Source organism: Camellia sinensis, chromosome 7 (genome assembly GCF_055761805.1).
Source record: "Camellia sinensis isolate YWXY chromosome 7, ASM5576180v1, whole genome shotgun sequence".
Taxonomy (NCBI): domain Eukaryota; kingdom Viridiplantae; phylum Streptophyta; class Magnoliopsida; order Ericales; family Theaceae; genus Camellia; species Camellia sinensis.
In genome coordinates, this window is record NC_138967.1 from 141,657,147 (window position 1) to 141,726,013 (window position 68,867).

The 68,867-nt window shown below is 35.2% G+C and overlaps 3 protein-coding genes across 22 annotated transcripts; all 3 read right to left on the minus strand.

Annotated features, from left to right (window-relative positions):
• Nucleotides 1-11,741: 11,741 nt before the first annotated feature.
• On the minus strand, nucleotides 11,742-18,196 carry LOC114264077 (F-box protein At3g07870). The gene is made up of 2 exons (XM_028204686.2): nucleotides 18,111-18,196; nucleotides 11,742-12,864 (listed from the first exon to the last, which is right to left on the minus strand). Exons 1-2 carry the CDS (start codon nucleotides 18,194-18,196, stop codon nucleotides 11,742-11,744), a joined length of 1,209 nt encoding a protein of 402 aa, XP_028060487.2.
• Nucleotides 18,197-19,481: 1,285 nt separating this feature from the next.
• On the minus strand, nucleotides 19,482-23,476 carry LOC114264076 (uncharacterized). 14 transcript variants are annotated; one of them, XM_082879477.1, is made up of 9 exons: nucleotides 23,217-23,476; nucleotides 23,061-23,110; nucleotides 22,915-22,953; nucleotides 21,895-21,987; nucleotides 21,388-21,433; nucleotides 21,172-21,256; nucleotides 20,799-20,875; nucleotides 20,640-20,718; nucleotides 19,482-19,975 (listed from the first exon to the last, which is right to left on the minus strand). In XM_082879477.1, the coding sequence occupies exons 6-9, from the start codon at nucleotides 21,199-21,201 to the stop codon at nucleotides 19,829-19,831; spliced, it is 333 nt and encodes a 110-aa protein (XP_082735603.1). In that variant the 5' UTR covers nucleotides 21,202-21,256; nucleotides 21,388-21,433; nucleotides 21,895-21,987; nucleotides 22,915-22,953; nucleotides 23,061-23,110; nucleotides 23,217-23,476; the 3' UTR covers nucleotides 19,482-19,828. The 14 variants fall into 14 exon arrangements, with proteins under 14 accessions (XP_082735603.1, XP_082735605.1, XP_082735606.1 ...); XM_082879479.1 differs by having other exon boundaries at nucleotides 22,859-22,953; XM_082879480.1 differs by having other exon boundaries at nucleotides 23,027-23,110.
• A 10,777-nt stretch (nucleotides 23,477-34,253) lies between these two features.
• LOC114286811 (oxysterol-binding protein-related protein 1C-like) lies at nucleotides 34,254-41,948 on the minus strand. Of its 7 annotated transcripts, none has more exons than XR_014336140.1 (9): nucleotides 41,393-41,948; nucleotides 40,900-40,975; nucleotides 39,839-39,935; nucleotides 38,654-39,099; nucleotides 36,930-37,049; nucleotides 36,749-36,850; nucleotides 36,214-36,327; nucleotides 35,038-35,094; nucleotides 34,254-34,817 (listed from the first exon to the last, which is right to left on the minus strand). XR_014336140.1 is itself a non-coding variant. In XM_082879489.1 (8 exons), the coding sequence occupies exons 2-7, from the start codon at nucleotides 41,041-41,043 to the stop codon at nucleotides 36,220-36,222; spliced, it is 1,017 nt and encodes a 338-aa protein (XP_082735615.1). In that variant the 5' UTR covers nucleotides 41,044-41,045; nucleotides 41,393-41,948; the 3' UTR covers nucleotides 35,672-35,725; nucleotides 36,214-36,219. The 7 variants fall into 7 exon arrangements, 1 of the variants encoding a protein (XP_082735615.1); XR_014336138.1 differs by having other exon boundaries at nucleotides 39,839-40,292; XR_014336137.1 differs by having other exon boundaries at nucleotides 36,214-36,318; nucleotides 40,900-41,045.
• Nucleotides 41,949-68,867: the final 26,919 nt, after the last annotated feature.

The following is a 68,867-nucleotide window of genomic DNA, read 5'->3' on the forward strand; positions in this document are numbered from 1 at the left end:
GAATAAATAAATGTATATTTAAATAATTTTCATACAAATCAAAGCAAATTTATATACCTGCGGATGGCTCATAAGCTGATGACTCTAGTCGGGATGATAGCTGCTGTGGTGCCACTAATGGTGGACGCACCAATGGTAGGCGTGGAGGCTGAGAACATAGTAGTTGTTGTGGTGCCACTGATGGTGGTTGCTGGGATGCCTCCTCTAATGGCGGTGCCAGTAGTAGTGGTCGCTATGATGGCTGGTCAGATGGTGGTGGCACTAATGGCCCCTCCGATGGTGGCCGATATGATGCCTCCTCTGATGGTGGTGCTACTGATGTCCTGTTATGTACCACATCAGACATCATGCGCCGGGGATGATTAGGCTTCCTCTTCCTTCCCATAATAATCTGCAAGCAACATAACATTAATTGACATTAGAAACATAGACAATGGTTTGTCATCAACTATAATATGACATTAATTGAACTAATACAATTACAAAGACAAAGTAAATTAAGAAGCTGATGATTAACTACAACCTTGGCCTTAATTGAATTACTGGTGTTGATTAAATATCAGCCTATTTGAACATCAACTGTTTCCCGTTCTGCGGCTTCCCTCACCCAACCACCTTCTTCATCACGAAGCATTATATTTTCTTCCAATTGTTGGCTCATATATGGCTCGATTTGTGGATCATTCGAACTCATAACAAATAAACCTCTTTGAGACATCTTCACCATCACTTGCCAGTCTGGTTGTAACGGGTTTGCAACATACCAAACTTGCTCTGCTTGGGACGCCAAGATGAAAGGTTCATTGGTTATTCGATCATCTCGGTACAACAAATGATTGAAGTTCACCAATGTGAAATTGAAGACATCTTCTTTCTTTCCGTGAATGTTGTCAATCCAATCACACTTAAACAACACATGTTTCTTCTCATTGGAATATCGAATCTCAACAATATCTGTCAATTATCCATAATAGTACACAGACCCCATACAAGGATTCTTGTCTTTCCGACTAGCATAACTTATGGTATCTGCCTTCAAAGCTACAACACAATTTTGTGTGGCTTGACGATCATCCATGACCTTTACTCAATACCGAAACCCATTCAGTATATACCCGTTGAACCTCCTTGCCAGGTTATGAGGACCATTTGCCAATAGAATAATCTCTTCAGAAAATATGACATCAGTAGTCCTTCGCAAAGTTTGGACCTATTTAAAACAAAAATGTAAAATTTAAAATGTAGTTCGACTTAAGTAATTAGAATCTATAGACTTAAATACATACATGTTCCTTGAACCAAATGTGAAAAGTTTCAAAATGTTCACGCCGAAGCTGATGATCGTCGACACAAGGCATTTTGAGCTTAAGTACTTCAAGGTGTTTGCTGTGTAGATTGAAAATTTATCAATACAAAAAATTTGGTTCAAAATTCAATAAAACATAATAAAATATTGAGTGAATGACTTAACCTACTTTATGAATGGTTGAACCGCGCTTGTATTGAATAAGATGTACTGATGAGCTTGTACCCAAGAACTATTATCAAGATAAAAGCTTGTGTTTTCACCAATAGCATGACCCAGATTATCAGCACCACTATAGTTCCTCACGGGTCGACTAGATTTGGTTTCCACATCATTGAGATATTGTGCACAAAAATTCATGCATTCTTCCATAAGATATCCTTTAGCAATTGATCCTTCAGGATGAGCTCTATTACGCACGTATTGCTTCAAAGTAAGAAGATACCTCTCAATTGGATACATCGATCGAAACTGAATCGCTCCACCCAATAATGCTTCATCAGCTAGATGTATAGGCAAGTGCTCCATTATATCAAAAAAGTCGGAGGAAATATTTTCTTTAGATGACAAAGTGTTACAGCGATACGATCTTAAATATATTGCAAATCCGTTGCACGATTCACTTTGGAACACAATTGTCTAAAGAAATTGCTCAATTCAATCAAGGGTTCAATTACATTCTTTGGTAAAGATCTTCGAATAGCCAATGGAATAAGTTGTTGCATCAGAATATGACTATCGTGGCTCTTAAGACCCCCAATACTTCTATCATGTGAGCGCACACGACGTGATATATTGGATGAATACCCGTCGGGAACTCTTACTTCCTTCAACACTTTCAAGAACAAATGTTTCTCATCCTTGGTCATCGTGAATTGTGCTGGTGGTAAATAGGCTTTATTCGACCCTCTTAACTACAAATGTAGGGGTTTTCTAATATTCATATCTTGTAAATCACGCCGAGCATTAACACCATCCTTCGATTTTCCTACAACCCCTAATATTGTCCACAACACATTGTCATAAACATTCTTCTCTATATGCATCACATCGAGGTTGTGTCTTATTAGATTGTGCTCCCAATATGGCAGTTCATAAAAGATACTCTTTTTCTTCTAGCTATGGGTGCATTGTCCAGCTTTTTCCTTCTCTACTTGTCTCCTATGCCTCTCCTTAGGGTCATCCCTCTTGTATTGGGTTAAAATTCCCTCAGATTCTAATTGTAGCAACATCTCAGTTCCAGACAACAATTTTGGTTTGAGTCTGACTTCCCGACTACCATCAAATGATACTTTATCCTTCCGAAATTTATGGCCAGTAGGTAAAAATCTGCGATGACCCAAGTATGATTGTTTCCTACTATGCTTCAACCAACACGATATAGTTTCCTTATTGCAACAAGGACATGCATATTCGCCTTTAGTGCTCCATCCTGACAAGTTTGCGTATGCAGAAAAATCACTAATTGTCCACAGTAAAGCTGCATGCATTTGAAACATTTGATTTGTTGATGCATCAAATGTTGATACACCCTCATTCCATAGTTCTTTCAACTCCTCAATCAATGGTTGCATATACACATCAATCTTGTTACCAGGTCCTTTCGGGCCGTCAATAAGCACGGATAAAATTAGAAATGGTTGCTTCATGCACATCCATGGCAGCAAGTTATATGGAATGAGCACAACAAGCCAAGTGCTATGAACTATGTTCATCGTCCTGAATGGGTTAAAACCATCAGATGCTAAGCCAAGCCTTACACTTCGTCAATCATTACTAAAGTCAATATTCCGATGGTCAAAATCTTTCCATACAAGGGAGTCAGTAGGATGCCTAAAGACACCATCTTCAGTTCATTCCTCTACATGCCATCCCATTAACTTGGCTGTCTTGGATGACATAAACAACCTCTGCAACCTTGGCTTTAAAGGAACATACCTCATCTGTTTTGCAGCTATTCGTTTGCCACCTTTGTTAGGACCATTTGAACCACCATCACCATTTGATTTCCATCTAGAACTGTTGCATATGACACATTTATCAAGATTGATGTCCTCGTTTCGAAACGGCATGCAACTGTTGGGACATGCATCCCACGTCTCATACGTGAAGCCCAAATCTGTTGTGACATTTTGAGCTTTATAATATGAGTCCGGGAGTTTCACACCCAACGGGAACGCCTCATTCAATAACTCAAGCAACATGTCAACAGACTTGTCTATCCACTGATTAAGCACCTTCAAATGTAGAAGTCAAACAATGAATGACAAAGATGTGAACTTCTGACAACCCGGATACAATTCACTTTGTGCATCTTGAAGAAGTTTGAAATACTTTGCAGTCTCTGCATTTGGACCGAGCTGGGGTTCAGATGCATGGGGATCAGGCCCCTGTGGTTCATTACCCTCAACACTTGTACCGACATGTGGATTTCCCATAGCCCCTTGTATCATTCCAATCATATCATCCCCAATGTCTAAATTAGCTAATGTTTCATTCTCTCGATTACCATGCAGAGATACATAAGATTCCCCATGATTAATCCAATGTTTGTATTTTTTAAAAAAAACATTCAAAATCAGATGCCCCCGTACACCCTCTTGTACAAGATGGTATCGATTCTCACACTTCCTACACGGACAACTGATCATCGAACCTTCAACACTATTGGTGTAGGCAAACACAAGAAATTCATCAATCCCATTAATGTATTCGCTCGACATCCTATTTGGCAAATCAATCCAACTCTTATCCATCATATGTACACATCCACAAAAATATCTCATCAAAGTAACTCTAAATATAATACCTACGTATTACACCCTCATCTTTCAAAACAAGTAGTACACTTCCATTCCATAGCAATGAATACACTACAAGAAAAAGCAGATTTCGCGACTAAAAATGGATTTTTCGTCGCTAAAAGTAGCAGAATTGGCAACTAAAATGGAATTAGTCGCCAAATGTAGGGGTTTTAGCGACTAAAAGTCAATTTAGTCGCCGAATATAGGGGTTTTAGCGACTAAAAAAATTTTAGTAGCCAAAAGAGAAGGATTTTGGCGACTAAAAAATAGTTAGGTTGCCGATTATACGTGTTTTACCGACAAAAATCAATTTCGTAGCCAAAAGTGAAGCTTTTTGGCTACTAAAAAAATTTAGTAGCTAAAAGTCAAGAATTGCCGACTAAAATGCAGTTTAGTCGCCCAAAGTAGAGGTTTTGGCGACTAAATTTCAGTTTAGTCGCCAAAAGTGGAGGTTTTTCGGCAGGAATGAATTTTTTTAGCGACTAAAATATAATTAATAGCCAAAACTATACAATTGGCGACTAAAAGTGATCTAATTTTTTTTTAGTAAATAATTTATTTTTTACATAAATTGTATTGAATAAAAATAATTATATATATATAGCTAGATATTAATACGGGTCAATATAGTATATAAATAATATATGTTGCATATATATTTATGTGGTGTTGTAGTGGCATAGTGGAGAGAGTGTGTGGCTAAAGGTTTAGAATGTGGGAGAGGTTGGCTGTTCGAATCTCAGAAAAAGCAAAAAAGTTGATTTTTCTTTTTTTCACGGAAGCACCTTTGCCAAAAGTGTTTATTTTGGGCGACTAAACGGTTTAGTCGGCGATTCATGGACCATTGGCGACTAAAAGATTAGTCGCTAAATGTGTGATTTTAAAAAGTGTAAATCACTATTGGCGACTAAATCGTTGGTCGCTAAAGAGCTATTTTTTGCCGACTAAAAAAATTTTAGTCACCAATACCTCCGGCGACCATATATACGCGACAAAACGGGCGACTAAAAAAATTAGTCGCTGAAAGTAAAAACTCGACTTTCGGCGACTAAAAACAGACTTTTGGCGACTAAAAATTTAGTCACCAAAGGTGCTTTTTCTTGTAGTGATATAGCTATCCATTAAATTTCAAGGATCTAAAATGAATTGATTTGAGACGGAATATTAAGATCACATTCATTTAGACTCCTTAAGTTTAAAAAACTTTTGAGTAAAACACTTAGTTCTAAAACATACGACAAGTTTTGACATGAATAAGACACTTTAGTTCTAAAAAAAACGACACTTAGTTCAAAACATAGTGCAAGCACCATGTTATTCTATCATACTAGAGCCTTGTAGGCAAGCACTTGGTTCTCTAATTTTAACACTATTTGTAATTAAAATTGCTAGTATTTTTAATTATTAAACTTTGGTCCTTGTTATCTTCATGAGGAGAATACATATATGACCAAAAAGAGCACTACCTTGACTTTAAGATATGTTTTGAGCACTACCTTGACAGTAGAAGATCAATTAATAGACATTTTCCCAATATTGTAGGCAGCCAGACACTAAACGTACCATAAGAGAAACACCATGATATTAATTCTCAATCCATAGGAAGAAAGAACAAAAGAAAGACATTCCTTGGAATCAAAGTAAAGAGGAACTCATCGCAACATCTAGTAAGTAGCATGCAACAAAATTGGAGTAAGCTGGAATAGAACTAAAGTGAAGGCCTCTGCTGAGAAATCAAAGAACAAAGCAAAGAAAACGAAAAGAACATCTGTGAGGTTTTCTTTTGCCTTTTGACCCTCTCATGCCTACTAAACATAGTTATACATTTGCCATAAAAACAACAAAAGTCATGCAAAATGATGTACTCCATCCTATTCCTCAATAATTTGATCACTTTGTCAAATTATATATCAATAATTGTTATAAAAAAAAAAACTAAAATCCTAATTTTTTATTTATATATTTCTAACGTTTTTCTCTATTTTCTAAAATAAACAAATCACAAATACACAAAATCACAATTTAACAATATAACTTGCAATATAGAATTAAAAGATCATTTAGAATTATGCTCTATTTGATTCACCAGAATGATATGGAATGAAATTGTCATTTCGTAATGTTACGCCCCAAAATTTGGACAATTAAATATTGCATTAGGACTAAACCCCAATCAATATTCCATCATCCAAACCCTGGGGGTGAAACAAAAAAACTAAACGCCAATCAAACCATCCACCATAATTTCGTAACTAACCAATACTTCCAACATTAAAGTAACAACACAAAGTCAAAATAACTTAAATAATGTACGGTTACAAACCATGCCAAATTATTCTAATACTAAAGCCATAAGAAGAATAATAAATACATAGACTAATATCAATCCTAAACTCAAGAAAACAAAAGAAGTCCAAACGACATGTCCAACACTATAGTAAATCCACGTCACCACCGGAGCCCCAACTAATCCTGCAAAGGAAGCTCAGCTGCGCTCAAACAGAACGCACCCGAGTTGCCAAGAGACAAAACGGGTCAGTATACAGGTATATTGGTATGAATACAAGATTTAACACACATGTGTCTACCAGACACAAACAAAAAAAAAACCATTTAATTATTGTTACGAGACAAGACAAGTAGTTCCATCCGCATCGAGACGAATGGGTAGTTTCTCAAGATACGGTGGCATTTAGTTTCTTGCCCGTACACAACAAAATATAAATTAAGTATAGAATAAACAAAATAAAAATAAAAATATGATGGGTCAGCCCTGCATAAAAAAAAATTAGTAAGACCCACCATCCTGCAAAACAAATAAAGTTAGTATAATTTAATCATAAGTAACTTGCTAAAAAAGTATAAATATGCACCGTTTCATACTTAAATAATTTGAATTAATCAAAACTCAAAGAACAAAAGTTGTACAGAATCAAATTTCCTAAACGAAAGTGCAAATGAATTTAACAGAAACTGAACAGGTTGAGAGAAAAACTTGATAAAAAAACCTAGACGAAATTCAATCGAAAAATCTGAAACTGAAAACGAACAAAAACTGCCCTAAGATGATTTTTTTCGGAAAAGTTTAAAACACAAAAAGTGTGCAGAATAATATTTTACTCCAGTTTGCATGAAACCAATAAAAATGAGCTCGTTTCGTGGGTTAAAACAACCTCTAAAATCTGCATTGCTTAAATGAATCAAAACTACAATAACCAAAATCATCCGATTATAAGTTCTAATCGATCTTTTTAATAAAAAGCTAAAACACAAAAGTTGTCTAAAATCACGTATACATGGCTCTAGTCAAATTTCATAATTTATCGAGGTCGTTTACTATTTTTCAACATGAACAAATCAATACAATTTACACTATAACAATAAACTCATAATTAAATTCTTTGTACCTTAACTCCGCCACTTCGGCCCTCCACTTCCGACCTACACATATATCCCATGTGCCTCCCGTATACCTAACACCATTCCGAAGCCAAACTTGCACGGGGATATCATCCCGAGTTTGATTCACACTCCCCGGATGGTTAGCATATACGTACACGCGTAAATCAAAGCACTCGTCTACTCATGAGAACGAGGCAACAATATACATATACAAAACATCTCACTCTTGAGAACAAACATAACAATGCCAAGCCTAAGGCATTCAAATAAATCTCATAATCCTCACTTTTTTTTATACAATCTTTCTCACCAACACTCAAATAAAACAACAATCTATGGAGTCATAGTGGAGTATAAGGAATTTATCTATAGATTTCTAATTAATTTTAATTTCATATAACCATGAGTGTGATTACAACCATAAAATAAATCCATATAAAAATCCTAAACATGTCATACACAACTAATCAAAATAATTAAAATTCATCAATCAACTAATAACCCAAAACCTTACATACACAACTAAACAAAATAATTAAAATCAATCAATCATCTAAAAACTCTAAACCTTACATACACCACTAATCAAAATAATTAAAATCAATCTATCATCTTTATACAAATATAAAATCGAACCAACATCAAATAACTAAAAAAAATAAAAATAAAAATAATGAATTAAACATAAATCAAGGGAAATGGGTTTTGTACTCACTATATTATTTTGAAGATCAAAGAAATATTTAAAGAATTAATGGAGCCACCAAAATAAAACCCTAATTTTTTTTTTCATTTCCCCTTTCTTTCTCGGCCCCTCTCTCTCTCTCTCACGGCTGCCTTCACCTTTGTTTCTCCTTTCTTTTCTTTGATTCCCTAATCCATATTCTAACCTAACTCACTTTATATAATATTATATTAAAACCTACTCCTATTCTAACTTAATAAACTATTATAATATATTATATGATATAATACAACATAATTATAATATATATAAATATAAATATAAGATCAAATATATATATAACACCTCTTTTTTTATATAACAAAAATAAATATATGAATTAATTGAATAACACATTAAATTTATTAATTACAACATTAAATTCATTAAATATCACATTAACTAAACAACACATTAAATTCTCAAGGAAACCACACAATTAATAAAGCCAAAAAATAAAATAAGATAATAATAATCATAATAATAATAAATAATGACTAAAGGAAATTAGGGTCGCTACACGTAAGCTCTCCTATGGAATGATCATTCGCTTACAATTGGTAAATGATGATTTTATTCACAATGTATTTTTCATTACTTTTTTTAGCCAACCAAACAGGGGAAGGGAATGTATATATTTTGATGGAATGATCATTCCAGTGAACTAAACACTACCTTAAGGTTATGTTTTCCAATATTTGCACACTGCTAAACTCTTGATATCTCTTTGTTCCCCATTCTTATTTCCCAAAATTTAACCAACTATTTGTATCACTCCATTAGTCTCTTGTCAACCCTTTTAATGCACTAACTGACTTCAAGCACCAAAACATTTTTGTCTAATTCAATTTTGAGTTGAACCCTATGAGAACATCATATTCTCAACTCAGAAGTATATCTATTCCAACCACCTGAGAAATTTAAATTCTCAGATCAAATGTGTCTTATTCAAATACAAACCAATAAAATAAATCTGAATTACATTGATTCATAGAAATAGATTGAAAATTCTCGAGAAATAAAGAACGAAATGAAATGGGGTTTTGAGAATGTGAACAGATATATACCTGAACGAAGTTGAAGTTGAAGTTGAGTCCTCAGAGAAGAGTCGGCAGAAGCACCATTGCTGCAATTGGCATTGTTTCGAAGCTTCCAAGAATGGGTTTTGAGCATGTAGAGAGAGGTTCGATTGGAGGGGTCGCCGGAGCCGAAGAACTTCGCCGGAGAAGAAGCTGTGAAAGTTGGATTGAAGATGGCTGGCGGTGGCTGATATGGCGAATGGGTTTTGAGCACTACCTTGACTTTGGGGGAAAAAAATATGTTTCAAAGATTTAGGGATTTCGATCCAAATGATCAAGCGCCAAAAATTGGGGAAAGCGGGGCAAATTTTTGTTATTACTTTTTTGCGACGGTACATTTTACACCGTTGCAAATGATAAATAAATATTGCTAAATCGGCGCCGTTTTGATAATGGTTTTTTTGCGACGGACATTTGCCGTCGCAAATTATCCACCATTTGCGACAGCAACCTTTTGCCGTCTCAAAAAATTTCTTTTTTGCGACGATGAAAAACGTTGTCCCTAATACTTCCGTATTATCACACTCCCTGTGTAGGTTTATTACCGACAGTACAACTGCCATCGCTAAAGCTCTTTATTTGCGACGGTTTAATCTGCCGTCGCAAAAGATCATTTTTTGCGACGGGGAACGCGCCATCGCAAAAGGTTCCGTGTTTTATACTTCCTTTTCTTGTATTTGGTTATGAGACTCAAATTTTGTTTAAAATTAAGTTTAAAATTAATGGAATTCCTTCTGTATCATAAGTACATTCACTTGTTAAATTGGAGAATATTAAACTAGTGTAAATCATTTTATTGGCTTAAGACCTTAAAAAAATACGTTTGATGGAACATATCCACTACAAAAGAAGTTTTTTGTAAGGATTTTAGAAGTTGTGAGAAGAGTGCCATGGAGGGTTTATACAGAAGTTAGGGGTGAGGCCCCCCCCCCCCGACCTAGTGTAGTCCCGTTCTTATAAGACTTAGGTCTCGTTTGTCAACTATACATATTAGTTAAAAAGTCAATATAAGTTATCACATCACTCTCTCTACTTTTCTGCACATTTTTTTTATAAAAAATCAAAAAATTACTAAAATAATATGTTCCCAAACGAGACCTTAGTGTAGTTCCGTCCTTGCTTATAAGGCCTAGTCCTAGTAAGGAGCATAACCAACAAAGCCAAAGGCAGAGTAAGTCTTGTGAGTGTGAGGAGAGTAAAAAGATGAGTCATTAGTTATATGATTTAAATTGTTCGAATTGTAAATTATTTTTTTGCTCATTAAGTTAGACTTGTATTGTTACTAATTTGGAAGGGTATCTCCAATTGAACCATATGTACTGAAATCATAAATTTAAGGAACTAAATAGATGATATCAAAATTTATAGATGGAATATTAAAAGAAAAAAATAATAATTTAAGAGAACATGTGAAATTAACCCAAAATAAAAATGCATAACTCAGGCATACAAGACAAGATTTTTCGTATATAATAATTCGTGCAAATTTATATTTCCAATTTATTGTATTTCCTTATTTTATTGATTACGCTATTAGGCACCTTGTTCACTACTCAGGTTTCTTATTGAACATTCCATTGTAATTTGTAAGCTTATAAACATGTCACTCAATACTATTTTTCTTTCACCATAATTTTAATAATTCAAATCACTTTTAGGCATTATGATGCTTGTTAGTCAAAATGTCTAATGTGACTCACTTTTTTCAACTCCAATGCACTAGGCATATGCTTAGGCATTTTGGCTCAGCTCACATTCACTAGCTACATGTAGCTAGCCTTCAAGGCTAGGCAAAATGTATTTAATCATTAAGATTATTTCCCTCCATCTTTGTTGCTGACGTGGCATTCTATAAAGTTAATAGTATTTGGATGAATAGCTAAAATAAAGAGCATGGTTGGGGCAGAAACATGAAATCGTTGATAGGCAAAATAAAATGTATACTTTATAGTAATATTTAAATAGGTAAAATGCCTACTACCATTGGAGATGCTCTAAGCTCATAAATATGTCACTCAACACTATGTTTTCTTTCACCATAATTTTAACAATTCAAATCACATGTCACAACAGGGTGCTACATAAGTAGATTTGCACTTTTTAATAACCCTACAATTAATAAAAGCAGAAAATTATTTATTTGATACCCATTGACACCACATGTTTATGTCACAAACGCATGACAAAATATCACATTTTCATATTGTTCCTCCATCATCACTCATATAAAATGGTGGATTTCACAATATCCACCAATCACAACCATCTTATAGCACCATCTAAGTCGTGTCCCTATTTGGTCCATGCAATGCAGCAAACATAAAAAATAAGAAAATGACTTAGATGGTGATATAAAATGTAACCTCATTCTGTTCACTTTACTCAAACATTCAAATCATGGTGCCATCTCACCAATTTGGAGTAAATTATTTTGTTGGTTCTTCTGTCACAGCTTCAACATTCAAGTTGGTGCACTCATTGTTCTCCTCAACCAAACAATCTAACAAACTATGAGGTGAAACTAGACTTCCAACATGAGTAACCACTTGGAAAGCAGGTGGTAACCTAACTATACTAAGCTCCTTCAATCTCTTAGTTATGGGATCATAACACAGCAGACTAGAGCTTCCATGTAACAGCAAAACCTCATCAGATCTCCGGCGACAGAGTGGCCGAACAAACCCTATTCTCAACCCAACCTCACTGCAATTCACTTTGAAATACCTAGTCCAAGACTCCTTCACACCATACTCATTCATCACCCACATCTCAGCATACTCTGCATAACTGTAGTTTGCAGCTGAGAGACACCCTCTCAACACTCCCAATCTGTAGTTAAGTTGACCTGACTCAAACTCAGGATGTGGAACCACTCCAAACTGTTCTTCACCAACATCAAATGAAACAATGCAATCAAAACCAGGGCTATCACTTAACCAGTGAAGAGCACCATTGACAAATGCTTGAGAAGCTTTCGACCCGCGAATGAGTGAAAAAGGAGCATTTCCTATATGGCGCCATGAACGGTCACCGAGAGTGAGGACATGAGCCTCTGGCCTTGAATCACCACTGAAGATTGCACTGCTGTAGTAAACTAACTCTATCACCTTGTATACGTTGCTTTGCGGAAGATATCCGAACCCGACCGCGACTTCAAGAGGAAGAGGGCTTGATGTTGATATTGATGATGGTGATGGCCTTATGGGATTAGGAAGAGGTGCATACTCTCCATTGCAAGGATTGCAAATGTATTTTAGGGTTTTAGTGAGTGGATCAAATAAACAAAGTAGACCATTGCAAGAACCAAGTACTTCAAACTTATTCAAGTTTGGGATTGACAGGTTTAGATCTACACAAGTGTAATTGTCATTTGTTCCACCATAGTTGTTGTCTATGAAAGATAATCGAGTTCTGAAATGAGTGGGGTTGATGAGGATGCAACTTACAAAGATGATACTGAGATTGTCCTCGTTTTGAGATGATCGATGGAGGTGAGTGGTTATGAGTTGAGAATCATGGGTTAAGTTGAGCCAGGATTTGCATACACACCTGCAAGAAATCAAGGATTTGATGGGTAGTGTTGAGAGTATGGTGATGATGATTTCACTTGGAAGTTTGTCCATCTTTAGCTAGCTCTCGGTTGGTTCTGATCTGAACCCAAAGTTGCTAACTTTAATAGGCCATGAAGCTTCAGATTTTAATTGGGTTGGAAAGAGTACAAATGCATGGTAAATGAAACTGTTTTCAAAAAAATTAATGAAAGAGTAGCACTGAATACCCAGCCTGGGCTCTAGACTATGGGTTTTCATGTGGTATATATAAGATTGCAGAGCAGAGATAACAGGAAAATTAGAAGAGAAATGCTTCACTCAATGGAATTGATTGAGCAATCTGTATTCTGCACAATGGCAGCTCTGGTAGACTTGTTACTGAATTTTGGTAGTTGAGTAACATCATCATGTGACCACCAAATAGTCTTGTGATCTACTTTAACAGAGGTTGACCGTTAGCCCCATGGATCAAACTTTGCTGGGTGATTATTCAGTACTTTCGTAATATAGACATGTGGTGTTCTATGAGGTTTTGATTGGTGGAGAGGTGTAAGGGTTCACAATTTATGTTTGGGATGAGGAAATAACATGGGGTTAAATAATTGGTGATTGGCTTGAAGTATATCCACGTAGTGCTCCGAAAGTATTGAATAATTCCCCAACTTTGCTTGCTTCTTCTTCTTTTTCCTTTTTCTTTTTTTAATAATTATTGGGTTCCCTCCATCTATAAATTTATAAATGTTAATAATTAAATTCATAATTTTTTTAATTGATCTAGAAATATTTTGTAAAAATGTAACGCAATTTCTCCAATAATATTTGGAGAATTACAGCCTAGTAGGCTTTTAAAAAATATATTTATAAATACATAAAAAAAAATTAAAATTTTAATTATTAATATTTATAAAATTTAGTCAATTATTATTTTTTCAATTTTACATTGAATTTCTATTTTCCCAATAATATTTATTGACTTGTCTTGGAAAGGTGGATGATTGGCTTGGGAAATTGAATCAATCAAGCTGGCTTTGTGAATATTAGGCTGTGTAAAATAAGTATTGTCTTGTTGGAGTAATGCTCGATATCTTAAATATTTTATTAAAAATTTTATTAAATATTTTATTAAAAATTTTATTAAATATTTTATATGGGTGTGAAATCTATATAAGGTAGGTTTCATGTAGATCCCACACTCATATAAAACATTTGGTATAACTTTTGATAGAATTTTTAAGACCTCTAGTATTTTTGGTCTTCTTGTCCAGAAAATATGGCTAAAGTTTTGCCCAAAAAATAAATAGAGCTTTTTCCATAAATCCATCTTTAATTACTTATGTTCCATCCAATCCATATTCTTTTTTACTATTCTATTAGGTCTTATTTGAGATAAGAAGACCAAAATACCCTTTTCATCTACTTATGTTCTATTTAGTTCATATTATTTTCTTATGTTTCAATAAGTCCTATGGGTGACATAATTACCAAAATACCGTTAATGTGAATGTTCACACCGTCAATGTAAATGTTCATATCGTCAATGTGTAGGGGCCCGGCCCATGTACAATGTGAATATTAACATTGACATGTTAACATTCACATTGATAGGAGTGTAAAATTAGCCCGCGGCCTATGGGCGGCCGGGGCGAACCCGGTCCGGCCCGTGACAAGGTGAATATTCACATTAACATATTAACATTCACATTGATAGGACTGTAAAATTGGCCCGCGGCCTGTGGGCAGCCCGAAACCGGCCCGTTGCCGGGGCGGGCCCGGCCCGTTGATAATGTGAATATTCACATTGACATGTTAACATTCACATTGATAAGAGTGTAAAATTAACTCGCATCCCATGGGCGGCCCGAAGCCCGTGGGCGACCCTGGGTGAGCCCAGCTCGGCCCGTGACAATGTGAATATTCACATTGACATATTAACATTCACATTGATAGGAGTGTAAAATTGGCCCGCGGCCCGAAAACAATAGTCTCGGGTCGGACCGGTGGGCCTAGGCCTAGGCTCAAGCTTAGGCCGGGCTTGGGCGGGCCTGGCCATTTTTTTTTAATTCTTTTTAATTTTTTCTACCAAAATTTTATTATTTTCCACAAGAAAAGACATTGTACCTCAGGCAGGCTGGGGCTCGGACCGAGCCTTGAATGGGCCTTAAGCGGGCCATTGGGCCGGGTCGGGCTTCAAAGTGATGGCCGAGGCCCTAGCCTAGGGTCTCGGACATGCTCGGGCCTGGACCCAAACGAGCCTGCCCCGGGCTGTGGGCGGGCTTCGAGCAGCCCACGAGCGGCGGGCCAATTCTACATTCCTATCAATGTACATGTTAACATGTCAATGTGAATATTCACATTGTCAACGGACCGGACCGGGCCTACCCTGGGCCGCAGGCGAGCTTCGGGCAGCGGGCAAATTTTACACTTCTATCAATGTTAATGTTAACATGTCAATGTGAATATTTATATTGTCACGGGTCGGGCCAAGCCCGCCTCGGGCTGCGATCGAACTTCAGGCCGCCCACGGGTTGCGGGCCAATTTTACACTCTTATCAATGTGAATGTTAACATGTCAATGTGAATATTCACATTGTCAATGTGAATATTCACATTGTCAATGGGCCGGGTCGGGCCCGCCTCGGCCCATGAGCCGCGGGCCAATTCTATACTCTTATCAATGTAAATGTTAATATTTACATTAACAATAGGCCGGGCCGGGCCCGCCCCGGGCCGCCCATGGGCTATGGGCGGGTTTCGGGCAGCCACAGGGCACGGGCCAATTTTATACTCTTATCAATGTGAATGTTAACATGTCAATGTGAATATTCACATTGTCAACAGGCCGGGCCGGGCCTGTCCCGGGCTGCCTACGGGCCGTGGGCGGGTTTTGGGCAGCCACGTTGCGCGGGCCAATTTTATACTCTTATTAATGTGAATATTAACATGTCAATGTGAATATTCACATTGTCAACGGACCGGGCCCGCCCCGGGCCGTCCACGGGCCGTGGGCGGGTTTCGGGCAGGCATGGGGCAGGGGCTAATTTTACACTCCTATCAATGTGAATGTTAACATGTCGATGTGAATATTCACATTGTCAACGGGCGGGCTTTTGGCCGCCCACGGGACGCTAGCCAATTTTATACTCTTATCAATGTGAATGTTAACATGTCAATGTGAATATTCACATTGACAACGGGCCGGGCCGGGCTCGCCCCGGGCCATGGCCGGGCTTTTCGCCGCCCATGGGCCGCAGACCAATTTTATATTCTTATCAATGTGAATGTCAACATGTCAACATGAATATTTACATTGTCAACAGACCGGACCGAGCCCGCCCCGGGCCGCCCATGGACCGTGGGCGGATTTCGCGCCGCCACGGGACGCGGGCCAATTTTACACTCCTATTAATGTAAATGTTAACATGTCAATGTGAATATTCACATTGTCAACAGACCGGGCCCGTCCCAGCTCGCAGACGAGTTGATGGTGGAACTAGATTAATTTTATAACTTAAAAAATGTAAATATTAATAAAAATTATAGATAATATAATATATTATGAATAATAATTTATAATTAATGAAGATTAAAAAAAATAAGATGAAAAGTAAATAAGTAAAATAAAATATTAATTATAATATTTTAAGTTTTATTTTAAAATATTAAAAAATAATTGAATAATATGTATTATATATATAGAAAAATTTGTTTACAAAATTGGTGTAGAGCAGAGGGAATGCGAGAATATAGTCAGAGGAAAAAATAATTATCTCTAATTGTGAGGTTATTATTGAAATAAATATGAATAACATATTAATAAGTTTAAATACAAATTCTGAGTGTGTCGGTGAAAGATTGGATAGGCACTACTATCAAGGCATCACGCTGTTTCTTCTTGGAATGGGTTCCTGGCATAAGGTGTTGTGAGAAATTATTTAAATGTTCTGGGGATAATGTTCTATTTTTTTTACAAGTTAATACTTAATATTTTATTTTTTAAAATTTTAATATAAAAAGATAATATTAGAGGTATTAAATTTTTTTATTTTGTGAACCTCGCACCCATATGAAATATTTAATTATTTATTTAATAAAAAATTTAAGATAAATAACATTTTTCATATAAAAATGATAGATCTTGTAATTTAGATTAATAACTCTTTATTTAGGGTATCATCTAACATTTGCTACAACAATGTTAGGTAACTCAAAATTTTGTGCCTCAAATGGTTCAAATCATTCAAAACGACCTCATTTTAAGTGTAAAACGATCTAAAACGACATCGTTTTGATAGATTTAAGCTATTTAAATCACAAAATTTTGAATTACTAAACATTTTCTTACTTGCTATACGAACGTTAAATAATTTCTCGTTTGGTGTTTGTCGGCAGCCTTGCTCATGAATTGTGTATTGAATAGAGGATAGCCAGGGGGCGGGCTGGTCGTTTTCTGCCTTAGCTCTGCATCAAATCAGATTGGTGGCGGCAATGATGGAATTAATTTTATAACTTAAAAATAAAAATTTTAAAAAAAAATGTAAGGTGATAAAGACATAAGTAAAAATGAATATTAAGTCTAATATTTTGATTTAATTTTATAATAATAATAAATAAATAAATAATATATATATATATATATATATTTTACACATAGTAAATATAAGTAGGGCGAGAGTGGTTAAAATGAGAGCAGGATGCAAAATTCGTTCTTATCCCACTTCTTTTTCGAGATAAGAATAATCTGAGGGGCAATATGAGAGATGCAGGTGGAGCAGGAAAAAATAACCATTCCCAGGTTTAGATATAATTTTTACCTAAGGCAAGATTTGGATGTAGGACCAGCCTTGACTTTTAGAAAACTTAAGGTGAATTCAAAAAATAGGTATATATATATATATTAAAAAGAGAGTTGCTATTTATTCTTATCTTATTTTTTTGGATTTTCTACTTCTTTGAACTCATACTCACTTAATTAAGTGCCTCTTATTTTCTCTTGAACCCCCCACATTAATCCCAATTATATCCCCCTTCTTTGAACCTCTCAAAACCCTAACCCTCAACCACTATAGTTTCAGCGATACACTACGACGACTCTCCTCAGTTTATTCCTGCCGTTATTCGTTATCGGCCACCCCTCTCCAACCTCCCATTGACCCGTGTCTACCATCCCGCCATCCATCAACGTATTCTTACCCACCACCGCTATAACCCAACCACATCTGAACTTGCGATCTCTTTCTTTCTTACCTTTCTTCTGGCGATCTCTTGACCTTCCTTTCACTAGTAGCACGATCAACTTCTGACTTTGCTTGAATCACGGCCTTTGTTCGCATCTCTGAAACTCGCAACCCACCTCAGAAGTCGTGACTCTAGTTCTCAACCCATCTGGTATCTGCTTTCCATCGTTCGTCCTCTTGTTCGAAGTTTGAAGCCCTCTCATTCTCGTGAAGCTCTTCTTTTTCTCCAGTTCAATTTCAATCATGAAGCTCCTCTCTCTCTCTCTCTCTCTCTAGCTGAGTCACTGTGACGCCCCAAATTTTTTTTTGGAACATCATAAAATTTAAATAACAAATAACTTGCTAAATAAAATTTTAACAACTAATTAGGAAATTTAGTCAAAGTTCAACAACAAAAATAAAATTACAAGTTCACATTCAACGTCACAACATTTTTAAATACTAATACAAGAGATAATAAAATTTTATTTTGATAAAGTCTGGACTTTAAGTTAGCCAAGGTTCAATATTAGCAGCAGCTCCAAATTCAGCCTCAGTCCCTTTTTCGATATAATCTGGCATGAAACGTTAGGGCAACAAAATATATGCCATGAGTTTTGCAACACAGTAAGAAAATATAACTAACCTACCATTCTTTTTAAGAGAAAATAATCAAACCATAATAATTAATACCATGAGAAATGTAACAACCATTATAATAATTTCAACAATTTTAATAGTTTATGTGACGCTCAAAATCTCACCCACACTACAAGAAATGTCACTTTTGGCTACCAAAATATTGGTCACCAAAAGTCCAATATTTAGTCGCTGAAACGATTTAGCGACTAAAATATTTTGTCGCCAAGCTCATCGCCTTTACCCTGTCGGCGATAGTATTGGCGACTAAATTTCGTTTGGTAGCCGAAAGTGACTACATTTGGCTACTAATATTAGTTTAGTCGACAAATGTTATGTTTCTGCCACTAAAACCTTTAGTCACCGAATGAGGCTTTTTGGCTACTAAGTTGTTGTGGTCGGGGAAGGTGTCACCTTCAGCTACTAAATAATTAGTCGCCGAAAGTACACATTTGGCTACCAAACTGTATTTAGTCGGCAAAAGGTGCATTCGGCGACTAAAGTGTTAGTCACTAAAAGTGCATTGGGTTATGTTTTTGCTACTAAATTCTTAGTCACCAAAACATTTGACAAACTTATTTAGCTACCAAAATATTTGGCGGCCAAATACTTTAACGTGTTTTTTTTTTAAAAAAAAAAATTTCTAAACAACTTGTATCCATTATTAATACAACATGTACCATGTATAAACAATATAATCCATCAACGCTAAATATGTTATCAAGCATTCAACAACGTGCACACATTTTGGTTCCAACCATCCAACAAAATTAATATTGAACGTCCAATTATATATATATATTACAAATTCCATAAGAACCAAGTCTAATCCAACATCAATAATTTAATTTCATACATAATACAAGAAAAACCAACTACACAGCATCCGTGCCATTGCTTTGGATGCGAGTCAAATGGGAGTCTTCAAGGTGTACAAGGAGCCCAGTTTTCTGGCTGAAATAGCCACGGTGTGTGCCTCCAAACAAGCTTGCCGTTACATCCAGCATGAATTTTGCTGCCACCAAGAGCCAGCTCCACATACCACATATCTGGATTCATTTGCCAGAGCACAAACCCACCTAACTCTGCAGCTTTGGAGGAATTCCTTTTCTATATGACCTTTGTGGCTGTCTCGATATCAGAAGCTAACATCCTCACCTTACCCATTGCATAAGCATTGACAACAGCATTCTGAAGCTTTTGTCCTCCGCAAGCTGCAGTGTACTGCTGCAATATATATTGAGCAGAGGATGATTCCTGGCATCAAAATCCAGCAACATGGTCTCACTTGAGAAAAATTTCAGCAAATTAAAAAGTGAAGCGAATCATATAGATCAGCACATTGCACTTGCAGATCAACACATTACATACCAAAAAAATATATATTTTTTGCTTACTTCTTGTTTCTTTATATCTTTTTTGATTTATGAAGGAAGTGATTCTCCATAGTCCATTAAAATGCATTCAATTAATCCTCACAAAGTCACAGCATATGGTGCTCTCCACAAATGAGGCCACACAAAAGAGAAAATTCGGGTTGATTTTGTCTCCTACTCAACCATTAAGATACACATTTATTACTCTACTCTACTTAACCATTAAGATACACATTCACTTTTTTCCTTTTCATTTCCAAATACCTTCCCAAATCCCCCTTTCATTTCATACATTATACAGAACTGCATATACCCTGTATTATGTAAATCTGTATATACAGGGCAAATCAAGGAAGCTAAATGATTTAGAAATTGACACATAAGAGGTTGATTTCATGTAGTTATATAATTTCATTACAGCAAGTGATTGAGTTCAGTAGTTCCCCATATATATTTTGTCAACTCTAGAACATAGTAAAATGTAGAAAACAAATTGTTTCAAGAGCCAGCAGATATACCGAGAAGAAGTGAGGGACAAAACCTACCATAAAGCCACCTGTCTCTGTTTGCCACCAAGTGTCAGATATGAGGCATCTTGAATCTCCAACTATATTGAAAAACCACCTGTTAAGATGAAAAAGAAAACGTGTCATACTTCTTGTGTTCAAAAAATGTATTCCAGCAACAAGAGCAGAGCTTGTAACCTCCATGCACTAGGATTTATAGGCTCGCCTACACTACCAAGGACTCGTAAGGATTTTCGTGAATAGCGGGTGACATACTGCATGGTAAACAACACTTGAAATCAGTATACCATGTATCTTAAATGATTATACTAATTCAAATGATTTGGGATACTAATTCAAATGATTATTGGTTGCCAAACTTCAATGCCTACGAAAAGATTATCAAAGACAATGGAGCATGAAGCGAGAAAACCATATGAAAATAATAAGTGTTTTTTATTTTTCATTTTATCCACCAAGAAAAAGATTTTGAAAATGAAACCAAACAGGGAGATGATCAGTCGTTTCAAAGGGAGCTCAAGAAATTTGTAAATGAAATGTGAGCGCATACCTCTATTGTACCAAAAGAATAACCGTACATCTCACTAATCCACCCAGATTCATAGATATCTCCGGTAATATTTTTGGCATAATACCTGATGTGGAACAAATGAAACCAAAGATTAGGTAATTTAAATACCTCAAAATATCAAGAAAGTTTCTAAAACAAAGCTACATGGCACGCTAATGTTGAAAACAAATCTAACTAGAAGATGCAAAAGCTTACCACCTAACTCAAGAAAAACCACCCAAACTTCAATGCACTATCAGTCCTGTAATGGGTTAACAGACAATTTTATAACAGAAAATTCCCAAATAGATCCCAATTTCCATTTCATATCAATTTTTTGATGTCATTTTGGAAATTAATGTTAAAAAAAAAAAAAATCCTCAAATTTGGGAAATTCAAAGAAATTTCATCAGAATTCCATGATTTGAACATGAAAGGTAGTTGATGTAGATGACTATAAGCCTCTCCCCAAAACACGCAGACACACACACACACACACACACACACACACACACACACACACACAGGGAGGGTATGTGACACAAGTCTTTGGGAGAAGCAGCATACAATCATGAAGGTAGTTTTCACATTCAACATCAAAATTGATAATTGATTACCCATAAAGATGAATTATGCCTAAAGTGCACAAAATAGAAAATGTAGTATTTAGGCCTCATAGGGTAATTTTAAGGTGTCTAAAAATAGAACAAGGTTGTGATAGACCTTCAGGGAATCCATGACAAGGGCATAATAGTCAACAGGTTCAGGAGGAAGCGGTGAAAGCTTTGAGGCTGCAATAGGGGGAACTCCTGGATTCTGGTTATCTCAGCAACAATAATAATTAAGTACACCATAAGCAAGACAATAAATGATCATCTGCACAATGATATGCTTAAGCATAAAACAACAATTTAAGTTATTCTAACAGAGATAATTAAAATGATAAAAAGGCGTTCTAACAAAAAATAAAAATAAAAATAAAAAATCAGGCAAGGAGGCCTTACAAGCCAATGTAACTGGTGTATGGACTCAGGCAAGTATTTCAAGCGCATGTCTATAGACATAGCTATGTGTGGCACTCATCTAAAACAAAAAATTGCAGGACAAAGCAACATGGTTGATTTGTTATAGCTCCCAAATTTATTCATTTAGATCCAAGGGTAAAGTGATATATGTGCACAACATAGCTTAGCTAACTAAGAAGAAAATAGACACTAAGGAGGGAAGGTTGCTTAGATAATGTGGTTTGCACTGGTATCAAACAAATTACTGAGGAAAGTTATTTATGGAAACAATCAAATAAATAGTTCATGATACAGCAAAAATACTTCACATCCCAATTAATTTACTGAAGGATCAAAAGGTTGGTGACAATATGTGTAAAAAAAATGCAAGAAGCCCCTATATGTTCATAATTCGAGGAACACACAACAAATCTTCAAGTTGTACCTAGTCTTTGTTTCAGAATCATCAAATTATGTAATCATCATAATCAAAGAAATTCAAATAAAGAAGAATTGAAAATTGCAACCTTTTTACTTCATAACAACAACTCAGCTTGAATCAGAAAGTACAAGATCATAGACCCAAATTGCAACCTTTTCCAAATAGTTTCACTATTTTTTTTATTAAAAACAATTGGCAATAAAACAATTATGAGAGAGAGAGAGAGAGGGGGGGGACTCACAACATTTTGTACAGATTTAACAACACTAAGAGAAGTCGAAGATTCAGAGCTTTCACCTGTAGCCTTAATAACAATGGCAACACGACTTTGTCTCTCTGCAATGAAAATTATTAGAAATCCATTAATAAAGAAGAAACTAAACCTAACCATGGAATACTGCAAGCCTACAATGAATCAAATTGAGTGACGTAAAGTCCCTCACTGTAACATTTCATTCGTGGGAAATGATCTGGTAAATCTTGCTGCTGGAAGCTTTAGGGCAGCCTTTTAACAAAATTGATGGAACCCATTAATGGAAAGCTAGAATTAGAGCAAAAAGTGAATGACCCAACAGAGTATTATGCATTAGAAATCATACCTTGTTACCTATTTGAAGAACCTATGTGTGAGCGTGTATGTGAAGCTGTATGGGTTTTTGAGAGACAGAAAAACAGAGCCGAGAGAGAGAGAGAGGATCTCAGGCGACGGTGACCAACAAGGAGGTAAATCGGTGCTCCGGTTGTCGGCCAACGCGAGGAGGAGCACCGGTGAGAGTGGAAGGGAGAGGAGCGGCGGTGAGGGAGAGGAAGAAGGAGAAGGACGCTAAAGAGAGAGAGAGAGAGAGAGAGAGAGAGAGAGAGAGAGAGGCGCTATTAATGGTTCAGGGTTGGGTTTGGTTTGGTGAGACCGTGAGATGTGTTATATAAATGGTTATTGGCGACTATCGATATTGGTCGCTAAAGGTATTTTATAAATCCCTCTAAATATTTGGAAGGTCTCCCTCCAAAACATTTTACTTCTTTGGCGACTAAAATTCAATTTTGTCGCTGAAAACAATCTTTTTGGCTACCAAAATTTTGGTCGCCAAAGATAAAAATTAATTTTTTATTTTACATTTGCCGACTAAAGGTTTTAGTAGCCAAATCTCTACCTACGGCGACTAAATTTATTTTTTGTCGCCAATTTCTAGCATTTTTGGCGACTAAATTTCTTTTAGTCGCAAATTGTAATATTTTTAGCTACTAAATTTTTTTTAGTCGCCAATAATCAATATTCCCCGACTAAAAAAAATTAGTAGCTAAAAATTTGACTTTTGCCGACTAATATTATTTTTAGTAGCCAATTCCGTAACTTTTGGCGACTAAAAGCCATTTGGTAGCCAAAAGTGGTCGCCAAAAATGTATTTTCTTGTAACGCCAAGAGATTTTCTTACCAATCACTAAGCCATGGTCACGGTTAATTTGGGAACCCCCCCTGAAAGTTTGCAGAAAAATAATTTATTTTTAAAAACACTTTTCAAAGAAACACTACCTGATTACACAATCTAAAGTACCTCAATCCAAGTGTGTTGTTGATAATACCTCACCAAGCGATCCAAGTGTCTCGCCTCCAAAGTGATTCACCTTGCACCCTCTTTGATTTATTTTTGTGTATATATTTTCTACAGACCTTAAAAATTTTGATGGCAAATTTTTGTATCAAATACATCTAATATATACACACAACACATGATAAAGTTTGCATGTAGGTGGGATCCTTAGGGATCTCTATCTTTTAGTTGTGGGGATAAAATAAAAGATGTATCTTTTATCTTAAATATGCAGGATACAACTTATCCAATTTTTCATTAATTATCTTTTAAACAGATAATATAGAACTACCACTAATTGCAATAATGTCCATCAACACATTACAATTAAACCCCTAAAAGTAGAGAATTACAAGTGAGGCCATTTCTTACAATTAATCACAAATTTCCTTCCACCAAACTATATTCCACATGAGCTATTAGGTATGGACAAATTTATCACTATCAAAAGTCCTAACTCATGTAACCGAATTCTAAATTTTTCTTTCTTCTAATTGGACCCTAAAAGCATTTTCCAAAAATAGTATTTTTACAATTATATATGTATAAAATATTTTTACGAAAAATTAACCGGACGGTTTTCTTTTGATCCAACGTTAATAGGAAAAATTGCTTGAATATACTTTCTCACTTTGAGAATGGTGGATTCCATGTTAAGCACCTATATAAATCAATTACTACTCACATAACCCAACATGTCCCTGTATAGCCTTTGGTTCGGCGTCACCGATTGACAATGTCAAAGTTAAATGAATAGTTAATTAATTTATACAAGCCTCTCAAGTCAAAGGAAAATAAGTGTATTGTAATAGGACTACCTTTTAAACTGACAGTGATCATTCCATACGTGTTCTTAAAATGAATCATGTTCAGTGCATGTACTTATTGCATAATATCCACCTATTTGCTTAAGGTCACTACCTCAATGATGGAGTTAATCATGCTATCATATAGCAGCAAAACAAGTGTAGGCCATAGTAGTGCGACGCCCAATCAACACCCATAGCCTAGAACATTAATTGGGTCTACAAGGCACCGAAAAATCATAACTCCCAGCTTTTGGTTCATTAACTATTAGCATGTTTTTCTACAATGTTACCCAAGGGACCTTATGTTCACAACATATGTAACATTAAATATAACATTACCCATAATAATAATATACAAAGTGCAAAATAAAATGCTAAGCAATTTATTTAATTAGTCAATAAAGTCAACAAATTGGTTTTTGAAGGCACAAATGCTAACATTCTCCCACTTGCACATAAAACCAATTACACATGTATTTAATGCCCATTATCTCCAAGTGCTTTTCAAAAACCTTATGAGTTAAGGCTTTTGTGAAAGGATCTGCAACATTTTCAGTTGATGCAATCTTTGCTATTGACATGTCTCCTCTATGAATGATATCACGTATCAAGTGAAATCTACGCTCAATGTGCTTTGTCCTTCGATGAGCCCTAGGCTCAATAGCATGTGCAATAGCGTCGGTATTGTCACAATAAACAATTATGGAAGATTCAATTGTTGGGACAACACCTAGTTCTTGAATGAACTTGCGAATCCAAACAGCTTCCTTTGCAGCTTCACTTGCAGCCACATACTCTGCTTCAGTTGTAGAATTTGCGGTAGTATCTTGCTTGCAACTTCTCCAACTTATTGCTCCTTTTCCAAGAGTGAAAACAAAACCAGAAGTTGATTTTCTATCATCGATATCAGATTGAAAATCTAAATCAGTGTAACCTTCAACAACCAAATTTTCACTATCAAACACTAGAAAATAGTGTTTAGTCCTTTTCAAATATTTCAAAATGTGTTTCACTGCTGTCCAATGCTCTGGACCTGGATTGGATTGGTATCTACTCACAACGCTCACTATGTAACAAATGTCAGGCCTAGTACAAAGCGTTGCATACATGAGACTTCCCACTACCGAAGCATAAGGAATATTTCTCATTTTTTCTCTCTCCTCTTGTGTTTTTGGTGCCATTCCCTTAGAGAGATGAATTCCATGCCTAAAGGGTAGGAACCCTTTCTTGGAATCTTGCATGCTAAATCTTGCCAGGACTTTGTCAATATAATTGACTTGTGAGAGCCCAAGTAATTTTTTCTTTCGGTCTCTAAACAATTTGATCCCGAGTATATAACTAGCTTCACCAAGGTCTTTCATTGCGAAGTGATTAGATAACCATACTTTGACTGATGACATTACTCCTACATTATTCCCAATGAGTAGTATGTCATCAACATAGAGAACCAAAAATACTTTGGCACTCCCACTGACCTTCTTGTAAACACAAGGTTCGTCCATATTTTGCGAGAAACCAAACGATTTGATTGCCTCATCAAAACAAATATTCCAACTCCGAGATGCTTGCTTGAGACCATAAATGGACCTCATTAATTTGCACGCTTTATTTTCTGCACCATGAGATATAAAACCTTCTGGTTGGTGCATATAAATTTCTTCTTGTATATAGCCATTCAAAAATGTAGTTTTAACATCCATTTGCCAAATTTCAAAATCATAGTGTGCAGCAATTAACAAAAGAATCCTTATGGACTTTAGCATGGCTACTGGTGAAAAAGTTTCTTCATAATCGATACCAGCCTTTTGGTTATACCCTTTCGCCACTAGTCTTGCTTTGTAGGTCTCTACCTTTCCATTAGGTCCTAATTTTCTTTTATATACCCATTTTCAACCTATGGGTTTAATACCCTCAAGTTTATCTACTAAGGTCCAAACCTTATTAGAATACATTGAGTCCATTTCAGATTCCATGGCTTTTTGCCAATGCCCATCATCTTTGTCATTAATTGCCTCTTCGTATGTAAATGGATCATCATCAGACAATTCTGATTCCATCTGATAAATCTCATTTAACAGCGATAACTTAACTGGAGGTCTAATGATCCTTTTACCACGCCGAGGTTCTTGTGCAACAATTGGTTCAGTGGGCTTACTTATTTGTCCTTCACTTTGACTACTTGCCCCATCTATTGAAATGTCAGTTACTTCTTCAAGAACAATTCTTGTTCTATTTTCATTGAAAATATAATCATCTTCTAAAAAAATAGCATTTCTGCTAACAATAATTTTTTGTTCTTTAGGATTATAAAAATAGTAACCAAATGTCATCTTAGGATATCCAAGGAAAATGCATATATCAGTTCTCAATTCCAGTTTATCAACATTTTGCTTTTTCACATGTGCTGGACAGCCCCATATCCTAATATGCTTTAGACTAGGCTTTTTTTCCAGTCCATAATTCATATGGAGTTTTAGGAACTGATTTAGTAGGAACTCTATTCAACAAATAAATAGTAGTTTCTAATGCAAATCCCCAAAAGGAAATTGGCAGTTCTGACATGCTCATCATTGAATGAACCATATCTAATAAGGTTCTATTTCTTCTTTCAGCCACCCCATTATTTTGTGGTGTGCCGTGGGGATTAATTGAGATATGATACCATTCTCTTTTAAATAATTTCAAAAATCATCTAAAAGGTATTCTCCCCCACGATCTGATGGGAGAGCTTTGATGCTTTTTCCAAGTTGCTTTTCTACTTCATTACGAAATTCCTTGAACTTTTCAAAGGATTCAGACTTATGTTTCATTAGGTACAAATAACCATACCTAGAATAATCATCGGTGAATGTAATGAAATAGTAAAAACCACCTCTTGCCATGTGATTTATTGGACCACAAACATCTGTGCGTATTAATCCCAAAACTTTTGTGGCTCTAATTCCTTTTCCCAAAAATGGAATTTTAGACATTTTTCCTTGCATGCAGGGCTCACAAATTGGATAGGGCTCAATTTTCAAAAAATCTAAAGGCCCATCCTTGACCAATCTATTTAGACGTTCTAAATTGATATGACCGAGTTTCAAGTGCCACATGTAAGATTGATTAACATCCTGTGGACGTCCCCAAACGCCCCGGGAGGATGAGTCCCGTTCTGTTCATATTGGGTTCACTACAGTTCAGGACTCTCAAATTGTCACGGTTCTTAATCTGAACCAAAGAGTCCAAATCCGGCAAATTGTTTTGAGAAAAACAGATTTTTAGAAAAGAAGTGCCAAACATGGACTGCTTTGCCAGATACAGAGTCGCCACCTAAATATTTTATTTTGGGAAATTTAGGAAACCCTGACTTGGTGCCAAAGGCCACGTGTCCGTCATCACCAAAGTTGCCTCGGCTCGGGAACTTGGGTACGATTGGGGAAGGTAAGCTATGAGCACCCCCTCTCGCCCGATCAAAGATCGGCCTCTACTAACCGTGATATCTTGTTTTGAAAGCATTATGTGTTCCTATTCCGGTTATTAGCCTAGAATTACTATGTTATGTGCACAGCAAACAAGTATAGACTAAATCGCCTAATTTGGAACAAAGCATCGCATATCCATTTGTTTGGAAAATGTTTTGAAATTTGCTACTCGCGAGTAGGCTAAAACACGGATTTTGATGAGTTGTTCCAACTCAAGCAATCCAACCTTCACCCACAGGCATTCAGGTAGTTCATATCACATAAGCATCTAGCCACATGGTAGGCATGCTGTCATGTTAACATTCACACTCATGCGAGATGCTAAAGCACAAAATACTTACAGGGTACTCCAAGCCAAAACAAATAACTCGTTAGCAATCAATGTATGATCCAAGTCCATGTTAAGTGCCTAATGCAACGCATACAGAATGCAATTAGGATAGGCCCGGCTAATCCTAGGATGTCATGTGAAATGCAACCATTTGATGCACATATTCAAGTTTAGATTTGAAATACTATGCAGTTAGTATGATGCGCCGAGCCCGATGCATGCAATACTGATGAATGATGCACGCATGAATAGCATAAGGATGCTAAATTAAATATGTCCTAGTACTAACCATCAAAGCAGGTAAGTAAAAGGGAGAAAGAAGTGGGGGTTGGAAGACATGCACACACACACCCACACTTATTACAAATTGGCCCTCGCTCGGAGGGACCAAAAGAATAATACAATTAATTAACCTACAAGCTAATTAAATATTATAGACCACCTAATTAATTAACAAATCAATTAAGTAAAGAAAGTGATAAAAGTCCTCGGGAAGAGGGTCCAATGCATGCGCGCTCGGTTTCGCTCAGGAGTCCATTGCCATGTACAAGTTGCCTCTGTTTTCCCTGCTCTGCTCCTCTAAGAATGGCACAATTCCTAAGGAACACTCTCTGGACATTGGGGAACACCATCGGCCATAAAGAATAGTCACCGGCCATGGGGAATGATCACCGGCCACTGGTTAAGCTCTCGGCCATCCATACATGGTCGGTCGGCACTAAAGATGGCCGGCCGGCCAAAGCTTCCTGCAGAATCCTATTTTGACAGCAGCAGAGGGCAAAACAAGGCATGGCAATGCATTCCAAGCAAATGTGTGCACCAACACATCCCTTATCATGTTTATGACTCAAAGGGACATGGTTCTTGGTTCTTGGACCACCAATCGCGCATTTCAATGCGTGATGGCCCAAGGGAACAAGTGTGCCATTTTGATTTCAAATGTAATGCAATGCATATAAACATACAAGGGAGCCTTCAACCTCTATCATGGTTTGATCAAGAGGTGAGGCATGCATGCCAATGTAATGCAACCTAGGCATGTGAACTAGGCATGCAATATGAACATGTAAGCAAGTAATGATGCTAGGCACACAACCTAAGGAATCAATCATGCAAGGCATGGAAAGACAAGCATACAAAATGTAATGTGGGCATGCAAGTAGGCAAGGCATGTGACAACATGTTAGGCAACTTAACCAAGATAAATGCATGCCAATTGCAAAGCCATTTAAACATGCAACAACACATGATAAGCCAAGTATGCAATCAACACACAAGGTGAACATGCCACAACATGCGAGAATGGACTTAGACTAATTTAGGCAGCCCTCAAACAAGCCTAAAACAGTGGCCAACATGCTCTAGGATGGAAGCCAAAACACATACAAATAGGCATGCATGCAAGGTCCAACACTTAGGCACGTAGAGACAACTTTTAAGCACACTTAAAAGAGAATAAACATGGACCAATGGCATGCATTATAAGCTCTAAAATTGCATGGAAAAGAGGTGCCAAACCGACCAATCAACACGAGCAAAGCATGCAAGCATGGCCAAAACTCAAGGCAAGCTAAAAGGGTATTGAGCTACACTTAGCAAAACCAAACATGGTAGGGTTTAAACAACCAAAATCAGAGTCTTAGCATGTTAAAACAAAGCCAAAAACACATCTAGATGGCATCTAAATGGTCTAAACATGCAAGCATACAAAAGAGGCCAAACATGGAGCATAAGATGACAACCTTATAAAGCATTAAAGGGACATCAAACGCAAGCATACAAGCATGCCATGAGGACTAAAATGACATGCTAAGCGGTTCCAAACCACTGAAATGATGCAAGCAATGCATGCTCCGCACTCACACACCCAAGGCCTACAAACCAAAATGCAAGGTGGCTATTTTAAGCATGTCATGGTCGACCAAAACAACCAAAAACAGAGCTTAAGCATGCTAAAATGAGCACAAAAGCTTCACAAAGCTAAGACAAAAGCATGCTAGAAACAAGGCTCAAAGCACAAGGCATGTTAAGAAAATCCATGGCATTACAAGACATGTATGCAAGGTAACCATGGTGTGTCCAAACCAAATAAAAACAGAGGTAATATATGGCAAAATACTACCAAATAACACTTAAGACATGGCCAACATGCACTTAGAAATGATGCTCACACATGAGGCTATAATGGCCATTATTGAAGACAACAAAGAGAGGGGATGGCCCTCTCCTTCTTAGGACCTCAAGGCACCATCCTCACCACTAAAATCCCTTAAGATTTCAATGGTGAGGAGGCCCAAACAAAGTGGTCCTGGAGCTCACCAAAATAGCACAAAAATAGGGCCAAACAAGGCCTAAGAGGGGTCAAATAATCCCAAACAACAAAACACTCTTAAACAACTATTTAGAGTAAGCAAAAAAAAGACTTTTATATGTTATAAGCTAAGCTCGAAAACAGGTGTAAGGTAGTCAAAAAAGCTATGCAAAAATGGGGAATAAAGGTCAAGAACACTCACCCTTGAAGAACACTTCCAAGATCACAAGACCAGACCTCTTCTTGGATCAAAACTAGCTTAAAAAGTTCAAGATCAACCCTCTAATGTCTCTACAACTAAGGAAAGGTGTAATGGTAGGTGTTTGTGTGCAATAGTAAGAACAAACACACACTAATACACCAAAAGGAGGAAGAGATATAGAGATAGAGTATATGTAAACCCTAACCCTAAAACTCAGAGCTCTTGAGCTTTTTTTTTCAACCCTAATGGAGGGAAAAGAGGCTCCTTCTTATAGAGCTCACTCTTGCAAAGCTTCTCAAGTAAGCTAGTCAAGAGGGAGATCCCTCCATACACGTGTATGGAGGGGAGCCAAGTGGGTTCCAGCTATCACAGCTGGCACAAAATATCTGCCAAAAGCAGATGCACAGTAGTCGGCCGGCCAGAAATGTAATTTGACAAAAATAGATGGCCGGTCGACCATCCAGAGTGCCGGTCGGCCAAACATTTGGCCGATGGAAACAAAACACGGCCGATGGCCTCAAGCCATGGCCGGTGGAGTGTGGGGATGGCCAACAAGCCATTCCCTGCCCTCTAAAGCAAAAACACAAGTGTTTGGTGCAAAACCAAACACAAAACAGTCGAGTTGAGAGATCCTGAGGCAGGGTTCGTGGCCGAGACCTCCGGGAACTCAAGACGAACACAAACATGGATGATCACCGAGTGTTCAAACAGTGACGTCCAAGTCTTGAGGACGGTCAAAAATGGGGTGTCTACACATCCCTTTTTCTTTTAAGGGGTAACATACCGGTGGATGTATCATTCTCAACACAATTAACGAAATTATCAATAGGACTAATAAAGTAAAGACCGTCTATTAAAATGCCAGAAATCATAAATTTATTATTGTGCTTAATAATAACTTTTGAAGAAAAGGAAAAACAATATCCCAACGAAATTAACTTTGAAACAGAAATTAAATTTCTACAGATGTCTGACACAAATAGACAATCTTCTAAAACTAGAGTTCTATTAAATGATAATTCCGAATAAAAATTCCTATGGAAACTGTAGCAACTGTTGCACTTGTTCCCAACTTTATTAGCATCTCCCCTTCATTAAGCCTTCTGGTCTCCTTGAACCCCTGCAACATATTGCAAATATGTGAGGTCGCACTAGAGTCTACACACCAAGCATTAGGAGGACCAATCAATAAATTGTTTTCAATAACAAACAGATTCAACATACCTTCCGAAGGTTTGTCATTTTTCAGTGTTGCCAAATACTGACGGCAGTTCTCTTCCAATGGCCAGGCTTTCCGCAATGGAAACAATTTCCTTTGCTTTTCTTTTTATCTATGCCCTTTTTAAAAACACCTAGTGTTTTTCCAAAGAATTTGGAGCCCATAGGTTTCTTATTAAAGTTTTTCTTGCCCTTAGGCTTGAATTTTCTAGGAGCTTCCTTCTCACCCATCATCACAGTGGATTGGCTCTTTTTAATAAGATCCTTTGCTGCTTGTAACATATTGAGCAGCTCTGATGGTGCAACAATCATCTTATTCATATTGTAATTCAAAGTAACTGATTATAAGAATCTGGTAAATATGAAAGTATCGCATCAATTTTAGTTTCACCATCAATATCTGCACCCAAAGCTTCCAGTATGTTAATGAAAGATATCATTTTTAGAACATGTTCCCGTACTGGAGTACCTTCCACCATATTGGTGGACATTAAACCTTTCATGGCTGTTTGGCGTGCGCTTCTGCTCTGTTCTCCAAACATTTCTTTCAAGTAAACCATCATGTCTTTTGCAGTAGGAACACCCTCATGCTACTTTTGCAACACATTAGTCATTGAGGCCAATATGTAGCATTTTGCAACATCATCCACCTCATGCCACTTCCTAGCAGCCTCACGTTGTTCATCAATGGCATCTGCCTCAGGAAGTGGTGGTGGATTAGTGGCTAGGACATGGTTCAATTTTTCAGCAGTGAGGACAATTGTTAAATTTCTCTTCCAGTCCACATAGTCTGATCCAGTCAAACGATTATCGTCAAGAATTTTGGGCAAAGGATTAAAGTTGGTCATTTTGAACTGCATATATTAAAAATTAAAAATAAATAAATAAAAACATGTGCCAGAAGAATATAAGTACTGCATTGTATATAAATCCATAGGATGCGGGGTTTTGAATCTGCTATGGTAATGCTCACTAGAATTTTTATTCAAGCAATTTATAACCCCACAAATATAACACTTATATTTAAAACATTCATAGTGAGCATTGGGAAGCCAATCCTGCTTGTACAAAAATTTCTTTTGAAATTCGTGGACATACCTTGTATGGGTGGGTAGCTACTACCTATCATAATATCATCTCATGTTACCATTTTTCTTTTTCTTTTAGAAAAATTAAATTTATTTATGACTCCCAATTTTTCTTTTGGCCTCCAAATCAACTCATATGACACCTTTTGGTTATCATATAGTATTTGTCTAAGTGCAAACCATTGTTTAGATATATAGCATGAACACGTAAGATTATCACTGCTGAAAAAATGACTTTTAGCGGCGTTTTTAAAACGCCGCTATATGTATGAAAAACGCCGCTAATTCCTTTAGTGACGCTTATCACCAAACGTCGAGGACGCGGCCGTCGCTATAAGTTTATGACGCTTTAAGAACGTCGTAAAATTAGTATAGGCGGCGTTTGCGTTTTTAAAAACGCCGCTAAATGCGATAAATAATGATAAAATGACGTCATCCAATATTTAACGACGTTTTTAAAACGCCGTGATAGATTTTTTTATTTTAAAAAAATGTCCGTTGGCACTGTAGTGGCGTTTTGAAAAAACGCCGTTATAGCTCTTTTTTAAAAAAAAAAATTGTTCTGAATCTGTTATATTTAACTAAAAAACATACCTGTAATAAAGCTGAAAAATAACAATAATATGAATAAAATTTTACAGCTACTTCAATATATTGACTAAATAAACATTACATGATTGTGTCTGAACCAAAATCAAACAACAAACACAATCAAAAAATAAAAAGAAAAAATAGGTTAAGTCATTTGCTTGCACATGCAGATGCAATGGAATAGTCAAGCATATTACACATCATTACACTGCAGAATAGGGATTCGTATTCAATTAATCATAATAGGTTCATGTACAACAAAGACAATTTTGAGCAGATACATTCCCAAATCCCAGTCAACACAAAGGAATGCAGAGAGCCCGGTGAACAGTGGCGCTGACACCTTCTCCAACTTCTTCATATAATTTGTAATTTTCTGCATTGAAAGGAAATTTGTTCTCTGACACCTGTTCCATGGTTTCCTTTTATACCACAACATTAATACCCTCTTTTCTCCATATGTAACTCATTTAGAGTGTTATGTGGTTTCTCATTTGTCAACATTACTAAATAAGTAATTCCATAAATTACTCTAGAATGACTTTAATAATTTTCCTTTATCGATAGGTATGCCATTCTCAATGGTGCCAGGAATTGCTGCAAAAAACTTTGTCACTAAAGATAAGACAATTTGCAAAACTAAGGGTAAATGTGATTCATGATTGCAACCACACAATAGATCTGATCTATTTCATGATTGCAACCACACAATAGATGCTAAAACAATTCATAACAATGCCTGAGGTGGCTTATGAAAATTTTCATAACAATGCCCGCAATGGCTTAGAAATATGACATATCAAATATCAAATCAAACCTGATAGAAGGCCAAGCATTGAAGCACGAATTTTTCCATGGAGTCCAGTGTATGCAACTATAAAACAACAGTGTATGCAAGTAAGAGAAATTAAAAAAAGTATTCATGTGTGTGAATTACATTATTAAATACCCTCATGAAGCATTTTTAATTATCATTAGTACTTATTATTCAAAAAGCAAATGATCTAGAGTATGATTCAATGAGAGAGAACAATTCAAAAGAGACAAAACTGTATCATGCTAGATTCAAAAAGGAGCACTAATAGAATACAATATGTGATTTTTACTGGTTTAAATACACATTAATTATCATCAATGGTAACAACTATTCTCTCCAAAAAGAATTATGTGTTTTTCTGATTGTAACTATTGAATATTCAAAAAAAAAAAAAAACTTAGAAAATTAAATGACAATTAAAGTGCTGTGTTTTGTTAATCAAAAAGTATGGGGGAGATAGGAACAGAAAGATATTACCGTGTGGGGAAAAAATAAAAAAGGTAGATAGAAAAGAAGAAAAAGAGAGAAAATTACTCAGTTGATCACGAAAGTAAAAGAGAACTGGAAAAGTAACTACCTTGTATGATGTTTTTTTCTTTGTACAATATATCAAGAAAATGTGAAGCAACACTAGTCTACAATACACCGTTAATTTTACTTCAAGAAAATTCCTTTTTCAAAAGATTTTCTATCAAAATAGAAAGATTTCTATCAGAATGAAATAGATGGAAAATGAGAAACAATGATTTATATGGATGATAAAATCAAAACCGGGAGAGAATTCTAAGAAAAGTCATCAAATCTTCGCATAAATCTTCACAAAGGAATATTAATTACATATATATATATATATTATTCTTTCTCTGAAACCCTACTTCAATTTTGTGAACTCACAAAACAACAAAAAGAAGAAGAAGAAGAAGAAGAAGAAGAAGAAGAAGAAATAAACAAATAAAAATATAGGAAGAAAAAAAAAAGAACATAAAAATTCTGCAACAATATCAAACTTGATGCATTTCTAAATATATAATGAAGTCTCTCTCATGGACAGATCAGAATGTGTATGTTTAAATGAAGACCAGATTTAGAAGGGGGGAAATGGGCACTGTTCTTCATCATAAAGAAGTTTGTGTATGTGTTGTGTGTTTGTGTGTGGTTGGAGATGAGATGACTAACCAGTGACTAATGCAGTGAGTTGAGCTTGAGAAGAAGGGAGTAAGAAAGAACAATCTTGTTGAGTAACTTGCTCAGCTGTTGAGTTTGATCCATATCCACTTGGGCCTGCAACACCTGCCAAGTACCTCAGTGTTTTCTTCATTAGGACACAAAACTTGCAATCTCTCTCACCCGACAAACAACAACTGCAACTATAGTAGGAAAGAGCACTCTCTACATAGATACACAAGATATATATATATATATATATATATATAAGGAACATTGAACTTTCTAGCAGTCCATGCACCACCTAAATAATAGATGGTATGACCAATCAGATCCCTGATTGATGCCAGAGTGTCAGGCTTTTTTGGTTTCGGGTTTGGATCATCTGTTTCCAAAATAGTTTTTTTATTTTATTAATTACATTTAGGTTTTTTCTTTTTCTTTTTCTTAAAAAAAAAATTAAAATCAATTAATAACCACAACTCATAAAAAGAGAAACACTAACTCTTCCAACCACAACTCATAAAAAGAGAAACACCAACTATACCTGAGTAATGGTCACTTGATCCCTTAAGAATTGTAGATCTGTAACAAGAACTTCTAAACTAGCTCTAGCATTTTCCAAATTCTTTTGTAGAAGATCAGTGGCCTGCATTTTGAAGTTTGAAGCACTTAAAATCTCGTGTCCGTGTGTAAATGCTAACATCTTAAGATTACAAGTGGGGTACCTCTTCACATGAGTACTCCAGCATGACATTTGCTCCCAGCCATAAACATACTGAATCAGTATCCTCGATGCATGCTCGGGAATAGATGCCTTCTGACACTTCAAAATCAACTAATAATGCCTGCAACCAGAATACGAAAACACATAAGTATAGGAATATGTACGATACAATAGGAGGGGCTGAAAAGCATTGGCTTGAAGTTTTTCAACACAAACTAGAAGGTCCGCATTTGATACCAATACCATAGGTTTTATGTGCATGTGACACAACTGCTACACTTACCCAACATCAATGTAAAAAATTAGAGCCCACCATTTTAAAGTTGAATATTCTATTCACCACACATGCATAAACTTGCATCAACTAATGCTCATAAACCCAAGAGAGCTAATGATCCAGTAACAGAAATCATACTCTTGACCACATTATATCCATCCGTACAAAACCAAAATAAGCAAATAAAACTAACGAGGTCTGCCTTCACACCAGTAAACTGTCATCTCAATTTCAAATCTCAGTTGACAGCTCAGTTATATATAGGTTTACTCAAACTACAGAAATATTTAAAAATTTCTGAAGTTAAAAACGAACCTCGCCAGTACCCTTCTTAGCTTGCAAAGTAGCAACTACATCTAAGCACTTCTCAACATGTTGCAAGCCTGTTCACTTCTGTACATACGAAATAAAATGTATTAACTCAATGATATGGTCAATCCGAAATAAAATGTCTTAACCAAACAGGGCCATCTCACTCAATAGTCAATCCGAAATAAAATGTCTTAACTCAATGAGGAATATAGATTTAATCTCTCAAATTTCCAAATCATCTTGTGCAACCTCATGTTCATTCTTGCAGTTAAGTATGAAGCTCGGCTTGAGGATGGAACACTTGTGTCAAAATCTGATGGGGTGGAATTCACTGTTGGAAATGGTTTGTATTGTTGAAATTAGTTTTAATATCGTTTTTCTTTTATCTTCTTGGTTTATAGGTTATTTTCAAGTATTTCTTGACATGGTGATCCTTTGTGCAGGGTATTTCTGTCCTGCCCTGTCAAAAGCTGTGAAAACAATGAAAAAGGGTGAAATGGTCCATCTGACAGTGAAGCCACAATGTAAGTTCACTTAAAATATCGCTTGAACCTCTGCTATGATAAGTAATATGGCGTTAAATTTTCATAAATTTTTGTAAATTGCCACAGATGCATTTGGGGAGAAGGGCAGACCAACAATTGGTGAGGAATGTGCCGTGCCACCAAATGCCACTCTTCAGATAAATCTTGAATTGGTTTCATGGAAAGTTGTTTCAGAAATTACCAATGATAAGAAGGTTTCAAAGAAAATATTAAAGAAAGAAGAGGGATACGAGCGTCCAAATGATGGAGCAGTTGTTCAAGGTAACTAATTTATGTGGACAAAAAACATAGTAAAATAATTTATTATTTACTTCATGTTAGAGATTGGGCAGTCCTATAATTTTATATTCTACCTTTCTGTTGTGGGACAGTAAAATTGAGGAAAAGACAATGTAATGAAAATCTCTTATGCATATACATAATGGAATACATTAGTAATATTAAACCAATGCATATCCAAACTAACCCACTTCAAATGTCTAATAGAGGAAAAGACAATGCAATGAAATGAAACAAAAGACAATTTACAGACACTAGTATACACTACCCCCTAAGCAAAGACAATAAGAGGTAACGAACATATAATCATACCGCTTTTCCATGCTCATATGCACGATCCAACAGATACGAATACTCCAAATCCTCAAAACACTTTTGTAAAGATGATATTGGCTCATTGAAGTACACAGGGAGACAAACTCGCGTTAGATCTTTTCCTACATTGTCTTTGATCATGGACCAAAGACTGACCCCTTTCTCCTTTTCAACCGGATCTGGAAGCTTCTTTCGCCTTTCAATTTGTGGATATGTGGAGCTAATAGCTTCCTTCTGAGCGTTCAAATTTTTCCTATCATCAAATTGCTTTTCAGGTCCCATACACTTACTGATGTTATCTGTAACTCCAGCAACAGACCCACAACTAAGAGTTGTTTCAGAAAAATTCTCTATTGTGTCAAAATAGGAGGTATCATCTTCATCTGAGACGTCTTCAAGCTCTTGTTTCTCAATATCATCAGATGATTCAGTGGTGCTGCATTCTGAACCACAAAAAACAAGATGTTAAGAAAATTAGAACAAATGCTAGAAGAAATGAAACTAGACGCATTATATGGTTGTTTACAGATAAGAAAATGGACATGAACAACTTTGTAGGTAATTCATGACAATGGCCAAAAAATATACATGTTTCATGTATATTTCTAAATTTCTTCAGTATATATTTTAGAATATACTTGTATTTATACACATACACACATACACTGCACATATACTCTATGCCATTGCTATGACAACTTTGTTCATGTTCCTCTGAACTAAAGTACGTCTAGCTTATTGTGGTTTTCCATGTCTTCAACTTATGCAAGTGACTAAGAATGGCACAATTTTATACCTTTGAATCTTCTCTAAAATATTTAAACCGGCTTATTTCTCTCCAAGGGCACTTCACATGGACCAAAAGTTGGCACAAAAGATTGATGTTGGCCTTGAATGTAGTGCACGAGAAATAAGGGGAAGGAGAGGCAGGGAGGCAGAAGTTCACAAATGATGAAGATGAAAGACCAAAGAGAATACAGAAAACCAGCTGCAAGATACCTAGTTTAACCAAAATAATTATTATGTTACACCCCAATGAGATTGACAGGCTCAACCCACAAAATCTAAACTGGTAGCAAATCTAGAAGGACAATTGAATCCTTATTTAGAAATAAAGTTTAACTAGATAAAAGAAATTGTATTGACTCAAGGCATAAGCAAGTGATAATATATCATGCGTACCACTATATTTTCCATGCCCTAGACAGGAAACTTCATGCTTTGTCAATTGGTATTCACAATCAGGAATTCCAGAGCCTTCAGCTTCTATATTAGCAGCCTGCATAAACAAAGGAAATATGACTACACTAACATTACAAATACCAAATAAATCACGCATTAGCATACCATTTGAATATTTTGTTAGACAGAAAGCACAGAGAAAAACAAGCAAACATAAAAATTGAAAAAAAAAACAATAAAAAAAAAAAAACAACGTAAGCAGAAAACTATTGAGGAGAAATTCCCTGGGTTCCAAATGGTTTTACTCTTCCTTTCTTTCAAAGTTGATGGAGTTCTAGTCACTGTTTCCAACGATCCACATCCAATGCCAATTGCTTTTCCCGTACATGATCAAAGACACTAACACTGCACTCGAAACCCTAGATAAATCGATTCGCCATTGCTGCTGCTCAATCTGATGAAAGAGAAGAGTTTTCCATACAAGGACTAGAAAGAGTAAAGGAACAAAAACGAATCTCTAATTTTGTATAGAAGTGTGCTTTTTCAAATTTTGAGAAGCCAAGAACAAAATCTCTAATTCTTCTATCAATAGATAATTTCAAAGATACAAATGTAGCGCACCATGGTAGTAAAATTAACAATAACAACAATAATAATAGTAATAAAAATAATGAGGATCAACAGAAAAAGATTTATTTAAATACTTGACACAGTTTAGCATAATGCTTTTATATATCTCACTGTTCTCATCTTGATGACCAAGCTACAAACCAACCAATCCATCGACAATGACATATGCATAAAAAAAACAAACTAAAGTGAACACGTGGTCTTCGCTATCCATCAAGAAAAATCATAACCTTCTATCCAATGCAAAGAGAAAAGCCTATTGAAGTGTTAATCTACAATTGAAGCCTAATAAACATATAAATTATAATGTTTGAGACTTACTGATCATTGGGAACTTTAATCAAACAGAAACAGATAAAACAAATATGACCAACACCATAAACCACATATCCATATGGAGAGTCAGATTCAGTGTGGAGAAACAAATCTACCTGTTCAAGATCAATCCTAGACTCAATCTCAGACATTTGCCTTGAGCCAACGCCTCTAATCCTCCCAAAGATCAGTCTGGAGCAGACAAACACAATGAAAGTGGCAATCATTCCAAACCCAATAATTGTAGTTATCAAGTTCATGCCTGGACTAGACATAAAAAATGAAGGGAAAAAAAAAAACATATATAAATATGTATATATAGCATATATAAATATGTGATGTTCTTGTATTGCATTGTTATGCAGGGATCTATCAAACAACCGTCTCGCAGGAACAGTTCCAGATAATGGTTCCTTTTCACTATTTTCACCATGCACATAGATACAGAGGCACATATACAGCAGAACAGAGCAGCACACAGAAACAGAGGCATAAATTATAACTCTAAATTTTCCATCATGTTTATATTAGCTTCATGTAGATGATTTCTATGAAATCTTGAAAATGAAACTTTCTATTTATGTAGCTTCATGTAGAGAGAGAGAGTACCGATTTAAGCTTGAAATGCGAGTAATCGAGGGGTCAAAGTTCAGATCTGGAGCTTCGAAATCGGTTCGATCTGGAGCTTCGATGGAGCTTCGAATATCTGAATCTTCGATGGAAATCACTGAATATTCGACGGAGCTTCGAAATCGGTTCGATCTGGAGCTTCGAAATTCTGAATCTTCGATGGAAATCACTGAATCTCTGAATCTTCGACGGAGCTTCGAAATCGGTTCGATCTGGAGCTTCGATGGAGCTTCGAAATTGCTTCGAATATCTGAATCGATGGAGCTTAGAGAGGGTTGAGAGAGAGAGAGAGAGAGAGAGAGAGAGAGAGAGAGGGCTCAGATTACTCGTATGGGTTGAGAGAGGGCCAGATACAAAATAAGGAAGGCGCGTGAGGTACACCACATTCGGAGGCGTTTTTCAACGCCTCCTATCATAAAACGGTGCCGTTTTGCTTAAAAGAATATGTGGCGTTTATAAAACGCCGCTAAATGCTAATAACAGTGACGTTTAAAAAAATATCGTTAAAAAAACGCCACCGTAACCCTTTTTCCCTGTAGTGTATGCCTTCATTTTAGCCGACACTCCCATTATTCACACTTATATTTTTCACAAAATAAATAAAACAAACTAATTAATTAAAACCCAACCGACCCTTTTGGTATCACTTGAATCTCAATTAATCAGAATTTTTATTTACCAACAATGGAGGGCCATAGGCATTATTTTCTTAAATAATCCTATTTAACACTTAATCATTAAAATAGGGTACCAATAACAATATACCTAATTTATCCCGATAAATTAGCAAACTAATTTACATGCTACGATTCATACAATAACAAGAAACCAAACAAATATATATATATATATAGACGTATATGTAATCATGGATATGGTTACACGCCATCAATAAAAAGAAGCTTGCGGAAAACTGACTCATTTTTTTTTTTTTTGGTAATCATGACAGTGGGGTTTCGGTGAACCAACCCTTTAGTTGAAGTAGTGGGCCATGTGCCATCAATCAATGAAGAGAAAAAAAATAAAATAAAATAAAATAACAATTTTCTACAGATCAATCCAACAATCAAACAAAAACTGGGTGCACCTTCACCGATTGAACAGTAACTTTTATTTTATTTTATTGCGCCTGTTCTCTTCACTGTTTCGGTCCCCTTCTTTTTTTTTCTTTTTCCTTTTTTATAAATACAAGAAAATATAAATCATATATTCACAAGTTATATAATCAGCTATTATGTGAGACAACATTGAATATTCAATATTTTTATCCAACTATGAAAACAAAAATATAGATTCATGCAATCAAAGTGGCAGGCTCTGATACCACTAAAAGTTTGTGGAAAAATAATTTATTTTAAAAAACACGTTTCAAAGAAACACCACCTGATTATATAATCTAAAATACCTCAATCCTAGCGTGTTGTTGATAATTCCTCACCAAGCGATCCAAATGTCTCGCCTCCAAAGTGATTCACCTTGCACCCTCTTTGATTTATTTTTGTGTATATATTTTCTACAGACCTTAAAAATTCTGATGGCAAATTTTGTATCAAATACATCTGATATATATACACAACACATGATAGAGTTTGCATGTAGGCGGGATCCTTAGGGATCTCTATCTTTTAGTTGTGGGGATAAAACAAATGATATATCTTTTATCTTAATATACAGGATACAACTTATCCAATTTTTCATTAATTATCTTTTAAACAGATAATATAGAACTTCCACTAATTGCAATAATGTCCATCAACACATTACAATTAAACCCCTAAAAGTAGAGAATTGCAAGTGAGGCCCTTTCTTACAATTAATCACAAATTTCCTTCCACCAAACTATATTCCACATGAGCTATTAGGTATGGACAAATTTATCACTATCAAAAGCCCTAACTCATGTAACCGAATTCTAAATTTTTCCTTCTTCTAGTTGGACCCTAAAAGCATTTTCCAAAAATAGTATTTTTACAATTATATATGTATAAAATATTTTTACGAAAAAGTAACCGGCCGGTTTTCTTTTGGTCCAACGTTAATAGGAAAAATTGCTTGAATATACTTTCTCACTTTGAGAATGATGGATTCCATGTTAAGCACCTATATAAATCAATTACCACTCACATAACCCAACATGCCCGTGTATAGCCTTTAGTTCGGCATCACCGATTGACAATGTCAAAGTTAAATGAATAGTTAATTAATTTATACAAGCCTCTCAGATCAAAGGAAAATAAGTGTATTGTAATAGAACTACCTTTTAAACTGACAGTGATCATTCCATAGGTGTTCTTAAAACCGATCATGTTCAGTGTATGTACTTATTGCATAACACAAACCTATTTGCTTGGGGTCACTACCTCAATGATGGAGTTAGTCATTCTATCATATAGCAGCAAAACAGGTGTAGGCCGTAGTAGTGTGACGCCCAATCAACACCCATAGCCTAGAACATTAATTGGGTCTACAAGGCACCGAAAAATCATAACTTCCAGCTTTTGGTTCATTAACTATTAGCATGTTTTTTTACAATGTTACCCAAGGAACCTTATGTTCACGTCATGTGTAACATTAAATATAACATTACCCATAATAATAATATAGAAAGTGCAAAATAAAATGCCAAGCAATTTATTTAATCAGTCAATAAAGTCAAAAAATTGGTTTTTGAGGGCACAAATGCTAACATTGGTCAAATATTCAAGAACTATCAAAGATGCCCACGCCCGGAGTTATATACCCAAGACGTGGCATCCGTGGTCTGCCCCAAGGAAACGGTCTACCAGGAGTATGTAACTTCCCTGCATGCCACCCACACATCCACCCTTATTCCAAAACCAAATACTGATAAGAGTTTAAATAAGTCCCGTGCCATCTTAGGGTTTCGCGACACAATTTACGTAAAAATTATTAAAAACTAGGGCTCACCCTGAACAACCGGTATTAACCCTCTACCAGTAACTTTATATATACCATTAATCATTTCGGTTAGTTATTATACTAATCCTAAATTATTCAAATCTCAATTACCAATAATGTTATACCAACTCATTAAAATTCTCAATATAAAATATTACACATGTCACACAATAATAATTCAATGTACAAAACTTAAATAAACAATTAATTTAAACCATGGTATGAATATAATAACTTAGATACAAAGAAAATAAACCATAATCACACACATGCAAAAAATTTTAATTTACAAAATTAGACTAGCACAATATTAAATAAACCACAATATACCCATACATGGATTACTAATTTACAATATTTGATGAATTAGACCAACACAATAATTGATTTTTATCCAAATAAATGATTGAAGTGATGATCTTAAACCTGTCTAGAAAATTTTAGATTATACCTGAGGTAATAAAAATTATAAATAAATTATTTATACAATTCTAAAATTCGTTCAAATGTACACAATATTCAATAAAGATGTTTAGGTCATTTCTCAAAAATAATTTCCCAAAAATAAGTTATAAATAATTGTGTAAAATTTTCAGAAATTTTATGACACAGATTTATTACATTTTCTTAAATTAATTCCATACTTAAATTCATAGATCAACTCCATAATCTAAAAATTTATGATGAAACTAGACTTCTCAAATTTCATCTTTTAGTTAGAAATTACCAGATTTGGCTTAATATAGAATTTTTATATAAATTTTTAAACATACAGTAAAATCTGTCTTACAGTTTCAGATTTAATTAAAAAAATTTATAAATTCATACAAAGCTCAATAATTGTTTCCAAAATTCCTCGATGAACTAGAAATCATTCTCAACAACTTTGTAGAATAAATCATCTTCAAATTTTGAGTATAAAATTGTCTAAAAAATTCGTACAAATTTTCTGGCAAATTCAAGAACCAAATAAAATCTTCAATCCTTTCTTTAATGGTATAAATTACACATACAAACCTATTTCCACAATAATACCATGACTTTAAGACTATCAATATCTTCAAATATTTGATATACACATCACAAAATTTATATACATATATATAAAAATTTATATCTATAAGTTAGTCATTTTATTATATGAATATAATCTAAAAATTTCAACAATTAAAAAAAAAATGAGAGGGTTGAGAGGGTTTTCTTACTTAGTTGTAGGATTGAAATGGGATAGTGAAGTGGTAGGAAAATATGCAACCTTCTTAACCTCCTCCTTTTGTTTACTTACTCCACTTCGCAGATTTTCTTTTCTCAGGTTTCCTTTACATTCTCTAATCAAAGAGTAGCATGCATATATATATATATATATATATAAATATAAACATGCTGAGGCTGAGGCTTTTCCTCTCTCTATCTCTCTCTCTCCTCATCATTCTCTGGTCACTTCGTATCTTCTAAATCCAAGAAGTATGATGAGGTGAGGGTTCCTACATTTACATGCAAACAAACAGGTGGCATTATTCTACCACTAAGAATTCGATTCAGATTTTTCTTTTTTTCTTTCTTTTGTGTGTGTGTGTGTGTGTGTGTGTGTGTATGTGTATGGGTTTCTCAAAATTGATACACTAAGATTTTTACCTAAGATATTTAGTAAGAATAATTATCATGTTAAATCCTAATTAAAATAATTTATAAACAATAAATATTGAATACCAACAAAATTATTATTCTTAATAATGTCTTTGGTAGTGATTTAATTAGATTAATTTAAAACTAACTTATACACTAATATATTTCAGACAAACTCCAAATAAAATTAATTAATTTATTTATTTATTTATTTATTTTTATTTTTAGAATAATTAAATGCGGATTTTCACAATCTACCCCCTAAGAAAAAATTTCGTCTTCGAAATTAATTCGTACCTTTAGACTCGAAAAGTTTAAGGTAATTGGCACGTATCATATCTTTTCGTTCCTACGTTGGCTCTTCCGTTCCACGATGTCTCCAGAGAACACGAACCAACGGTATAGTTTTACCTCGTAATTTCTTCTCGCAACGATCTAAAATTTTGGCAGGCTTTTCTTCAGATGTCACATCTTCATCAAGATTAATTTCCTCCCAATTGATGATGTGATAAGGGTGTGGCTCATATTTCCATAGCATAGAGACATGGAAAACATTATGTACTCCAGCCAGTTGAGATGGTAGAGCCAAACAGTACGCCACTTCTTCTATTTTGTCCAAAATTTCAAAAGGCCTAATGAAGCGAGGTGACAACTTTCTCTTCTTTCCGAAATGAACAACTCCTCGACGAGGTTGTATTTTCAGAAACACATGGGGGTGTGTTTGGTTTGATTTTGGGAGATAAATTTTCAAAAAAAATCTTGGGGAAAGAGTTTAGAAAAATTTTTAGTTTGTTTGGTTGTATATTTTAGAAATAGTTTTGAAGTATGAGAGTTTGGGATGATTTGATATTTTGTTGTAGTTGAGTAGATGTGTGTGAGAGAAAAAGTGATTGAGAATGAGAGATAAGGGAGAAAAAGTGATTGATTGATGTGTAGGAGAGAGAAAGCGATTTTGAAATTTTTTTCAAAACTTATGTTTTGAGAGTTAAACCAAACAATCCCATGATCTCCAACTTTAAATGCTAAAGGTCTTCTCCTTTGATCTGCATAGCTTTTCTGCCTACTCTGAGCGGTCTCAAGTCTTTGTCTAATTAATTTCACCTTCTCGGTAGTTTCTTTAACTAACTCTAGCCCTAAAAGATGTGCTTCTCCGACTTCCGTCCAACATATTGGTGATTGACAAGGCCGTCCATACAGAACCTCATACGGTGCCATACCAATACTTGCTTAAAAACTGTTATTGTAAGAGAATTCGACTAGTGGTAAGTGTCTTTCCCAATTACCCTTAAAGTCCATCACACATGCTCGAAGCATGTCTTCTAAAGTCTGAATTGTTCTTTTTGATTGACTGTTAGTTTGAGGGTGAAAAGCTGTACTAAAACACAACTCTGTACCCAAGGCTTTCTGCAGATTTTGCTAGAATTGTGACGTAAAACGAGAATCACGATTTGACACTATTGAGACTGGTACTCCGTGCAACCTAATGATTTCTCGAATAAATAATTGACTTAACGATTCGAGTGTGTCTGCTGGTCTTATTAGTAAGAAATGTGCCATCTTAGTTAACCGATCAACCACCACCCAAATGGCATCATGGCCTTACGGCGATCGGGGTAATCCCATTACAAAATCCATTATTATATGTTCCCACTTTCACTTAGGTATTGGTAAAAAGGTTGGAGTTTCCCTGCCGACTTCTGATGTTCTGCCTTCACTTGCTCACACGTCAAGCACTTAGATACAAATTGAGCAATGTCCTTGTTCATTCCACTCCACCAATACTATCGCTTAAGATCCTGGTACATCTTGTTTCCTCCCAGATGAACCGCAAAAACTGAATGGTGAAATTCTTTAAGTACTTATTCTCTTAATTGTTCGATGTTCGGCACAAAAATTCTACCTAAATACCTTAAACTACCATCTTGATGGAGCGTCCAATCCGGTGAAAATTCCCCGGGTGCTAATCGTGCCTTGATGAAGTCAATCTCTTGATCAAATCTTTGGGCTTCTAACACTTTGGTAAGAAGTTGGGGTGTTGTAACTATCGTAAACAACCTACCCTTCCCATTCTGATTCTCTGGTTGTAACTTAAACTCATGCACGGTGCTTACCATTTCCCATTCTTTAATTGATATGTTGGCTACAATCTCTCTTGTCTTTCAACTTTTTGCATCTGCTACAACATTAGCCTTCCCAGGATGATAAGACAAAATGAATTGGTAATCGACCTAAGGTCAATTTTGGAAAAACATTTTGAACCTCTTAATTGATCGAACAAGTCATCAATTCTTGGTAAGGGATATTGATTTTTAATGATGACTCGATTTAGTTGTCGATAATCGATCACAATCTTAAGGTTCCATACTTCTTCTTCGCGAATAGTGGTGGCGCTCCCCAGGGAGACGTACTTGGTCTGATGAACTTTTTATTCAACAATTCTTGTAACTGCTCCTTTAATTCTCAAAGTTCAGCTGCCGCCATACGATGTGGTACTATTGAAATTGGTGAAGTCCCAGGTTGAAGCTCGATCGTGAAATCTACATCTCGTTTTGGGGGTAATCCGGATAATTCGTCGGGGAAAACATCAGCGTACTCGCATACCACATGGGGTAACCTTGGATCCTTTCGATTTTCGTCTTCCAAAATTAAGCTTGCCAACCATCCAGTTAGTTGATCATGCCACTACGACTTGCGACACGTTAGAGTTAAAGAATCTTGTCTATCTCCTTTAATTGAACTTGCGTGCCATTAAAGGAGGATGCTGTCACTGTCTTACGAGAACAATCAATAATGGCTCAATGAACTGACAACCAGTCCATTCCTAGGATGACGTCAAAATCAGACATCTCCATAACTCTTAGATCACAGATCAAATATGAACCGGAGAATTCTAGTTCACAAGATTTATATACTAGATTTACTCGGGTTTGACCTCCTAAGAGTGAAGCAACACTCATAGTTATCTCTAGCATCTCTGGCTCTAAACCCAAACTTGACACACATGCAGTGGATATAAAAGAATGCGAAGCTCCATAATCAAGCAATACTTTAACCCAAGAATTCATAAGGATTAACATACCTTGAATTACTAATGGGTTACCAACATCTTCTTCTTCTTGGAGAGCATACATTCTCCCTAATGCCTGTTGGTTAGTCCCTCTTGGTTTCTTTCCATTTCCAGCTCCTTGTGGTTGTGTTCTTGGTCGGCCTGCATTCCTAGAGGCTTGTGGTTGCCCCTGGTTGGTCTGAGTATTTTGAGTAGGCTTAAAACCTGGCCCTAGTTGGCATTTGTTGTATTGTCGTGCCCCTCGCTGACCCATAAAATACTCCCCACCTTGAGGACGCTCACTTCGACGATGCCCCTGTTGACCACATCTAAAACATTTTCCTTTCCATTCATTTACAAAGTTTCCTCCTTGTTGGTTTCCTCGATTCTTCCTTTGTTGCTACTGCTGCCTTCCGGTATAAGGTGTTGGTGCATGCAGGATGGTTTCTGGTGTTGCGGACTAGACCTCCTCCGTGTGGTTGGTTGTTGTTCCGTGATCATTGATTTCGAATGCGTTCGGAATCTGCTAATTCTCGTTTCACAATTAAAGCTCGATCCACCATTTGAGTATAGGTAGAAAGTTGCACTGCGATCAATCTTCCTCTAATGTCTGTGTCCAAACCCCATTCAAATCGTCTTACATTATCCTCTTCATTTGCTACTATGGCTGAAGCGTACCGTAAGAGAGCTTCAAAACGGTTCACATGCTGAGTGATTGCCATTTTTTTGTGTTTCAGTTGAAGGAACTCTTGAATCATTTCTTGTCTAAGTGAGTTAGGAAAATACTTTTCCATAAATAAGTCTTCAAATTGTCTCCAAGTTAATGTCTCTACTTGTCGAGTACTTCTGATCATTTCCCACCAATGATCTGCTTCACCTTCCATTTGAAATGCTTCCATGGTCACTCTATCTTGCTCATTTCGGATGTCGGAAATATCTAGCAACTTCTTAATTTGTCTTAATCAAGCTTCAGCTTCATAGGGGTTTGATCCACCAAGGAGTTTGTGAGAATGTAGCTTTTCAAATTTTGTTATCATTTTAGATTTGTTTTGATCTTAGTTTCGGGGTGGTATATTGCCTACCTTATTAGCAATTGCGCGTATAATTCGAGCGACATCGCCATCAGACACTCCATCACCATTACCGTTGTTACTATTTCTTGTTTGTCCAGCCATTCTACATGATGGGATTTTTTTTTTTTTAATAGTAATTTGTGATTTATTCATTTATTTATTATTATTATTATATATTATTATATTTATGTGCAAGGATAGTAAATAATAAAAAAAAGAAACTTCATTAATTAGATTAGATAAGCTACAATCAGCAAAATAAAAATAAAACAAAAAAAATATTAAAAATACTACGGGCAAAAGATAGCCCCTACAATCCCAGGTTAATTCTTACATCAACAATTCTAAACTAGGCAATTTTACATGCAAGCATACAAAACAATCGGTTAGCCCAGTTTGTAATTCCCTTAAGGCCTCTAAAACAGCCAAGGAAAGTCTCTCATCACAAGGACTTCCGGCTCCCATGTGGCTTGGAAAAGGCTCATGAATCGCCACAACACCCTCACGAAGACAGCAGTTCCCTACACACAATGCCCTAGCAGTTACACTGGCTCCTCCCGATAGAACCTCTAGTCCTTGAAGTCCACTGACCCATCTCTTTTCACAATTCTGCTTGGGTCGGGAATAATATATTGAAGGCTCCAAATGTTAAAAAAGTTGCTCGTCCTATCGATGAAACCATCCGGGAAGGGGCCTAGCTGATATAATCAGGAAGTCCCTTGTCTTAAAATTTGGACAGGTCCAATATAGGCATCTACCCAACTCTCAGCTTTCTAAGCACAACCTCCTAGGGGATAAATTCTAACATCTACAAAAAAGCCAATCTGCAACCCATTTTGAACATCCCAATTCTCAAACATGGCTCCTACATCTCCAGTGCACTCATCAGTATTGCCTTCTATAGACTCCTCTTCAATGTCTGACTCAATCACAATTATCTCTAGTGGGTTGTACATTGGTACAACCTCTTCGGGTTCAGGTTTAGGCTCGGACTCAGGTTCAGGCTCAAGCTCAGGATCAAGCTCAGGCTCAGATTCATAGTCTTCTATTGGCAACTCCACTTCTTTGCTTGGGTCAGATTCTATGTCATAGTTTCCCACCAAACTTTCCTTATTAGAGTTAATATCTGATGACCCTGGCATCCTATAATTAAAAAAGTTCTAACTTAGTTAAGTCACCGAAAATTACAAGTTAACGTAAGGTTTTCTTAAACGCAAAATAATAAATTGCTACCCACGGCCCAAAGGTTCAAACCTAAGCTCTGATACCAAACTGTGATGCCCCAATTTTTTTTTTTTTTTGGAATATCATAAAATTTAAATAACAAATAACTTGCTAAATAAAATTTTAACAACTAATTAGGAAATTTTAAATTCTCACACAGTCAAAGTTCAACAACAAAAATAAAATTATAAGTTCACATTCAACATCACAACATTTTTAAATACAAATACAAGAGATAATAAAATTTTATTTTGATAAAGTCTTGACTTTAAGTTAGCCAAGGTTCAATATTAGCAGCAACTCCAAATTCAACCTCAGTCCCTTCTTTGACATAATCTGGCATGAAACGCTAGATCAACAAAATATATGCCATGAGTTTTGCAACACAGTAAGAAAATATAACCAACCTACCATTATTTTTAAGAGAAAATAATCAAACCATAATAATTAAAATAATAATAATAATAATAATTAATAGCATGATAAATGTAACAATCATTATAATAATTTCGACAATTTTAATAGTTTAGGTGACGCTTAAAATCTCACCCAAGAGATTTTCTTACCAACCACTAAGCCATGACCACAGTTAATTTGAAAACCCCCCTTGGTCAAATATTCAAGAACTACCAAAGATGCCCACGCCCGGAGTTATATACCCAAATCGTGGCATCCGTGGTCTGCCCTAAGGGAACGGTCTGCTAAGGGTACGTAACTTCCCTGCATCCCACCCGCACATCCACCCTTATTCCAAAACTAAATACCGATAAGGGTTCAAATAAGCCCCGTGCCATCTTAGGATTTCGCGACACAATTTACATAAAAATTATTAAAAATCAGGGCTCACCCTGAACAATCGGTATTAACCCTCTATCATTAACTTTATATATACCATTAACCATTTCGGTTAGTTTTTATATTAATCACAAATTATTCAAATTTCAATCACCAATAATGTTATACCAACTCATTAAAATTCCCAACATAAAATATTACACATGTCACACAATAATAATTCAATGTACAAAATTTAAATAAACAATTAATTTAAACCATGGTATGAATATAATAACTTAGATAAAAAGAAAATAAACCATAATCACACACATGCATAAATTTTTAATTTACAAAATTAGACTAGAAAAATATATTAAATAAACCATAATACGCCCGTACATGGATTACTAATTTACAATATTTGATGAATTAGACCAACACAAAAATTGATTTTTATCCAAATAAATGATTGAAGTGATGATCTTAAACCTGTTCAGAAAATTTCAGATTATACCTTAGGTAATAAAAATTATAAATAAATTATTTATACAATTCTAAAATTCGTGCAAATGTACAGAATATCTGTCATGACCCAAACCCGGCCCTAAGGGTTTAGCATCTTAACCGGCTAGTAATCCATGATTACTGAAGGCTTGAATAATAGCAATAACAGTAATACAATATAAAAGGGGCTGGCGGAAGCCAAACAGTAATAACAAGGTGTCCAATGAGCTGTGAAAACCTGAATGGAAAAAAAAAATAGCTTTTATGGACTAATCCACATTCATAACCATCTATAAATATATACATATCAGGTACACATAATATGCAGGTTAGGGATCCAATCCCTTCACCATAACTGTACAGTCAAAAGTTTTAAACATTCATTGCATTAACAGAGACAAAAATGGTGAATCTGAAACACCCCAAAACAACCTTGGCTCGAGCAAACTTGGAACCTCAAAGTGAGGCACAATGGTTGGCTTGACAAAACATGAGCTTAACTCAACGCTTCTAGCTTAGGTCAGGTGCCTGGCCACCTACATACATATATAAACTGTGAGCTAAAGCCCAGTGAATAACAAATGTGTAAAGGGGTTATGAATGAATGTCCTTTCAGTAATTAAAATAGTCAATTGCATCTGTGAATCAGTTATTCAATCAGTGGATCATGTTTCTTGTCATAACAGTCATTTAAGAATCATTAGTCATACGTGGTACATCCAATAGCAGAACAGTACAGTAAGTCTTAATAGACCGAACAGTCAATTGATGGCTATCAAAATAGTAAACAATAGTAGTTCCAAACATTGGAATTGACAGAGATCTCTGTAATAGTAACAGTAGCAGTAGCAGTAACAGTCAATTGCTATGGATGCCACGAGTACCGTTCGTAAAATAGGACAAACATTCATTCAGTGAATAATATCATTTCAGAAAGCAGTACTCTTAATCATTCAGAAAATAATTGTAATTGAACATAACTTTATAACATTGTTACTCACAGATTACTGGGCTATAGGAAGGCTAATCAGCGTCCTCGGGTGCCAACTTTACACAGTTGCAGAACGAACACACACTAAATTATACACTCGAGATTAATAACTTAGCCCCTAACTTGACATGGTGTGGTTCTAAAACATTATCCTCATTACGATGCCTTAAACATGGCCTAGGAATGCCTAGGATGAAATGAGGATGCAAAAATATACTTCAAAACATTTTCCAAAACTTGCTGAAAATAGAGGTCTCGCTCAAACATAGACTCCTTCGCTCGAGTGAGCTTACCAAATGAGAGAGGTCGCTCGAGCGTGGAATCCTTCGCTCGAGCGATCTGCAAAAATGTGAAAAGTATTGGTTACTGAAATTCTCCGCTCGATGCTCGCTCGAGCGTGAGACATAGTTCTTCGTTCGAGCATAGGTCTCGTCGCTCGAGCGTGCGTCTGCACACGCAAAACCCTGAGAGCTTACAATTTACGCTCGAGCCAGCATTCCGTCGCTCGAGCAAAATTCTGAAAACAAAGGTGGTTGCTTAAGCGTGGAATCCTTCGCTCGAGCGAAGAAGCCAAATTTTGGGTTTTCCAGATTTGCTCCCAAGCTTCAAACCATGAATCAAACATGCCAAAACTCATCCGTTGGGCCAAATTTCTGAAAAACACTTAGAAACTCATAATACAACATGATTTAAAGACCATTTCATAAAATCAAAGCCCAAAAGTATACCAATTGAACACAAATTCAACCCAAAATTCAAGAACATGATGTAATTATGCCATGCATGCATTTGTTTGAATTCATAGCTTCCAATGCATGATCCTAAGAGACATTCTTTTCAAAAACATGATGAATTCTTAGATTACAACTATAATCTAAACATGCATGGAAGAATTTCATGCAAAATAACTTCAAAACTCCATGATATGGACATGCATGCATGAATTAACATTTCTTAAGCTTAAATCTCATAACTCAAGGTTCAAATCACTTGAATTCATAGGTGATTCAACTTAAATTCAAGACTAGGGACTAGATTTCTTACCTTAGATGTTCAATTGGACTTTAGGTGCTAAATTCTTGAGCAAAATGGACAAGTCCTCAAAGTTTCTTCAATTTCCTCAAATTTCAAGCAATTCTCTAGTTGAATCAAATTTTCTCCTACTCTCTCTCACTCACGTTTTTGCTCAAGGAGGTGGAAGGTAGATGATGCCAAACATATAAGGAATCAAGCAAATGGCCTTGTAAAGACCCACTAATGACAAAAGTGTAAATAACTTAGGCTCAATTAATTTAGCATTGTTTATTCTAATTTAATCATTCCAAATCGAATTTTAATTAAACCTACCATAAAATTCTATAAATCCTAATTAGCATATAACCCAAGTCAATTTCTGAATCGGTTGCCGATAAGGCTTTCAATTCACAATTTAAAATCAAAACACGAACAGATCTTCCTATATCAAATAGGTAAGAATGCAATTAAAATAACATACTCATGTAATCAATTTAGGATTTCATGTTAATCAATTACTTATCACGCTTAATCATGAATTAACGCTAATCAGAGGTGAGGGTTGTCACAATATCCAATAAAGATGTTTAGGCCATTTTTCAGAAATAATTTCCCAAAAATAAGTTATAAATAATTCTGTAAAATTTTCAAAAATTTTATGACATAGATTTATTACATTTTCTTAAATTAATTCCATACTTAAATTCATAGATCAACTCCATAATCTAAAATTTTATCATGAAACTAGATTTCTCAAATTTCATCTTTTAGTTAGAAATTACCAGATTTGGCTTAATATAGAATTTTTTATATAAATTTTCAAACATACAGTAAAATCTGTCTTATAGTTTCAGATTTAATTAAAATTTTGTATAAATTCTTACAAAGCTCAATAATTGTTTCCAAAATTCCTAGATGAACTAGACATCATTCTCAACAACTTTGTAAAAGAAATCATCTTCAAATTTTGAATATAAAATTGTCTAAAAATTTGTACAAATTTTGTAGCAAATTCAAGGACCAAATAAAATCTTCAATCCTCTCTTTAATGGTATAAATTACATATACAAACCTATTTACACAATAATACCATGACTTTAAGACTATTAATATCTTCAAATATTTGATATACACATCACAAAATTTATATACATACATATATATATATATATATATTTCTATCTATAAGTTAGTCATTTTATCATATGAATATAATATGAAATTTTCAACAATTAAAAAAAAATGAGAGGGTTGAGAGGGTTTTCTTACTTAGTTGTAAGATTGAAATGGGGTAGTGAAATGGTAGGAAAATATGCAACCTTCTTAACCTCCTCCTCCTCTTGTTAACTCACTTCACTTCGCATATTTTCTTTTCTCGGGTTTCCTTTACATTCTCTAATCAAAGAGTATCATGCATATATATATATATATATATATAAACATGCTAAGGCTGAGGATTTCCCCCCTATCTCTCTCTCTCTCTTCTCATCATTCTCTGGTCACTCCGTATCTTCTAAATCCAAGAAGTATGATGAGGTGAGGGTTCCTACATTTACATGCAAACAAACAGGTGGCATTATTCTGCCACCAAGAATTCGATTTAGATTTTTTTTTCTTTTTTCTTTTTTTTGTGTGTGTGTGTGCGCGCGCGCGTGTGTTTTTGTATGGGTTTCTCAAAATTGATGCACTAAGATTTTTAACTAATGTATTTAGTAAGAATAATTATCATGTTCAATCCTAATTAAAATAATTTATAAACAATAAATATTGAATACCAACAAAATTATTATTCTTAATAATGTCTTTGTTAGTGATTTAATTAGATTAATTTATAACTACCTTATACACTAATATATTTCAGACAAACTCCAAATAAAATTAATTAATTAATTTATTTATTTATTTATTTATTTTTATTTTTAGAATAATTAAATGTGGATTATCAAAGTCACAAAGCTCCTTTCTCTCTCCTCCCCCAGTACAACCGTCTCAAACCTACACCCCTCATTCTCCTTGTTCTTCTTCTTCTTCTTCACATGGGTTACGGCGGTGATGGCAACAATGGCTGGAAAAGCGGCGCAAACCGTAGACATAGGGTTTGCAGGAGTCTTGCAGAAGCAACAAAAAAGAAGGAGGCTCGCAGTGAGGGTTAGGAGGTAAGGGTGATGCTACGATGATGGCGTTGGTCGAATCTGATGATGGCGGGTGTCAGCCTAAGTGGAGTGGAGTAGATGTGAAGGTGGAAATGGATATGGGATTGGGGTTAGGGTTGAAAGGATAGAGATAGGGTAAAAAATGGAAATTGATGTTAGGGCAAAATCGTAATAAAAAAAAATAAAAAAGATAAGGGTTCAAAGAAAAAGGGTAATTCTACTTACACCACATATTTATCTCTTTACACACTATTTCTTATTACACTACCTTTTATCTCATTACATTATTCATAATTCCCAATATATCCCCATCCCTACCAATCCATCCTCTCTTTACACTCATTCACATTTAAAACCCTAATTTCATCCGACCACCTCCTACCACTATCTCCTTCACCTTCACCACCACTGCCAGTTATCTTTCACCGGCACTCAGTCCCACCATCGGCCAACCGTCCTCTACCTCCGACAACTCTGGTCCACCCCTCATCTTTCTTACCGTCATCCTTCTTCCTCTCCAAAACTGCCATCCAGCCTTTCTGCCACCTGCGTACCACCCCTCTTATTATACGAATTGTGGCCCCACCATCTCTTCTTCTTCTTTGACAAACCCTAGACCTGAAACTTCTCTCTCTCTCTCTCTCTCTCTCTCTCTCTCTCTCTCTCTCTCTGGCGTGTACGATGGCAAAGGGTATGAGGGATTCGTGGGGTGGCTCAAGACAAAGACGAGTCATTGCTGGAAGGAGAGATGCGATGGTGAAGAAAGATGATAGATGGAAAGTCATAATAACGAAGGACGTCTGGAAAGGTGATCACAACGGGAGAAGAGAGGGTCGAGGTGGTCAGAAATGGCGGTTGTGAGGGAAGTCGGAAGGAGGTGGTGGTGGAGGAGGACGCTGGTGAGGGAGGAGTTGCGGGTCAATTGTAGAAGATGGGCGAACGATGGGGGAGGACTGTCGAAGGTGAGAGAAGAGTATAGAAATGAGAGTGCAGGGTGGTGTGTGGGGTGCGAAATTGTTGGTTCAATTTTTAGGGTTTAGGGATCAACTGGTAATTTTACACAAAAGGATAATATTGTGATAAAATAAAAAATAAAAAATTGAAGGGTGTAATAAATTCTTTTTGTGGTGTAAGTAGAATCACTCAAGAAAAAAGTTAAGGGCATTTAGTAGCTCTTTTTAAAAATAAAATATTACTAGTAAAAGATGAGATTGAATCTTGAACCAAATGATGACCTTAACCCTAAACTCGTTCTTCACAAGAAGTCTCGTCAAAAAACTATAGGAGAAATTACTCATTAGTGGTAATATCAAAACTTTATTATAGATTCATGAAAAATATATATATTTTTAATTATCAATATTTATAATGTTTACCATTTATTTGTAATTAATTTTCAAAATTATCATTGAATTGAAATTTCTCCTAAACTATATGGAAGACCCTCTATGTTATGTATCTCTCTATCTTTAATCTTTTATTAAATTTAAATTTAATAAAAAAATTTGGTAAAAGTTAAAAAAATGCTTTTGAGATGTGTTAATATTTCAAAAAAATTTGATGAAAAATGTAATTATCTAAAATCATCTCCAACCATTTATCAACGTTTGCATCTAATTTGGTTCTAAATTTGAGTAAAAATAACCGTTTCATCAAAAAATTAAAAATTCCCTTTTTATTCCAAATTTTTTTAATCAAATTTGATAGAAAAAAGATCTAATTCTTTATTTTAAAATTTTCATCAAATTCAAACTTAATGAAAGGTTTGATGAGTTTTCAATTTAATGAAAAAATTACACTTTCTTGATTTGATTTGATGAAAAGACCGAAAATGTTTTTTGATTATTTTTTTACCAAATTTAAATTTGATAAAAAAAAAAATGAAAGATTGTCAGTTATATTAAATATAATTTTTTTTAATCTCAATTGTTAAACAAATTTAATGAAAAAAAAAAAGAGTTGAAAGGTAGAGCATCTCAAACATTGTATATATATATATATTTCAAATTTGGATAAAAATTGTATCTAATATCACGCATTCTAACGAAAGGTTTTAAATTTTCAACAAAATACCGGTCAACTTGTAACGCCCTCAAAATAACAACATTAAACCCATCAATAAAGATATGCATTGATATGTAAAAATTCCACATTCTTCCATTTATCAGAGTTTTATTACAAAAAGTATTACATGTTAACAACAAAAGCAAATGCCCTATGGGCTTACAGCTTTCCAAGTTAACACTTGGTTACAACAAAAGAGTACTAACTCATTTACACATTAAGCCCTTGGCTTGAAATTACATGTAATACATCAAAAAGAAAACGACAAAAGTATGTCCGCCTCTAGCCTCCCAAGCTATGTCCTTGGAGGTGGCATGCTACCTGTACCTGAAAATGATATTCTCATATAGGGTGAGCCACAGCCCAGTAGAAATACACTAAACCAACCATGAACAATGACTAAAAGATTAGCAATTGATAGATGGCCAACACTGATACATTCACATAAATCACATATTTATGTCATACGACTTATGAGTCCAAGTTACTTTTCATTTTCCCTTTTTCAACAGATAAGCATGTTAGCTCTATCATTATTTCAACAGATATGTATAAAAACTATATCCCACATTCACAGATAAGCATATAAGCTATATCCACATTTCACAAAGATAAGCATATAAGCTCTATCTTCACTTCTCTAGACAAGCATATGAGTTGTATCTACGGAGTTCATCCCCTATCTTCTCCCAACACTATCCGGTTTAGAGGTACATCCCCTATCTTCCCCTAAACCGCGGAGTACATCCCCCATCTCCTCCTCTACACATAACGTATACAAACACATTGGTTCTATATACAATCACTCAATACATACAGTTAATGTATTCTATCAACACTACAACAAAAAAGGTCTATGGTGACGAAAATGCGTGACAAAAAAATATTTCGTCTCCAAATATGCATGTTTTAGTGATGAAAATAAGATTTCGCCTCCAATTGTATTATTTTTAGAGACGAAAACCAAATTTCGTCACCAAATGCTTAAAATCAAATAAAACAATAGGTGGCAAAAATTTTATTCGTCTCTAAATTTTATTTTTCGTCACAAAACAATTTCTCGCCCTTGGAAAATTTGGTGGAAGATTTGGCGCCATTTTGGAGACAAAATTTGTCGTCACCAATGTAAAAAATTTTAGAGAGGAAATAATTTCGTCTCCAAATGTATTATTTTTAGAGAGGAAAACCAAATTTCATCACCAAATGCTTAAAATCAATAAAAAAATACAAGAAATCTAGGCTATTGTGACAAAATTTAGTGACAAAATTTTTTTTGTCTTAAAATTTAACCGAAAGATGACAAAATATTAATTTTGCCATTTGTTTTAATTTTTCTCAGAAGTATAGGAGACGAAAACAAAAATTCGTGTGCAAAAATGAGGTGCCAATTTCATTTGCATTGGCGCGAATTATTTTAGCTCATTGGAGACGAACATTTTTGTCACAAAATATATTTTTTTTTTTTGTGACGAACGTAATTCATCACCAATAAATTCTATACCTATTAAACGATGTCGTTACATATTTCCATTTATTAGGCGACAAATATATTTTTGTCTGGGAATGATAAGTTATGGAAGACGAAAATATTTCGTCACCAATAAACACTCCATCATGCAAACTAGGGGTGTACACGGTCCGGATTGGTTCGGTTCTGAGAAAATCCAAGAACCGAACCGATCCTAACGGTTCTGTGATTTTGAGAACCAGACCAGACCGTTACACTTGCAAAACCGGACCAGAACCAAACCGAAAAAACGGTTCGGTTTCGGTTTGGTTTATGGTTCCAAAAATTTCTACTTACAATAATAAATTGTTAATATTAGCAAAATAATTACTCAAACTAATTACATTTAACTCATGATAAAAACTAATAATATTAAGGAATTACTTAATATTACATATATATACCATCGTAATATCATTAAAATTATAAAAAACTAATTAATAAAAATAAAACTTGATATTATATATATATATATATATATATCTTTTAAAATTCGGTTCAGTTCGGTTCGAACCGCGGTTTTTTCATAAAATCCATTAACTGAACCGTTTTTACGGTTCTCATATTTCTTAATCCGAAACCGAACCAATTCTTAATAGAACCGAACCAAACCGTATGATTCGGTCTGGTTCGGTCCGGATTACCGGTTTGAACGGATTTTTGAACAGCCCTAATGCAAACAATGTCATTTCATCTTTCTATTAAATAGGCGACAAATATATTTTTGTTTCAGAAGAATAAGTTGTGGGAGACGAAAATATTTCGTCACTAATAAATTCTAATTGATTGCGTGACGAATATATTTTTCATCTCATAAGGTTAAGTCGTGGAAGACAAAAATATTTCATCACCAATAATAAATTCTTTGTTCTGGTATTGAAGGATACAAAAATATTTTATCACTAATCATTTACGTTTTTTAAAATGCCGTGAAACTGTGACCCCAAGAGATACACTTTGACGCTTATCACTCATTTTCATGTACACGGACCTTGAAGTCATGACCCAAGAAAACACTTTCTACAAACCCTCATTTCTCTCTCGCACTTGAGTCTACTCCTCTCACAAGTATTGAAGTCGTGACTCAAGAAGACACTCTGTAAACCATTTTTTCTATTTCGCGCTAAAGCCCCTCTCTTCTGTCTCACACTTAAGCCCTTCGTGCATGCTAGCGTTGAAGCTATTATCCAAGAAGGTACCCTATGCAAACCCACTATTCTTTCTCACAGTGAAGGCCCCTCTTGCACGCAAGCACTTTTTCTCATTGTCAGAACCAACTCTATCCTTTCCGTCTAGAACACTCATTTCAGAAAAATCGAAGGTCAAAACCTCTCTCCACAAAAAAAGAAAAAGAAAAAGATAATTCATGTAGCTATTTTTTTTGTGAGAAAAAATACAGAGAAACAAATAATAAAAAATTTGTAATTTTCAAAATTAGTAGAAAACATTACCTTGTTTAGTATGGAGTTTTCAATAATTAATTTTTAAAATTTGGTGATAAAATTTATTTTCGTTTTAGAACATAACCCAAACTTGACCAAATATTACTTTGTCGTTTCTTTTAATTGTTCTCAAAACTATAGGAGACGAAAAAATAAATTCGTCAGAAAAAAAAGAGGCGCCAATTTTTTTTCTTGTTGGCGCCAATTATTTTAGCTCATTGGAGACGAACATTTTTGTCACAAAATTTAAAGTATTTTGCGACAAAAGGAATTCGTCACCAATAAATTCCAAACTTATTAGACGAAGTCGTTTCATTTTCTTATTTATTTGGTGACAAATATATTTTTTGTCTGGGAAGGATAAGTTATGGGAGACGAAAATATTTTGTCACCAATAAACCCTTCATGCTCGTTTTATCTTTCTGTTAATTAGGCGACAAATATATTTTTGTCTCGGAAGGATATGTTTTGGGAGACGAAAATATTTCGTCACTAATAAATTCTCCATGTGTCATGTTGCATTTTGATTGATTGTGCGACGAATATATTTTCGTCTCATAACGTTAAGTTGAAGGAGACGAAAATATTTCATCACCAATAAATTCTCCATCCCCACACAACGTTGTTTTTGTATTTTTGTTGATTAGGCAATGAACATATGAGTTTGAAACGAAAATATTTTGTCACTAATTATTTCTCGTTATTAAAATGCCGTCAGAAACTAAGTGACACTCTTCCTTAATCACTTACTTTCACACACACACAAATACTAAAGTCGTGACCCGAAAAGACACCCTCTACAAATCCTCATTTCTCTCGCACACTTGAGTCTCCTCTCTTACAAGTATTGAAGCTGTGACTCAAGAAAACAATCTTTATAAACCATCTCTTCTATTTTGCACTGAAGTTCCTCTATTCTCTCTCACATTTAAGCCATTTGTGCATGCAAACATTATTATCCAAGAAGACATTTTGTGCAAAGCTACTATTCTTTCTCACAATAAACCCCTCTCCACAAAAAGAAAATAATAATAATAATAATAATAATAATAATAATAATAATAATAATAATAATAATAATAATAATAATAATAATAATAATAATAATAATTAAACAAGGAAACAAAATACAAGAAATCTAGGCTATTATTGTGACAAAATTTGGTGACGAAATTTTTTTTGTCTTAAAATTTAACCCAAAGATGACAAAATATTGATTTTGTCGTTTGTTTTAATTTTTCTCAAACGTATAGGAGACGAAAAAGAATTTCCTCTGCAAAATTCAGGTGCCAATTTCATTTGCATTGGCTCGAATTATTTTAACTCATTGGAGATGAACATTTTTGTCACAAAATATATATATTTTTTGCGACGAACGTAATTTGTCACCAATAAATTCCCTACCTATTAAACAATGTCGTTGCATATTTCCATTTATTAGGCGACAAATATATTTTTGTCTGGGAATGATAAGTTATGGAAGACAAAAATATTTCATCACCAATAAACACTCCATCATGCAAACGATGTCGTTTCATCTTTCTATTAAATGGGCGACAAATATATTTTTATCTTTGAAGAATAAGTTGTGGGAGATGAAAATATTTCGTCACTAATAAATTCTGATTGATTGCGCGATGAATATATTTTTCGTCTCATAAGGTTATGTTGTGGAAGACAAAAATATTTCGTCACCAATAATAAATTCTCTGTTCTTGTATTTAAGGAGACAAAAATATTTTATCACTAATTATTTCTCTTTATTAAAATGCTATGGTTTTGTGTTTCGGAGCACTGAAACCGTCACCCCAAGAGACACACTTTGACCCTTATCACTCATTTTCATGTGCACGGACACTCAAGTCATGACCCAAGAAGACACTTCCTACAAACCCTCATTTCTCTCTCGCACTTGAGCCTACTCCTCTCTCACATGTATTGAAGTCATGAAGCAAGAAGACACTCTGTAAACCATTTCTTTTATTTTCGCACTAAAGCCCCTCTCATATGTCTCACACTTAAGCCCTTCATGCATGTCAGTATTGAAAGCTATTATCCAAGAAGGTACCCTATGCAAAACCGACTATTCTTTCTCATAGTGAAGGTGCCCCTTGCATAAGCACTTTTTCTCATTGTCTAAACCAATTCTACCATTTCCATCTAGAACACACATTTTAGAAAAATCGCAGGTCAAAACCCCTTTCCACAAAAAAAAAAAAAAAAAAAAAAAAAAAGATGATAATTAATGTAGCTTTTTTTTGTGAGAAAAAAAAAACAGAGGAAAAATTAATAATAATTTTTTAATTTTCAAAATTAATAAAAAAAACATTACCTTGTTTAGTATGCAGTTTTCAATAATTAATTTTTGATTTTTAATCTATATTTTTTTAGTGAACATTTTTTAATATTATAATTTTTTTTTCTTTTTTTTTTTACTTTTTAAATCCCTTTAATTTAGATGAGGGCAAATTGCAGCAGTTGTCCCGATACTTTGGTCCTCGTGTCATATAAACGTTATGTGCCATATTTATATCTATCTATCTATATATTATAGAGAAAAGCTAAGGATCATGAAAATGATCATAAAAGAATTATGACCCTTGGATTACCTTGATTAGTGTGTGGTGCTTTATTTTAAGTGTAATCCAAGAGTCATAAATCTTTCATGATCATTTTCATAAACAAAAATTCATGATACCTAGTATTGCTCATTATTATATAAGGAAAATGGGGTTTTAAATTTACAAACCTTATGGGAGCTCCAATATCCCAATCTTAATTTTAAAAATTTTTGATTTAAAAAAAAAGAAGAACTCAGCATTTATTGACTTCTCCCAACCCACTTTTTGACTTTTCTCATACCTACTCCTACACCCTTTTCAACTTCTCACATATACTATGGCTAGTGATGAGATTGTTAAATTATTTTTATAAAAAAAATTTAAAAAATAATTAGTATATTAAAAAAATATCTAAAACAAATATAAATTCTTATTAAATATATATATATATATATATATATATATATATACTATATATTAAGCAAAAGGGGGTTTTTAACCCCAAGGCCTGTGGGAGCTTCAATATCCAAATCTAAATTTTCTAAATTTTTTATTTAAAAAAATATCAACATTTATTAATTTGGTCAAAATCCATTGATCAGCATTTATTAACTTTTTTCAATCCACATGTCTTTCCACATGCTTGCATTTATTGATTTGGTTAAAATCCCCTATCAGTATTTAAAATCCCCTCATACAAATAATTATAGATACAATCTGTGTATAGTTACTGCAATACCCTTTTCAACTTCTCTCATGCGCTATGGTTAGTGATAAGATTGTTAAATTATTTTTATAAAAAAATCTTAAAAAACATAATTTATATATTAAAAAAAAATCAGAGGTTGCGGTTCACTCATCACTCTTCTCTGTCTGTCCGTCTCTCTCTTTCTCTCTGTGTCTCTGTTACTCTTCTCTTTCTCTCTCTCACTCATCACTCTTCTCTGTCTGTCTGTCTCTCTCTTTTTCTCTGTGTCTCTCATCCATCTCTCTTCTCTCTATCTCTTTTCTCTCTCTCTCTCTCTCTCTCTCTCTCTCTCTCTCTCTCTCTCTCTCTCTCTGTGTCTCTCACTCATCTCTTTCTCTCACCACTCATCTCCTCTACCACCTTCACCACTACTGCAAACGCCATTTCACTACCACCACTACTACCACGGTCGCCATTTCACCTCTACGACTACCATTACTACTACCATCGCCACCACTCCACTACCACCACTACCACTATTACCATTACCTGTCTTTCACCACCGCCACTCCATCTACTCTACCACTACCATAACTTCACCACTAATCTCCTTCGCCATCACCACCACCACCATCGTCTCTTATCCACCACCTTCACCACTACTGCCGCTTCCTCTCCTCTACCACAAAATATTACCTCTCTTCTCTCTCTCACTTATCACTCTTCTCTGTCTGTCAGTCTTTGTCTCTGTCTCTTTCTTTTTCTCTCTTTGTCTCTCGCTCATCTCTCTTCTCTCTCGCTCATTTATCTTCTCTCTATTTCTCTCTCTCTGTCTCTCTCGCCCATCTTTCTTCTCTCTTTGTCTCTCTTTTTCTATGTCTTTCTCTCGATCATCTCTTTTCGCTCTATTTCTCTCTCTCTGTCTATCTCTCGCTCATATCTTGTTTCTCTCTATTTTTCTATATGTCTCTCTCTATCTCTTTCTCTCTCTGTCTCCCTGTCTCTCTCTCTCTCTCTATATCTCTTTCTCTCTTTGTCTCTCTCTCACTTATCACTCTTCTCTATCTCTTTCTCTCTCTGTGTCTGTCTCTCGCTCTTCTCTCTCCCTCTCTTTATCTCTATGTGTCTGTCTGTCTATTTGTCTCTCTCCCCCATTGTGTTCACCTTGCTCACTCTCTACCACCACTATTCTATCTCCTCTACCACTACCACAACTTCACCACTTATCTCTTTCACCATCACTTAACAAAAAAAAAAAAAAAATGGGTCGTAAAAAAATATTTTTCATTGGCCACAAAAAATTAACTTTATTTTAATGGAAAATATTATCCCTACTTCTACCAAATAAAAAAATAATAATAATTTGTATTCATTAAAATAAATATGAAACAAATAAATTTTCAACCTTACTAAATGAAAAAACAAAAACAAAAATTCATTAACTATAAAAAAATTATTTTAATAAAAAATAATTTTTTTATAGCAATGACATTCTTTGTTGCAAAAAAAAAAAAAGTCATTTTATTATTTAAATATTCATTTGTAATGAAAAAAAAAATCAAAAAAATTTCCATTCTCCCCCCTTCCTTTTCCATTCCCGCTCGGGTTCCCCCAACCCAAATCCAAAATCCCCAATTCCCCCCCCCCCTCTTTTCCATTCCAGCGCGGGTTTCCCCCCACCCCAAACCCAAACCCAAAATCCCCAATCTCTTGAGCCAAAATCCCCAATCTCAAAATCCCTAATCTCTTCTTACGTCTCTCTCTCTCTCTCTCTCTCTCTCTCTCTCTCTCTCTCTCTCTCTCTCCGTCTCAATTTGTTTCAGATGATGAAGACATTTACGACGGCCTTCAAGACGAGCCATGGGAGGAACGAACTCTCCACCTCCTTTACAACTCCAAGAGATCTCTCTCTCTCTCTCTCTCTCTCTCTCTCTCTCTCTCTCTCTCTCTCTCTCTCAATTCTTATTGATTCATTACCGTGACGTGTTCTTTGATTATCACAGATTTTTCAATTGCTAAAGTTCAAAAAAGTAGACGAAAGAAGCACAAAGTGCGCTGGATGTCGAAGAGAGCTATGGCAATTCCTCAAGTCATCATCGAACTTCAAGACCAAGCCCTAAGAGAATGTACTCTCCGATGTCTCAGTACTTTCCTTCTCGAGGTCCATTCTAATCTCAAAACCTTCATGTGTAATTTTCTATTCTATGATTAATTTATTTCTTTCTTGGGTTTCTTGTTAATCAACCTATCAGTTTGGATTCTTTTCTTATTATTGGTTTCTTTCTGAAATTGGGCATGTTCTGTATTGATTAATTTTCCTCAAATATGTATTTCTTTGCTAAATTTCAGTGGATTGGGTTTCATTTCATAGATGTTAGTGTCTTTTCTGTGTGATATACCATCAACTATTTAAACTTAAAAGATCAGGTTTTACTCTTATTATGGTTTGCTCAATTGGGTGCTTGCTGTTAGCATTAATTTGTTTATTTAACTTAATTCTGATTTTTATTTCCATGTTTGTTGACTATCACCTGAATGGGCTTCAGAAATTTTCTTTTTCTTTCTTTTTTTTTTGGTTGTCGATAGAAAAGAGAAGATCCAGAAAATTACTACAGGACAGGGTTCTTGTTATATAATTCTTGCAGCACTATAGCTGTCTTGCTACAGGTTTGAAATATATTGGTGTTGTTTTCTGGGTTAGGGTTAAATTGTCATTTTCAAGTGATAATTTTGAAGATTGAAAGTGGAGAGAAGAGAACCACAATAACCTGTATTTGGAGAGGGTGTAGATAAAATGCAGGCCCATGTGATTCCCAGGTGGGAAAGGTAGGCATCATTGTCACTTAGATCTCCTTGGCCACAAATTTGATGAGTGTACACCATCATTTGATGGCCCACCCCACCCCACCCCACCCAACCCCCAACCCACTTAGGCAGAAATCTGCCTATTAGTCTGGTCTATTATATGTGATTTGTCTTTTCAAGCCTATTGGATCATATAATTAGTTTCTCCAACTTTTATTTTTTATATTTTACACAAAGTAATTACTTGTCTTCTGTCCTCAAAAAAAAAAAAAAAATTACGTGTCTTCTTGTTATAGGGCAGTTTGAGAGAATAAATCTCAACCAATTGTCAAATTCTTAACCCATTGCCAACCCACAAAACCTCAAAATCCACAGGTTGGTTCAAGTATTTTGGCAGTTCAGGTTGGTAGATTGTAAATTTTAGCACATTTTATAAACATATTTAAGTTCTCAAATATTAAATGTAATTATGAAACTACAAAATCAAAACTAAAAACAAAAAAAAAATGTTTGATAATATACATGTGCCCAAAAAACATGTAAATTAATAGATAATTTTGAGATGGCGAGAGTGGAGGAGGGAGCAATGCCCCACCTTCAAACTCTAGTTATCACAAATAGTGAATTGGTAGAGGAGGTCCCCTCCGGTATCAAACATCTAACCAACCTTCAAATGTTTAGACTTTTTGATATCTGTAAGAAATTGATTTTGAAGTTAGATTGAGAAGAACAAGGCGGGGATTACTGGAAAAAATCACACATCCCTCAAGTTGTAATTGAGAACTCAAACAAGGTCAAAGGTAAGTAAAGTTTCTACAAAAAGAAAGTGAAAAGAAAAGTGCTCTCACTTAATTGGATCAGTATCACAATTAGTACCATATCTTTTTCTTTTTCTTAGTTTTTTCATAATCAATCATTTGCCTTCGTTTTGGTCTGGATGATGATTGATATAATTTTTGTATTCCAAATAATTGATAATAGTTGATTTGGTGTGTTTCATATCACAATTCATGCCTGCATTGTACTTTCATTCTTACTTGTTTATGTACTTATCATTATA

Bases quoted from the DNA above. Each gene is read 5' to 3' on its own strand.
- LOC114264077 (XM_028204686.2), bottom strand. From the start codon at position 18,196: ATGCGAACAAAGGCCGTGATTCAAGCAAAGTCAGAAGTTGATCGTGCT. The intron at 12,865-18,110 runs GTAAGAAAGAAA...GATTTCTTGCAG, and splicing joins AAGAGATCGCCAGAAGAAAG to GTGTGTATGCAAATCCTGGC.
- LOC114264076 (XM_082879486.1), bottom strand. From the start codon at position 21,201: ATGTACGGTTATTCTTTTGGTACAATAGAG. The intron at 20,876-21,171 runs GTATGCGCTCAC...TTTACCATGCAG, and splicing joins ATTCTTTTGGTACAATAGAG to TATGTCACCCGCTATTCACG. The intron at 20,719-20,798 runs GTTACAAGCTCT...TCATCTTAACAG, and splicing joins ATAAATCCTAGTGCATGGAG to GTGGTTTTTCAATATAGTTG.
- LOC114286811 (XM_082879489.1), bottom strand. From the start codon at position 41,043: ATGAACTTGATAACTACAATTATTGGGTTTGGAATGATTGCCACTTTC. The intron at 36,851-36,929 runs GTACCCCACTTG...TTCAAAATGCAG, and splicing joins TGGAGTACTCATGTGAAGAG to GCCACTGATCTTCTACAAAA. The intron at 36,328-36,748 runs GTATAGTTGGTG...GGTACTTGGCAG, and splicing joins ATCAAGTGACCATTACTCAG to GTGTTGCAGGCCCAAGTGGA.